The 72,089-nt window shown below is 35.2% G+C and overlaps 2 protein-coding genes across 2 annotated transcripts in view; both read right to left on the bottom strand.

Moving 5' to 3' along the window:
• Positions 1–10,220, bottom strand: part of LOC136037527 (zinc finger protein 423 homolog) — a 151,611-nt gene extending 141,391 nt beyond the window's left edge. Inside the window, exons 1-2 of the mRNA XM_065720249.1 lie at positions 10,152–10,220; positions 3,130–3,232 (exon numbers count right to left, since the gene is read on the bottom strand). Coding sequence (XP_065576321.1) covers positions 3,130–3,232; positions 10,152–10,220 — 172 coding nt within the window. The remainder of the gene's footprint in view (positions 1–3,129; positions 3,233–10,151) is intronic.
• Positions 10,221–30,823: 20,603 nt separating this feature from the next.
• LOC136038107 (uncharacterized) lies at positions 30,824–53,142 on the bottom strand. Its single transcript, XM_065721122.1, has 4 exons — positions 52,980–53,142; positions 51,088–51,180; positions 45,192–45,339; positions 30,824–35,574 (listed from the first exon to the last, which is right to left on the bottom strand). The coding sequence occupies exons 2-4, from the start codon at positions 51,176–51,178 to the stop codon at positions 31,038–31,040; spliced, it is 4,776 nt and encodes a 1,591-aa protein (XP_065577194.1). The 5' UTR covers positions 51,179–51,180; positions 52,980–53,142; the 3' UTR covers positions 30,824–31,037.
• Positions 53,143–72,089: the final 18,947 nt, after the last annotated feature.

Here is a 72,089-nt window from a genome sequence, read left to right as displayed (position 1 = left end):
TGCTCTAGCCTCAAGAAAAATTTACCAAAAATTTGTCAAATTCATTAGAGGTTTAGGCCTACTATGATCTCGAGGAAAAGAGAATCAAAACGATGTTCACTCTTCCGTGTTAGTTGAATTTTGTATTTGCCCCCTTATCGCTAGGAATTGACGACATATAACAATCTTAGAGGGAGGCAGTGGTTTCACTATTCCCAAGTTTGTTGGGGGTTTTCTCAGAAAAAGTGGATTCTCTGAAATCTCCTCACAAATTACTGAGCTTAATGAGGATTGAAAAACAATCATGAACACAACCCTTTTCTGGAATGAAATTTTTATTGGCAGGGGTGGGGAGCGCAAAAATGGATTTTTGGCATGAACAATGCAGCAAACTATCGTGGGGAATCTTAAAAATGAGCTACCCAATGTTGATAATGCTTATTTTGATAAATACAAAACAAAAAGATCAATTGTTCTAATCGTAATCACTTTTATCATTAAAACTTAAAACGAGGATTAATAATAAGCCTAAAAATAGTGTAACTGATATTACAATAGTCTAATGTGGCTTAAATGATACCCTTTGCTTAAAATAGATTTCCAAGTGTGCAAAACATTGACTGATAACAAGAGACAGAATTCGAGAATATTTTCATCTCAAGAAATTCCACTGCCAAATAGCGTATTATAGAAAAACAACAAGGCAGTACTAGATTCTAGCATTGTCAAAGCATAATTTTAAATATTAAATTGCTTTAGTATAGCAAATATCTTCAGCGCGTAATTATAAACAAAATTACAATCGAGGGTAAAACTGACAACTTCTGTTTTTCCACATTTACTCATCTTATTAGCTTATTAGTTGTATTTGGATGAGGGTTGTTACCCTGGGGGTGTTTGAGAGAAGGTGATTGTCTTTTTTTTCCTTCCATTATTATTTTAATTAGTGTATGATGCTTCTAGAAACATTTATCTAGGTTTTTTTTATTATTGTTTTTAGTTTAGGATGTCTTTAGGAATGTTTATGTAGTTAATCTCTACGCGTTAGCAAAATTTAAGTTTTTCCCTAGCGTAATGATTTATATCTGTAATAGTTAATATTTTTGTTTATTATGTAAATAAAAGTCTAAGTCATCGGTAAATAAATTGGCAAATGAGGTCGTTAAATCGGTTTTAATTTACAACTGGCAAATAAGGTTGGTAAATTGGTTTTAATTTAGAATTGACAAATAAGTTCAGTAAATCTGTTTTGATCTAAAGTCTGTAACTTAAAACAGTGCAAGTACCAACTGGATATCATTCTTGCGTTCCATACACTTCCAGCAATTAAATAGTGAGACTTTGGTCTAAAGAATTTGGAGTTAAATGGAGAGAACCTCCCTTCATACACAGGATAGTTTCTTTTCGTTTTTGATTTTACTATCGCTTCTTACTTTCATTTACCATTCAGCTCAATGGCCTCTCTGTATAAATCCTGCATTTTGTTTATTGCCAAATGTGGATGCCCACTTTTTGCAGAGATTCCTAAAAACTCTCTGGTATCACTCCCGAGAATATTCATTAGGGCCTCAAGGGAGAGTTGTACAGGGGCTTAGCTTGCTATGGGGTAGGAGGAGGGCAACTGCCCCTTCCAGATCTCAATTTGCCCCCCAGACCCCAGTTTACCCCCTAGCCTAAATTTAGTTTCTCCAAAAATCTTATTAAAACTAAGATAAGCCTGCATAGTTCAAACATCTTTACTTTATGGTAAAAAATGGCTCATTATTAATTTTTCAGTGTTATTTTCACTTGTTTTAGGAAAATCGGCTCCAACTTTGCCCTCTCCGTCACCCCTCGGATGTTGACGAAATTACGCCACTTGAGTTGTAGCACCAGTGGGATAGCTTTACAACCTGTCAGATATATACAATTAGTCAATGTGGTGTCAATGGCTGTTTTCTATATCTATATGTATTACCCTCCCTCGAACAAGTTCTCTCTACTTGTACTACTGTCTACCAAGCCGATTTGGTAAACAAGCAGAAAAAGGGGTGGGTCGAACAGCTTTCGAGAGGAAAGTACTTTGAGAGCAGCTTTCTAAGACGCTGCACCTCAATTTCCAATGGTACACAGAAGGGTACTACCCCTGAAAGTCCATTTTTTAATTGCTTTAAAAGGAAATTCAACAAGCAAAACTCTTGAGAGTAAACCTAGGTAAATGGGTGACAAGTGGCACACCTGACCTTCAGTTTTTAGCAGCCTGGCGACATGAATTTTTTCATAACAAAAGACTGTAAACTAGTTTTTTTTTTCATTTATTGGCCACAAGAAACTCACTACGGGATACAGCCTCCGTACTAATGCCCCTCAGCACTTTCCTATTGCAGTTTTTTACCATTGATATTCCGGTAAATATTACAATCGGCCGGTAAATATTACGGTAAATAAAGTTTTCACTATTTATTAAAAAACAATCTAGAGTATACAGATTTTTTTTTTCTTGGCTACCCTGTATGCATGTGGGTGTCAAATTTTAACTAAAAAATATTGTTACGAATTCAAAGTTAAAAAATATTTGAACAACCACCAGATTCATGAGTGTAACCAAAGGCAGGGCTGCTAGATAAAAGACCACGTGCCTTCAAGTTATTAACTGTGATATATGAAGTCTTAAGTATTTATCTGAAATTGCCTGTTCGGTTACATACCTATCAAGTTTTCATTGGTACTCCCGCATTATATGGTACACACTTGAGAATTTAAATCGCAAAAATGAGACAATAACCGGTTTTCACGGTCTTTATACCAGACAATTAAGTTCGGGTCGGTGGAAAACTATATTGGAGCTATATTTTATTTAGATATTTAGTTGGTATTTTGGTTAGGTTAGGTATTTAATCTAATTCGTTCTATGCGGCCCCCTACCATAATTCTTTGTTGTAGTTTTCAAAATTTGTTTACTAAAGTTTTATGTTTTCCTCATATTTTGTTTTATTTCATTAGCGTTCACCAAACTGGACTTCTCGAGTGTGTATCATACAATAATGAGATGCCCAGTCCTTGGTGGTTATATATTTGTTATAATTTAGTAAGGGCTTCCAATCCCTAAGATCAATTACTTTGCTTCAAACTTAATGTTAATTACTTATTACTTAATTGTTAATTACTTACTCTTAACAGCTTTTGGTTTATTCTGCTTACGTCGTGGCATATCCCTTCCTTCATTCACAATACCAGCCGTTGTACTAAACACTGTCAGGGATATGACATAATCCTTGGAAATGAATTGGAATCGCCGGAGAAAGAAAACAAGCCCTTATATTTTTCTTATAATGAGTTTGAGGGAGAGCGCCACTGTTGGGCGAAGTGTAAAACTGCAACTTTATAACTGAAGTTAAGTTAATGAGCATCCTGAAGGTAAGTTGATCTGCCACAGGTAAATTAATACTCTTTTTTATTATAATTCTTAGGATTTCTTTTTTGTTGCAAATGATACAGTTGAAATAAGGAATATTTTACGTACTTTATTTTTAATGCAAGCTTTGACTCATTTTTGCAGTAATATTTTGGTTATACAAAGTTTTTATAAATAAAAACAGCAGCGAAACATAGCCAGGGTTGTCACGTATGAGGGAAGTAAAGGGAGCCCCATAATGTTTTTGAGCACTCGGGAGAAAAAAATCGGTTAAATAAAGACCATGAAAATAGTGACATGTCTTCTGCAAAAAGCTCGAAATTGGCCGGTAAACGCAGCAGTTTTACCGACTCCTGCCGTGATTTTACAGATGATGCCACAATCCTCCATTTGGTTAAATAAACAGCACGAAAATAGTGACATGACATATATCAAAATCTCAATCTCAGTAGGCAAATGCAGCGATTTTTATATACTCCCACCCCCCTGAAATGTTTGTCCGCCTGGAAAAAAACGTAAAATATATATATATATATATATATATATATATATATATATATATATATATATATATATATATATATATTTAATGCGTTTTTTAAAGTTCTTTTTTGTTTCCCTTCCTCCTCCCAGAAAAAAATATTTTGTACCCCTCCTCTCCAAAAAAAAAACAAAATTCTATTTTTTCGATTCGTGATTTTTCGTATCGTCTTCAAAATGAACATTATGCTAACTATTGATAAGGAACAGTCTGTAAAAATGACCAGCCAGCAGGTCAAATTCCCTCCTCCCTAAAAAATTTCGGCTAGTAATGACACTGAAATGTTACTAGTTGTTTGCAAGTGTTACTAGTTGTGCTAGTTGTGTTACTAGTTTTTTTTCGTAATTTGTTTTTAACATAAATTTTTGTATATGTTTACAGTAATATTTTCATTGTAAAAAGTTTTCATAAGGTAAAATTTTTTATTAATTTGAACATTTCGTTTTTGTTGCGAACGATACAGTTGAAATAAGGAATATTTTACATGATTTATTTTTAATGCAGATTTTTACATATGTTTGCAGTAGTACTTTAGCTATAAAGTTGTCACGAAGTAAAAACAGCCACTGTACCATAAATTCATACCGGAAGTGACGGGCAACAGAAGCTACAGAACTTCTGACGGTAAATGAATTCTGCAGGTAAATCTACTGCAGGTAAATGACCGCTCTCTTTTATTGCTAATTTGAGAATTTCTTTGTTGCAAACGATACAGTTGAAATAAGAAATTTTTATGAAATTTATTTTTAATACAAATTTTTACTCGTATTTGCAGTGATACTTTGGTTATAAAAAGTTGCCGTAAGATAAAAACAGTCGCGTGAACTTGAGCTGGACTTTAATCTGCCAAAACCATACTTTATGCATAACCATAATGGAAATTATGGGTAGCCGAAGTTACGGAAGTCTTGACGGTGAATTTATCAGCTGCAGGTAAATGAATTCTCTTTTCATTATTTTTTAGAAAAATATTCCTCGAAAAAGAGGTTTTCAAAAAAAAGAGCCACATTAAACTGGACGAGAAGAGTAGGCCAAGTAGAAATAAATTCCTAAAATAATCAAAGCTCAAAACCAACAGAATTAATATTAAAGAATCAATGAAACCCAAAACAAACAGAAAATAAATTAACAAACATAGCAAAAAGCATGCAGCAGATACTGATATAAATGAATAAATTAATCTTAAAACGAGAAAACTTAAATTGAATATTCAAATCAAAGTTAAAAAGAACAAAAATTATTAAAGCAATAGCAATAGTTTGGCAATAGTTTAGCAATATATAGTAGTTAACAGTAGTTTAGTAATAGAACAAAAAGCAATAGTTGGGCAACTGTCCCCTTCCCTTCATCTAACTGTAAAAGTCTCAAGTCTAATGTGTCATTTACGTTTATTTGAAAACTATGTTTCTTGAACGGTCCTTAGAAAGAACTAAGAAAATAACACTGAATTTATGATATATAATGATAATAATTAGTGAAAGCTCATCTGTTCAAGTTGTAAGCACAAAAGAAAAGTAAATGTAAAATCCCTATGATAATCATGACGACTAGAAAAAATTAAATAAAAAAAACGATTTTTTTCAACTGAAAACAAGGAGGAACGTTAAAACTTGAAACGAGCAGAAATTATTATGCATATAAGGAAGCGGTGTCTTCCTCAATACTTCGCTCTTTACGATAAAGTTTGTTTACTGCTTCTAAAAAAAACAACTCTAAACAAACAGCCCTTAAAGCCAGCATAAAGAGCAAGGTATTGAGGAGGAAACGATCCCTCCTCTTCTTCTTCTTCTTCTTCTTACCATGCTTTCATTATCCTTTGAAAAATACCCCAGGCAAGAAATTTACCCCCCCCCCTCCCCGCCAAGAAAAAATGTGTGTATACTTCCAAATAAAAATGTTTTACGGAAACAATGGGCAAATTTCATAACTTCTGACTTTTCCCAAGGGCTGTGAAGGGTCATGTATCCCCAAAGGGAAAGCCATTGGATCTTTTAGCTATGCTGAACAAAATAGCTATTGGGAAATTTTAATCAGATAGCTTTGAGAAAAAAGGGGCGTAGGGGGGGGTAGTTTCCCTCCAATCTTTTTGGTCACTTAAAAAGGGTACTAGAACTTTTAAATTTTATCTATATGGCCACTCGCGATCTTCTAGGACTATTGGTTTGGTACGATCATCCTTGGGAAGAACAAAAAAGAAATTCAGAAAAAAAACAAATACACACGCATCCTTGATCTTTCTTTCAATGTTAAAAAGAACAAATACTGTTTAAAAAAAGGCATTAATTAAAGCAGGAATGACAATTTTGACCAGAGAGTGTTTGAAAAAGCGGTTGTCCCACTCTTTTTTAATGTAGCATCTGTTATGTACGGTAACAAAATAAGTATATAAGATCCTCAGCTGTATATATAGTAGTATATACAATTGTATATCTTCATTTCACATAACTATATTTTGTGACTTGTTCGTATTGATAATGTGAAAAATTCTGAAGTAATATTGTAGTTGCTTTCCGTTTCCGTGGTTAACTCAAGTGGTGTGAATTTGCACTTTTTTTCAAAATATCATTAGTAAATTTTTGAAAAAAAAAATGTCTGAAAAAAAAACCGATACCATTCCACTTAGTTAAACTGAGAATTCAGAGACCCATCTATACCACCTAGATAAAAATAAAAAACACATAATTATTTAGCTTCTTTTATAGACAACTTTTGAAAACGTATTTTTCTTGAATGATTACTTCGACCTTTGAAGGAGTATTTCGACTCAGATGTTTAGTTTTAAGTGTATTCTTACCCGAACCTTTATTAAACAAATTAAATTAAAAATTAATGGCAAAGAGTTTTGGCCTTTATTTTAATGTTTTAGGATGAACAGAGGAAGTGACGTGTCATATAATGCAGAGCATTAATTAGATGAAAATAGGCTGTAAAGTGGCCATCATTTGCTCACCGAAACCCAAAACGTAAATTGATAATATCTTTGCACTTCTCATACATTTACTTTCTACTGGCAAAAAATTGAAAATATCCTATTTTGGCAGATGTGAGCTTGAAACCCCTCTTAATCTGAAATGCGCTGAATCTGCTGGTGTGAATTTCATTAAGATTCCTTGACTTTTATGGAATTCCCCCCCCCCCTTTTTTCAAAAATCAGGCAAGTTTTCTCAGGTTAATAGCTTTTGATGGGTGACATTAAACTTAATAATTTTTTTGTATTTGGAATCAGCATAATAAATCCAATTCTATCAGTTGGTATCAAAACTCTGTCTTTTAGAGTTACTATTGAGCCTAGTAGCTCCTTACTTTCAGTTCGCTACCACGAACTGTTTGGCTAATGAAAATAAACTGAATATTTGATATTTAGTAATATTAATTCTTGGAAACTGAACAACTGAAAATTTTATTTCATTAGAATTCTATTTTTATTTTTTAATATTGTAAATATAAACGAAAATAATTGTAATATATTTTTTGGTACTTGTATGATATATCCCCTACCTAATATTCTTCAAATAATTTTTGTACGCTCAAACCTAATGAAATATATCAAAGTAAGATGGAAATATCATACTTTAGAAACAAATTTGGGCTATATGTTCGGAAATTGTGGGGGGGGGGCACAGTATAGCAGGTCCACACACCTAATGGTTTAGGTACAATTTAATAATATTTTGGTACCGTACATAACATCCCGTCATACTCCCACGGTTAGCTATCAATAAATTAAGATTTTACAGGACAATTCTGCTTGTCATTTAATGCTAAATCTGAGCCAAATTTCAAATTTTTTTTTTTGCTCAAAAGACATATCCAGATTCAAACGTTTGACACGAATATCTGAAAAAAAAAATTCAATTAAAAATCTACCACAGCTTAAAACCCCAAGTAACTAAATCACCAATCTACTGGCTACCTATCGGATACAAAATTAACAAACAAATAATTATTCAATTTTTTAAAGGAGTATTTTGACTAGTGCACATAGTTTGAAGCGCATACTTACATGTATCTTTATTAGAGTTCAAAACTTCTGACAATTTTGGTCTTTATTCGAATATTTTTGGATGAATAGAAGAGGAAACACAAGCGAAGAGCTCTAAACTGACTGGACGCTAGATTTGACAGTATTCTAGACTGGCAGGACCGAAAGTTAACCGAAAGTTAATAGACAGAATTCTAGACTGAAAGTTAACCGAAAACTGAGGTAGACATCGAACGTGTAATAAATAGATTTGGCGCTAGTAGAAAGAGAAAAATAGGCTTTCTCTTGTAAAATTGTGAATTCTGTAATTTAAGCAAAATATAAAGAACTTTAAAGAGTGGAAAGATACGCTACATTGTTATGAAAAGTGAAATTTTGATTAGTAAATTTTTTAGATTTCATCAAAGTTGACACTGTTTATAAAAACACTATTTTAAAAAAGAAATAGCAATTAGTTAATGTTCTACTGCCTATAATTAAAAACCTGGTTTTAAATGCCTTCTATGTATTTCTATATCTGTGTTTTATGTTTCTCGTTACACCCTAAACAAACAAATATTTAATGTTTAACGTTTTACGCTTATACGATTGTATCTCAATCCTTATTTCCTACTCTTCATCGCCATCATAATTAGTAAATGATGCCATATAGTTAGGCGACATGCTAAATGGTCTGACCAATACAAACAGTCACAAAGAATGTATGACTCCGAAAGATGGTTAAAAAACTATTTTGTTTACAATATAAAGCTTAACTCGCTCGGTATAGTGGTCAGTAGTGCAAAGGCTAAAAATTATACCGAAAATATTAAACATCCTATTTTTTTTGCAGTTGGTGAACAGCTTTTATTCTTTTTATGGAAGGATGGTTTTTATAACTTACTATTTTTTGTATCAATATTTTTACATTACTTTAATTTCAGCAGATTTATTAGAACTTTAACCCTTGCCAGATATTAGATTTACGACCATTTATGCTACCTACCTACGACGCATAATTCTTGAGATTCCCTTTAAATTGCTGGTATTTCTTTGTTCGCAAGCTTTGTCAGACCAACCTATTATGCACTCCATAAAAATCCTGGATCCACCCCTGGGTCTCATTCTGTCATTTGTCACGACTAGCTAAACAGATATGACCTGAAAGTGTCATAGTTTTTGAATGGGAGGGGAATGGGGGCTTTCTAAATGGGGGAGGTGACAGACACTTGGTTTACTCCCCTCTTTGAAACTGTTTTATTGCCCCTAGTAAACTGTCTCATGCAATTTACTTTTTGTTATTATTGTAACGTTTATGCAACGTTTTACGTAATACGTTTAACGTTAACGTTTTACGTAAACGTTACATTTATGGAACGTTTATACGTTACATAAATACAATTTGTTAGGTGAACATAACCAAGGCTGCTTCAAATATTTACTGCTTAGTTTCTATACTAAAGTGCCACCTATTTGAGATGAGTTTATAGATAGCAATTGTTTAAAAATTTTATTTTAATAAATTCTTCTACCAAAACCGCCAATAAAAATTGGTGTGGCAATTCTAGGCTACAAATCCAGCTGGCACGATAGAGATATAAACACTGATTCTAATTGGATTCTTGTTAGTTTAGGGATAAATAGATAACCAAATACTTGAACAATAGAGTATACATGGCTGTATAAGAGAAAAAATAAAAATGGCGGAGGATACCGGAATTTTACTAGATAAAGCTACATACTGCTTAAAAGATAAAATTTCATCAATTACTATCAAAGAAATTTAAAAGACACAGTCTATTTATAGACCTACGAGATATATTTCACTTCTTGATACATGAGTAAAAGTCTGGTGACAGCAAAAAAAAAAAAAAAAAAAAAATCAGACTTCCCGATGAGAATCCTTAGTTGCTCTACCCTCAGCCGTGTTACAATTCTATCAACTGATTGCTTCAATGGCTTTTCCAGTAGCTCCACTGTTCCAGCTTTGCTAATGGCTGTTGTGTCACCGGCAAAAAGTGAGACTGTTTCATTGGTTGGGTTTACTATTAGTTCTATTATTCCAAGAATAATATAGGACCAATTGATCCTTGTGGAATACCTATTTCAACACTGTTGGCTGCTGAAAAAAGATCATTTAGGTGGAAATACTGGTAACGATTACTTAAAAAAATTAGCGATTTTCCCCTCAGACCATACACCTCACACTATTTAAATAGAAACTCATGATCTATTGCATCGAAATCTTTCATGAGACCTAAAAATACTGCACCTACTTTAAAACCTTGATCTAACGCATCACTAACAATAGCAGCCAAATGAATCGTCACCTGTCCCGTTGTCATTTTTCTACGAACCCAAACTGTGTCTCTACCAGTAACTTATAATCCTCATAAAACCTTATCATTCCAGTACTAAAATACTTCTCTAAAACACGGGAAATATTGAGTGAGACTATATTTTCGTAGAGAATATAGAATCAATCTATATTTTCCTGGTCACTTTGAATACTACCCTTATGAATTGGGATTGCACGTGCAACTTTAAAACAATCTGGAAATTCTCCTTAACAAAAACACTAATTAATTAATTCACATTAAACTTGAGATAAAACTGGGAAAGTACATTTAACTTTTATAAATTAATGTGATTACTACCAGATGAATGACTACGCAACCCATAAAATATTTTTTTTTGAATTTCATCAACTGTTACACGTCTCAGGAAAAGATATACATCAATCGGGTCCCTTATTCAAAACTGGTACGTCAGATCATAACTATCAGGTACAACTGACATAGCTAAATTTGGACCAATATTCAAAAAATAACTCTGTATATCATTTTCCGACTTTAGAGTCCCTCCTATTGTACTATTTAATTCATCCGGCACGCTACTTATCTATATATATATAAAAATAAGTTGTATGCCTGTTTCACTATCTTCTTATATATATAAAAATAAGTTGTATGTATTTTTGTGTTGAGGGTTTGAATATGACGTCTGAAAAATAAAGAAGAAAAAGTAAACTGAAAAAGGAAAAAAGGTAAAAAACTAAAAAAAAACTAAAAAGAAAAAAAAGAAAAAAAGAAAAAAACTAAATTGTTCCATATTCCCCTTTATTATCAAAAACATTTAATGCACACATAAACGTTGAATACTGTAACTCCGTAAAGGCAATCAAATACATATGTAAATACGTCAACAAAGGCAGTGACATGGCAGTTTTTGGCTTGCAGTCTGAAATCAGTGATATCGATGAAATCGTACAATATCAGGCTGGAAGATACATAAGCAGTAATGAAGCTGTTTGGCGAATTCTTTCATTTCCGATACATGAACGAAGTCTGGCTGTTGTTCACTTAGCGGTACATTTACAGAATGGTCAACGTGTTTATTTTTCGGAATCCAACGTGCAACAAAGAGCCCTGAATCCACCGGATACAACGTTAACTGCTTTCTTTTCGTTATGCCAAAATGATTCTTTTGCAAGAAACTGCTGTATACTGAAGTGCCTTCGTATTACCCGTATCACGTATCACGTATTACACGTGAAAGCTAAAAATAAATTATTTGAACGTCGAAAACAGGGTAAGTCAGTCGACGGCCAACCTACCATCTTCAAAGATACCACGATAGGAAGACTCTAGACCATTCACCCCAATCAACATGAATTCTTCTTTCTACGCCTGCTTTTGGTGAATGTACCCGGTCCAACGTCCTTTGAGTATTTGAGAACTGTAAACGGTACTATACATGACACTTACCGTAGTGCATACCAAGCTCTGAATTTATTAGAGAATGACCAACACTGGGATAACTGCATCAATAACGCGTGCGAAACGTCAACTCCAAGTCAAATTCGTGCATTGTTTGGAATCATACTAACAACTTGCTATCCTTCAGCTCCTACAGAATTATGGGAGAAATATAGATCGAAAATGGCCGAAGATATACTCCATCGAAAACGGTTAGAGACGTCAGATATGACTTTTGATTTTACATCAGAAATTTATAACTACAATTTAGTTATTATTGAAGATTTGTGCTTATGTATGGCAAACAGACCTCTTCAGGATTTGGGAATGCCTTCACCTAATCGTAACGCTGCTGTTTCGACATCTGTAGAATTGGATCGTGAACAAAGTTACAACACGAGTGATCTATTGTCATATGTACAAAATAATATTTCTATGTAAACGTCTGAGCAAAAAAACATTTATGATACGATAATGCATTGTGCCGATAACAACGTTGGAGAAATCTTCTTTTTGGATGCACCAGGTGGTACTGGTAAAACGTTTGTGATAAAATTGATTCTGGCATCAATTCGATCAAAAAATGACATAGCGTTGGCAATTGCGTCGTCCGGAATAGCCGCAACGTTGCTGCCTGGTGGAAGAAATGCTCATTCCGCTTTGAAATTGCCTCTGAATTTGCATTCTACAGAAACTCCTTCATGCAATATTTCCAAATCATCTGGGATCGGTAAAGTATTGCAGCAATGAAAACTTATTATTTGGGACGAGTGCACAATGGCACACAAAAAATCGCTCGAGGCTCTGGAGCAATCATTGCGAGATTTGCGAGGAAATTCGAAACCCTTTGGCAGCACATTAATGTTGCTTGCGGGAGATTTCAGGCAAACAATATCTATAATACCTAGATCAACCCCTGCAGACGAAATGAATGCTTGCCTGAAAAATTCTAATTTATGGGCACACGTAAAGACATTAAAATTAACTACAAATATGCGTGTCCGATTGCAAAACGATGACTCTAGTCAAACATTTTCAGATCAATTGCTGGCAATTTGAAACGGAAAGCTCCCAGTAGACTCAATTTCAGGACATATACAACTGCCTGCTGAATTCTGTAATTTAGTGACGTCCAAAAATGAATTGGTTGAAAAAGTATTTCTGAATATTCTAACCAATTATAAAAATCATAAACGGCTAATTGATTGAGCGATTCTGGCAGCCAAGAATAAAGACGCCCACGAAGTCAAGAATATTGTTTTGACCAAGATTCGAGACCAGGCAGTTCATTACATGTCAGTCGACACAGTTCTGGAACCAAATGAAGCGGTTAATTATCCATCTGAATTTTTAAATTCCCTGGATCTCCCAGGGTTTCCACCACACTTGCTACAACTAAAAATAGGTGTACCAATAATATTGTTACAAAATATCAACCCACCAAACCTTTGCAATGGCACGCGACTTGCCTTAAAAAAACAAAACAATGGAAAACGTAATAGATGCAACAATCTTGACAGGGCCTTTTGAGTATGAGGCTGTTCTTAGTCCTCGCATTCCCATGATTGCAACGGATCTGCCTTTTCAATTTAAAAGATTGCAATTCCCAATTCGGTTAGCATTTGCAATGACCATCAACAAAACTCAAGGGCAATCATTAGAAAAATGCAGACCCTAGAAAAACCAAAAGAAACATTAGAAAGGATATTATTCAGAAGCTTAGTTGATGCTCTTGTGATTTTTGAAGGGTGATATTATAAGGATGTAACAAATTGTTACATCCTTATGAGTAAGGTACTTAGAGTGAGGTACTTTCATTTTAACATTGTGACATGACATGTTTCTATATAAAAAAAAGTCACTTCAATTAAAAAATAAATTTTATTACAGCTAAAACAAACGAAGCCCTTTGGAAAATCAAACAGAAGAAAAAGATTACCCAAATGTGAACCAGTGAATAGAGCATGAAGTAAAGACCGAGAATCATAAAGCGAAAAAAATATAAGTTAAGAAAAAAGACACTTGTGTTAGAAGACAAAGGAAAGCGAGAATCAGAAAGAGTCAAAAATGAAAGTTTTGAAGAAATAAATGATAGGTTAGAAGAACAATGCCATCTCTTTTACAAGATACTTCTTAGACCCCGTTGAAGCTGCTGAAGTACGCCTTGCATATTCTTTAAAATATACGTTCTCTCGTAACCTAATGAATTTCTTGGAAGAAATATTGCGAGAAGCAAACCATTATGCTAAAGGTCACATGAAAATACGAGAAGTGTCAATTAATGTGCCGCTTCACTGGGACAACAACCTCGGCTAGAAGACAAGCAACATTAAGAATAATTGTATACTGGGACATTAGTTAAATGTATAAAGTGAACTGAACTGAACTGAACTGAACAATGAGAATGAATATATAAGAGCCTGCTACCTAGCCATGCTGAGGACCGGCAACATCACCCCCGGTCACCGGCATGGCTATGTTGCAGGCTTTTACATATTGATTCTCATTGTCACTGGGTTTTAACCACAGGCAATGTGAACTTCTTCTTGATGTTATGGCGTCACCATAAATTTGATATTACCACCCCTAGAATATTATCAATCCTTCCTTAAAATTGCAACCTATTTATATTGTTCTTGTGGTCAGAAATGTCAGTATGTAAGTTCTAAGGAATTGAAACTATTTAGCCAATTTTGAGGAAAATTCTAAAAACACTTTTATACACAATGATTGCTCGTTTAATTAATTTTAAAAAAGGCATATAATTATAACAATAAAAAAATTCTTTGGCAGCTGTCTCTGCTTCCTCCCATATCTATATATATATATATATATATATATATATATATATATATATATATATATATATATATATATATATATATATATATATATATATATAAATAAGTTGTTTGTGTGTTATGTCTGTTACACTTTGTCTGTTACGCCAGATTATATCTTCTATATATATAAAAATAAGTTGTATGTATTTTTGTGTTGAGGGTTTAAATGTAAAAACTGGGAATTGCATAAATATTTTGACAATAGATTAATGTAATTTGAAAACCTTAAAATAGATACTTAACATTTTGAGGTTTATTATAAATCGTTGAGCTTTAGCAAGCTTGGCACGTGAAGATTTTTCCAACTGTCAATGTTATAGAATGTTACCAAAAAGCAAAACCAGGCTTGCGGTTCAAAGAAAAAGGGCCAGATTAGGAATGTGCAATTTACGTCAACGAATGTGTGTCGAGGAACTACCAGAGCAACGCGAAACCAGACTTGCTGCCGAAAGAGAAAGTAAAAAAAGAAGGCGTGTCGAGGAATCACAAGAGCAGCGTGAAAACAGGCTTGCGGCTTCAAGAGATAATGCTAGATTAGGAATGTGCAATTTACGTCAACGAAGGTGTGTCGAGGAACTACCAGAGCAACGCTAAACCAGACTTGCTGTTAAAAGAGAAAGTGAAAAAAGAAGGCGTGTCGAGGAATCACAAGAGCACTGTGAAAACAGGCTTGCGGCTTCAAGAGATAATGCCAAAAGAAAGCGTGCCGAGGAATCACAAGAGAAACGTGATAATTATCACATGGCATTCAGGTACAGCCCAGTCGATGATTATAGTAGATGTGTTCAAATCGGGACTATGTCTAAAATTTTTCCCTACTGCAAGGCTTTGAAATTTAATGGTGAAATAATGGGAATGTGTTGCGCCTCAGGGAAAGTTAAACTTCCTCTACTGGCTGCACCCCCAGAGCCATTGAAGACTTTGATTACTGGAACTACGTCAGAATCTAAGCGGTTTTTTTTATCAAACATCAGAAAAATATAACTCATGTTTCCAAATGACGTCGTTTGGTGCCCAAATCGAAAATCAAGATCAATTTATGCCTATTTTCAAAGTAAAAGGGCAAATTTATCATAGAGCAGGGTCCCTTCTACTATTCTCAGGCGAGAATCATAAATTTTCACAATTGTACTTCATCAGTGATAGAAATCCTGAATTGAATACGCGTTGCGAAATTTCTCCCAACGTTGAAAGGACAATCGTTTCCCAATTGCAACATCTTTTCCACGGAAATAATAATTTAGTGCGTCTGTTCAAAACAGCCATCGATTTGATGCCTACTGATACGCATAAAATTGTTATTTCCGCTGACAAACGCCTCCTGGCTAAAACGTGCGTAGATACAATGCTCCAACTATCGACGAAGTGGCAATCATTATGGTCGGTGATCAGTTTTTACCTTGAGATACTATTCTTCATAAGCGAAACGCTCAGTTGGTAAGAATTGCTGAAACTCATCGATGCTACGATGCCCTACAATATCCTTTCATTTTTGGGATGGAGCCGACGGCTATCACTTTAATATTAAATGGATGAATCCAACCACTAACAAAGAAATGAATAAGATATGCAGTGCAATGCATTATTATTCCTATAGACTAATGATTCGGCAGGATGAAGACAATTATATTTTATAATGCCGTCAATTGTTTCACCAATACGTCGTTGATATGTATGCAAAAATTGAATCAGGACGTTTGCTATATATCCGTCTGAATCAGACCAAGCTCCGCTCTGAATAATACATTCATTTGCGAGATGCAGTTGTAAATGACGGTAATACCACAAACGTAGGAAGATTAACGATTTTACTTTCGTCATATGCTGGCAGTCCCCGTCATATGCATGAATATGCTCAAGATGCTATTGCGTATGTTCGTCTCTATGGTCGTCCAGATTTATTTATTAAATTTACATGTAATCAATCTTGGGACGAGATACAGCAGCTTTTACTTCAAGGACAATCGGCGGTTTCATAGACATGACATTACCGCCCGTGTCTTCCGGCAAAAGTTGAAATCACTGATAAACTACATAGTAAAACTTGAAGTGTTTGGGTCAGTACGATGCTGGATATACTTAGTGGAATGGCAAAAACGAGGTTTGCCACACGCACATATACTAATCTGGCTACATAATAAAATTAATTCTAACGTAATTGATGATGTGATTTCCACTGAAATACCTGATGAAAATGTCGATAAGGGGTTATATGATATTGTTGTAAAAATATGATACATGGACCTTGCGGTGCACTGAACGAAAATTCACCATGCATGGCCAAAGGAAGGTGCACGAAGCAATATCCTCGACTTTTAGTATCCAACACAATTACTGGCAATGATGGTTACCCACAATATAGAAGAAGATCTACTGAAGATGGCGGTAAAACAGCAATAATAAAGAAGCGTAACGGTACCACCATCGAAGTAGATAACCAGTGGGTTGTTCCATATTCCCCATTATTATCAAAAACATTTAATGCACACATAAACGTTGAATACTGTAACTCCGTAAAGGCAATCAAATAAATATGTAAATACGTCAACAAAGGCAGTGACATGGCAGTTTTTGGCTTGCAGTCCGAAATCAAAGATATCGACGAAATCGTACAATATCAGGCTGGAAGATACATAAGCAGTAATGAAGCTGTTTGGCGAATTCTTTCATTTCCGATACATGAACGTAGTCCAGCTGTTGTTCACTTAGCGGTACATTTACAGAATGGTCAACGTGTTTATTTTTCGGAATCCAACGTGCAACAAAGAACCCTAAATCCACCGGATACAAAGTTAACTGCTTTCTTTTTACTATGCAAAAATAATTCTTTTGCAAAAAAACTGCTGTATACTGAAGTGCCTTCGTATTACACGTGGAACACTAAAAATAAAGTATTTGAACGTCGAAAACAGGGTAAGTCAGTCGATGGCCAACCTACCATCTTCAAAGATACCACGATAGGAAGTCTCTACACTGTTCACCCCAATCAACATGAATGCTTCTTTCTACGCCTGCTTTTGGTGAATGTACCCGGTCCGACGTCCTTTGAATATTTGAGAACTGTAAACGGTACTATAATACATGACACTTACTGTAGTGCATGCCAAGCTCTGAATTTATTGGAGAATGACCAACGCTGGGATAACTGCATCAATGACGCGTGCGAAACGTCAACTCCAAGTCAAATTCGTGCATTGTTTGGCATCATACTAACAACTTGCTCTCCATCAGCTCCTACAGAGTTATGGGAAAAATATAAATAAAAAATGTCCGAAGATATACTCCATCGAAAGCGGTTAGAGACGTCAGATATGACTTTTGATTTTACATCAGAAATTTATAACTACACTTTAGTCATTAGATCGTGTTGGATCGTGAACAAAGTTACAGTACGAGTGATCTATTGTCGTATGTACAAAATAACATTTCCAAGTTAACGTCGGAAAAAAAAGACATTTATGATGTGATAATGCATTGTGTCGATAACAACGTTGTAGAAATTTTCTTTTTGGATGTGCCAGGAGGTACTGGTAAAAAGTTTGTGATAAAACCGATTCTGGCATCAATTCGATCAAAAAATGACATAGCGTTGACAATTGCGTCGTCTGGAATAGCCGCAACGTTGCTGCCTGGTGGAAGAACTGCTCATTCCGCTTTGAAATTGCCTCTGAATTTGCATTCTACAGAAACTCCCACATGCAATATTTCCAAATCATCTGGGATGGGTAAAGTATTGCAGCAATGCAAACTTAATATTTGGGACGAGTGCACAATGGCACACAAAAATATCGCTCGAGGCTCTGGATCAATGTTTGAAAGATTTGCGAGGGAATTCGAAACCCTTTGGCAGCACATTAATATTACTTGCGGGAGATTTCAGGCAAACATTACCTATAATACCTAGATCAACCCCTGCAGACGAAATGAATGCTTGCCTGAAAAATTCTAATTTATGGGCACACGTAAAAACATTAAAATTAAATACAAATATGCGGGTCCGATTGCAAAACGATGACTCTGGTCAAACATTTTCAGATCAATTGCTGGCAATTGGAAACGGAAAGTTCCCAGTAGACTCAATTTCAGGACGTATACAACTACCTGCTGAATTCTTTAATTTAGTGACGTCCAAAAATGAATTGATTGAAAAAGTATTTCCGAATATTCTAAACAATTATAAAAATAGTAAATGGCTAAGTGAAAGAGCGATTCTTGCACCCAAAAATATAGACGTCCACGAAATCAACAATATGTTTTTGACCAAGATTCGAGACCAGGCAGTCCTTTACAAGTCAGTCGACACAGTTTTGGAACCAAATGAGGCGGTTAATTATCCATCTGAACTTTTAAATTCCGTGGATCTTTCAGGGTTTCCACCACACGTGCTACAACTAAAAATAGGCGCACCAATAATACTGTTAAGAAATATCAACCCACCAAAGCTTTGTAATGGCACGCGACTTGCCGTAAAAAAACGATGGAAAACGTAATAGAGGCCACAATCTTGACAGGGCCTTTTGAGGGTGAGGCTGTTCTTATTCCTCGCATTCCCATGATTCCAACGGATCTGCCTTTTCAATTTAAAATATTACAATTCCCAATTCGATTAGCATTTGCAATCACCATCAACAAAGCTCAAGGTCAATCATTAGAAAAATGTGGTATAGATCTTAATACTGACTGTTTTTCCCATGAACAATTGTACGTTGTATGTTCGAGGGTCGGTAAACCTGACAATCTATTTATATGCAGCGACAATTGGACAGCGAAGAATGTTGTATGTTCGCAGGTTTTACGCAGTTAATTTGTATTGTATCTATCTATCTATCTATATAAAAACGAGTTGTGTGTATGCATGTCTGTTTGTTTGTAAAAAGAGCGTTTGCATATGACGTCATTATTAGTACATAAGGCTTTGTATATGCACTGACAATGGGAAAGCCAAGAATGTTGTATATTCGCAAGTTTTACGTAGTTCAAAACACATATATAAATCTATCTATATTCATAGGTGGTACACAGGGACACAACTACAATGGCGCGTACCAACTAGGTGTCGTCACCAACAGCTATTCATTTAACACGCATTGTCATTCATTTAACAGCATTGTCATTTAACACGATAAAATACCTTGTAAAACATATCATAATTAAAAACAGGAATATGGAGGTCAACTCCAACAAATTTAAAAGTTTGTCTTTGCAGCTTATGCATTTTCATGGCAAATGCAGGTAGAAGCAACTGATGTCGTTGATTAGTACATCCAAGTTGACTTTTGTTGGAGTCGAGTGTAATTCAAGAAATGTGAACTTCATTTCCAGTAGTTATATTCACCTTAATTCTCATTGAAGAGACCTTACTATATACCTTAGTTTTGTCCTAGGAATGACGCATGGATGGATGGATGATAGACTTATCTATCAACAAGTAAAATGACATCATTTTTATACAATCCTAAAAAGAGCTTACACCAGATTTGCCTCTCACTCACTCGGAATATCTGCCTTGGCTTTTTCTACAATTGGCCTTGGTCTGATGCTGACAACTACTTAATTTAAAAAAAATAAAACTATACAATATATTATAAAGATAACGGATAAATTATTGGTGAACAAATAAATCTTACAAAAATTGAAATTTAAATGAATACTGAAGTCCAAAATAAAACAAATAAAAATTACCACAACAAGGAGGCTTATATTGGGCAGTAGCGTAACTCCTGTTTGTATTAATTTCTGTTTTGTTTAAAGGTTGACCTGAATATTCATTTGAATTTCTACTCGTTTTTGGGTCTATGATTTGTTATAATCAACATCAATTATTTTTGTGATTGATTTGTTTTTTTTATTTTAATTTCTGTTGGTTTTGGGCTCCTTGTATTCTTTTTAAATAATTTCTGGTCCTTTCAAGTTAGAATTATTATAGGATTTTTTTCTGCTCGCATTAAGTAATAAAAAGGCTCTTTACTTTCGTTTGAAAAATATTTCTTTTACTTTTCTTTCTTGAAACTTTTCTTTTAATTAATTTGCCAAAAAACAAAAACCAAAATCAGATTTCATTTTGATATATTTTCTAAGGCCCTCAATACATGTTCTTCTATTCATAGCATATTAGCATACTGGGTTAAAATGGCAATTTTTAGGGGGAGGGTGTTTTTCAGTAGCCTTAAAACGTGTGGAATATGTTTACCACCCTAAGAGAGCCTCAGTAAAGTTTAAAACGAAATATATTTCGTCATGGGAAAAATACACAAAGTATTACGATTTGTGGTCAAATGAGTCTTATTTAAAGTTCTAAGGCCATTCAATAGTAGCAGCCTAAAAATAAAGTCAGAGGATCATTTCAGTTTACTACGTCCACGTCATTGCGATATTGTGGTCAATGCGTACAGTATGATCACAGGGTATCAAAGACATATTCTTCCGTATTTCTGCTTCCCTGTTGGGCTGTAGTGAACTCTATCAATTTGAATAAAAATTTACCAACAGCTGATATATCTCAGCCAGTTAAGACCCGCATGCCTATTATGAAAATAAGATATCTGATGTAGATTCAAAAATTTAAGTATGAAAATGGAGCTGTGAACCTTGGTTAGTTTAGCTTTGATTTTCGTTTTTTTAAATATTTGGCAACACGTCCTTCACGTCCATTCCGTTTTGACTTAAGCCATTTTTTTGACACCTCTATGAAGTTAAGCCTTTCCTTAAGAATTACAGGTAGGTCTATAGTAACTACCATGGCGACTAAAGTTATTATTAAATATATGTTAGTACTTGGGAATCGAGAAAAGTTGACATCTCGCATATAGATAAAGTAGTTTATAAACACCGTAACTACTATGGTGAGATAGAGAAGGCGGAAGAGGAGAGCGTAGAAGCTCCTTGCTGCTTCTAGAACTGGCATTTGGACCTTAACGCAAATTTGGCATAAACTAATAAAATGGGATAATATATCGGCAAATGTATGAACTTGGAAATAAATTATTCCCAGACTCAGAAACCCCAACAAATATGTTAGAACTATAATAATAAAATGACATATTGCTTGTCTGAAGTTTTTTCTTTTTCCGTAATATGTTTTTAACACAAATCTCAAACTAAAACCCATTTCTAAGAGAAAAAATAGTTTTGTCGAAAAGGCAAAGTGTTCGAGAAAAAATACTTCCCAGGAATACATTTCCTCTGACTGTTTCCCTTGAAAGAGCAGGAATACGCTTGGTAAGGAAACTGCCGCAGAGACTAAAGAAAATAATAAATTTTCAATTAAATCATAGAATTCTTCCATCGCTTTTTTCTTAGTATATAGTTTTTTAGCTATGAATTTCAAGAGAGTCCACCTTAATATAGTTCCAATAGAAAATGACATAACTGCAAAGAATAAAACATTGAGAATATCCTTCCATCCTTGTTGGAATCCATGCTTAGTTTCGTAGTGAACGCTTAGCAGATATTCCTTAAATAAATTTTGTATGCTCTGAATTGTTGAGAATGCAATGTTAAGTATACCCATCAAATTTTGCTTGAAAATTGAACTGAACTTGTCATTGAACGTGTCAAATTGAACTTGAATGAATAAGAAACATTCATTTATAAACCTTTTTACTTTCGGAAAATCAGCCTGCAATAAATCATATTGAACTTGAATGAATAAGAAACAGTCCTTTAAAAATAATTTCATCCTTTGGAAGCCAGCCTTCAAAAAGTTTTCGAAATAATTCAGTGGATCTTCATGACTACTTTGTGAAGTATTCATTGTTGAACAATCTACGTACACTCCAATAAGCCCAATGAATATGATACAGCAAAATATTACTCTGGAAAATGAGCTCATTTTTCGTTTAACAGATTTTCTTGTTTCATAGTATTGTTATTAATTTTATTAACTACCCTGTTAAACAGTACTTATGGCTGAAAATATGTTACTGGCTGTTTTTATTAACATTTTTAGACGCGCTTTTAGTCTAATGGAACAATTTTTTTGTATTTCTTCGCTTTATTGATTATTTTTATATTTTATGTAAACTGCTAGCGAACGGAATTATCACTTACAAAAATTTCTTCAACGTCATAATCTAACATCATAAGATACTGATTATAATGTATTTGTTTTAATTTTTATTTTAGTATAAAAAATCTGTGGGTCAAATTGGTTTTTTTGCAACCAAACCTCTGCGTAATGAATTATTGCTACTTCCTCTCAGAACCATTGTTTGCTCTGCGAGCCATTGTTGACCTCTGTGTAATCAATTATTGCTACTTCCTGTCAACACCATTGTTTGCTTTGCCCCTGTTAGAAGTGGGAGACTAAGTCTTCTATATTGAATTTCTGATGACGGAAATTCCGATTGTGAAGTTTTAATTTTCCCAATGGATCTAATCGATTGTTCAGGGACTAAGACCCTAAACTGTAAGTTTTGAATCATCCGTCATGAAAAAAAGCTCCAATTCATCTCAAAGACAGCAAAAAATTTATCAAAATTGTTTAGTTGTTTGTTTGATTGTAACTGTGAATTTCTCCTATATAACGAAGTTCGGAGGACTCTATTTCTTTAAAAAACCTGAGTTATGCTGAAAAATATACTAAACTATAAACTGATAAACTGTAAACTGAATAATATACTATAGTATGCTGGGCAATACCTATAAATTTGATGGCTACTGCAGACTGAGAGGGCTTACGAGAGTATCAACGGCATTATACCGCAGTATCTACTTATTAAATCAGTAAAAAAATATTATGAAACATATTTATCATGGTTGCAGCGATGTATGTAAAGTACCCTTGTAGTTTCAACAATTTGGTTAATAAAGTATTATATTTTCATAATATTTTTTGATATTTCATTAAGATTTGAGCGTCAAATAAACAGAACCACTATACTTTACCACCACCCCACCCATAATCTGCAAATATGTTTTCGAGCAAATATGCTCGAATTTGTTTCTAAAACATTATATTTAAGTCTTACTTTGGTACGTTCTTATGTCGATGAAAACATTCCCTATTACATAAAAATACCTGCATCCCGAAAAAATTAATAGCACCTGCGTCTAGAAGAAGTTTCTAAAAAAAGGTGTCGGGATCCGGATTTGAATGGGTACTGACTTGTCAAACTCATCATGCTGTCACTACTAACAGGACAAGTAAACACCATAATTGATGTGTTTCAGACAAAAACTTCCAAAAACACTTGAAAACATCAACAACGCTAATATAGACAAGCGAAACCACAAAATATCATAGAAAAACATCCTTAATCTTACGTTTCAAATGGAATACTTCCAAAATCTACTTGGAAACACCAAGAAAGCCGATACAGACAAGCTATGCAAAGAAATAGCGGCACTAAGCAACTTCTTCCAAAAATCTCTTTGAGACACTAACAAAGCTAAAACTGACAAGTTAAACTACGTAACAACACAACTAAGCATCCTAAATCTTACGAGAAAATTCCAAAATACACTTGGAAACACTATTAACGCTAAAACAGGCAAGCTAAGCCACACAAGAGCAAAACTAAAAATCCAAAGTCATATGTTTAAAGCTAAAAACTTCCAAAACACATTTGGAAATATCAGCATAGCTAACACTAACTAGATAACCCACGAAACAGCAAAAGTACACAACTTCTTCCAAAATATTCTCTGAAACATCAACAAAGCTACTACAGACAGGCCATCCTACGGCCATATCAGCATTGCTAGCACTAACTAGATAACCCACGAAACAGCAAAACTACACAACTTCTTCCAAAATACTCTTTGAAACATCAACAAAGCTACTACAGACAGGCCACCCTACGAAATTAACGACTAAACATCCTAAATCTTACATTTCAAACGAGAAACTTACAAAATACACTTCAAAACACTAACAATTTTAGAACAGACAAGCTAAACCTTGAAACAGCGAAAGTAAACATCCTAAATCATACCTTTCAAACGAAAAACTTACGAAACACTCTGGGAAACGGTAGAAAGCTAACATAGACAAGCTAAACTACAAAACAGCCCAACGAGACATCATAGATAATAAGTTTGGAACAAAATCTTTGAAAATACACTTATAAATACCGTTTTTATCAAAAAAAGTATGAAAATACTTTGGGTGTGATTTTGCCCTCCCGAGGGTGTCTCAGGCCTGCCATTAAGTGTCACAGGCTTGTAATTCTCCGATAATAATACTAACAATCAAAAAGATATATATCTATCGGGATATTCAAACTTCTAAACTGCTCAAGTGATGATAAAGGGGTCTTACCCCCGCACAGAGGGTCACATTGTTCGATGTTATCGTGAAATGATAGGAGTCATAAAAAAACTCCTTTGGGAATTTTCCTTGAAATTTAAACAACGGATTCAAATTTGTATTGTTATTTTTGTATAAATGCCTGAAAATACTTTAGGTCCGATAATACCTGCTGCAGGCTGGGAATTGCCTGAAAATAATTACAAAAAAAAATAAACAACATATATTTATCGAAATATTCAAACGTCAGAAAACGCTCAAGTGATGATTACGGATACCAGAGGGTGTCAAAGGGGGACCACATTGTTCCATATGAATTGGCATGAATTGTGAGGAATCATCAGAAGAAGCTCCATTGTAAATTCCCTTTAATTTTCAACGATGGATTCCGGTGCACGTGGTTATCCTTGTAGAAAAATTCATGAAAATGCTTTAGGTGTGATAGTGTGCGCCAGAGGGTGCCATGAGTCAGCCGTAATTGCCGCAATGGTGTGTACTGCCTTGGACTTTCATGTTCTAAAAATGATATTTTATGTCCCCCGTGCTCTAAGAATAAAGTATTTTAACAATGTTTGTAAATTTGTTTGGTAATAAAACTTGTATGTAAAAAAACAGTCAGAATCTCTTTAGATTTCTTGTTCCAGGATGAATCTTCAATATGTAGTACTATAGTGGCTGTTTTTTTTTATCTTTCACTCCTGAATTTTTCCGTTTTCCTTCTTTTTTATATTCTTTTTTCCTGTGATTCTTTCTGTGTTTCCTTATTTTCGCTAGTGAAAGTAAAACTTGCTGTTTGAAGCCGGAGTAATCTCCCCTGAATAAATACCATGAACATATTGCCAAGAAGCATAAAGTTCTGTGTAGCGATGGGGAAAAGTAAGACTTTTGACTGTCTATGAAGATGTACCACATTCTAGCCATAAGGACAGGTTTTATTTCATCTCTGCTAGCGCATTTAAGTTCCAATAGAGTAAAAGACCCTATAAAAAAATGCTAATAACAATCTGCCATACTCCCTGATAATACCCTTTAAACTATCTCTGAACAAAGAGGTGTGGGCCAAACGTAACCAATTTTAAGTAATTGATTTTCTCCCCGAACGTGAATTATCCCGACGATAGGAAACAGGCAATCCATAATTTTATCGAACATTTTCCACTAGAAAGTATGTTCCAAATCATAACAACATCAATTGCATATTGGCACAGGCGGTTAATGCGGTATTCTGTTGGGGTAAATCTCTAGTCTTACGTTCTATCTCTTAAAGTATTACGTAAAATCCCAAGTCTGGACCGGCATTTCATGACACTCACGTATGCGCCGTCATTACGCAACTTTCAAATGTCCAACGTCATTACATGACATCCAGGTGTGCACCACCATTATGTAACACTCTCGCGTGCACCGTCATTATGTAAGGTCCAAAGGTGCACCGCCATTACGAAGCACCCGCAAGTGCACTGGTATTGCCTAATATTTACGTCTGCGACCTCTTCACTTAAAACCGGTTGTAACTGAAGAAAGTGCTTGACTAGTGGGGTTCCCCGCTTGACTATCGAGCCTTGAGTTCTAGCAAGTCACACAAGATTACATAACAATCATATAAAAAAACACTCCCTATTGCATAACAAGTAACTCCCTATTGCTTAATAATCAAAGAAGTTACATTCTTTATCACGTGACAAACGATTGCATCTTGAGGAAAACATTTGCATGCGTAAACAAACAATTCTTATTACGTAACAATTAATTGTGCTATATAATTACTTAACGAACTGGTGTATTATTGAGTTGCGTAAGACCCAGCTGCATGCAAATAATATCTTGAGGGATTAGTAATGCCGACAGTATGCCCTCTATATATCCATTTAAATTCGTAGAGGCACTACTACTTCTATAATGAGAGAAAGATTGAGATAGCTAGGGCACGTTCTGCGAACGAAGGATGACAGATCACCAAAGATTTTCCTTTTCGGCCAACCGTCTATGGCTAAATGGAATGCAGGTAATTCATGGTTGGGATGGAAGGATTTGGTGGAAATGGGAACTTCCCGGGAGGGTAGAAGATGAAGGCTATGAATAGTTTGGGATGAAGGAGGACCGCGGGTAGCTGTGTCGGCCTCAAGTGGCATGGTGCTGCGGCCAAATTTAGCAGTAGTAGGAGTAATGATCCTATTTAAAAAGGCCTTAAGAACAGTAAAAAAAATTGTGATAAAAGATACAAAAGCAGCGCCTCTGCTGCCTTCTACTACTCTGGGCCCAGTATATTGTAAGGTCAAGTAAGTGACAATTCCAATTAAAAAAAACATAAACACTAGTTTTACTTCTGGGGGCAGATATCTTTGCATAATTAAAAAAGGTAAAGGTTCAATTAAAGAGCCCCACAGGGATTTGCTTTGCTGTCATCTGATACTGACCGAAGAGATGGAAATTTGCAAAGAATTTTTTTTTAGGCCAGCCCGTAGCAGCTTTGCTGCCATGTAATACTGTTGGCTATGGGATAGAGAATTTACCCTTCCCCCCCCTGGAAAAGAAACTCACGTAAAATATCCCCTGAAAAATACCCTTTCCCCCCATAAAGTACCCCCTTCTGCGGATAATACCAGCCTGCGAAAAACATCCCCTGAAAAAAACTTCCCAAGGAAAATACCCCTCTGAAAATAACAACTCCCCCCCCCTCGTTGCTTCTTGGTCTCCAATCACTTTCAACTTACAAAAAAAGGACTGAGTCTTAATTCTGATGTAATGAGCATCTTCCGAAGTTTCTGTGACCATGAAATAGAGGTTGGAATGAGGAAGGGGCAGCCCCCCTCCTATACAGAATAAATTCTGCTCAATTTGTGGTTTAATGTTACTCTTTAATTTCATAATAACAGCACAGACCAGAAATATTCCTAATCTTCAAGAGGGATTAAATATTAACTTCAGAGTTTTATGTGTTTTTTTTGTCTCCACACCCCCCAAAATAGCCCCTCCTCCCAAACAAAAGTCCTGGATATTGTCCTGGGGAATTTATATCAATTTCTAACCCCCCCCCCCCCCACTTCCTTCGTCTCTCCCTTATAACTAATTCTATGTTTATCTGAAGGCCCCATGAGAGTTCGGATGTTTTGGCATTAAAATGCACCCTTTGAGCCACCTCCCTCCCTCTCAAACTAAAAAACATCAGAGAATCTCATGTAGAGATTTAAAGCCCTTATATACAAATGTTTGGAATTGCAAAACAACAGGAAATTTAAATAAGACAGTGAAATTTGTTTATACCTTAATAAAATGTCGACTTGCTAGGGAGGGAGGGAGATACCTTAAAGGGTGCATTTTAATGGCAAAATATTATAACTCTCATTGAGCCTTCAGATGAATAGAGAATTAGTTCTTAGGGAGAGACGAGGGGAGAGTGGGGGGAGACATTTATATATGATCTCCTGGGAAGTATCCAGGACCTTTGTTTGGGGGGTTATTTTTTCGGATGAGAGGGCTGGTATAAATAAAACTCTTTAAAAAACACATCAGAATGTGAAATTAATATTCAATACCTCTGGATTTCCGGGAGTTTTTCTGGTCTACGCTGATATTATGAATATCAGCGGAATGATATATTCCGTATAGTAGTGGAACTGCCCCTTCCTCGTCCCCACTTTCACCGTATGGCTGTAGAAACTTTGAAGGTTCATTCGATCAGAAACTAAGAGTTCTAGTCCTTGTTTCATAGGTCGAAAGTGATTGGAGACCAACCAGCCACGGGGAATGTTTTCCGTGGGGTATTTTTCGTGGGAGAGGGGACATTTTCAAGGAGGGCATTTTCTGTGTTTTCTCCGGGGGAATATTTTTGGGGGGAACGCCTATTGCCATCGGCTACAGAAATAACTTTAAAAAGTGCAATTTAAATTAAAAAAAACTTGAATGTAATTTAAACTTTAAAAGCTGCCCATATGGTAGCTTCGCCGCTGTCTAGAAATATGGCAACTGACTAAAGAAAAGAAAAAGAAAAGAAAAAATTTGCAATCTAATAAGCATCCTAGTGTCACTAACCGTAGACAGTTTTTTTTTCCTGTGCAATATCAATCTGTTTTGATTTAATATTCTGTTCGGCTTAATTTAATTTCAGCTGTCTACAAATATGACTACTGACTAAAGGAAAGAAAAAAAGAAAAGAAGTTACATTCAAATAAACATCCAAGTATCAACAAAGCCGCAGACAGTTTTTTTTATTATCTTTTGCAATGTTAATCTAATATTCAGTTCGGCTTAATTTAATTTCAGCTGTCTACAAATATGACTACTGACTAAAGGAAAGAAAAAAAGAAAAAAAAATTACATTCAAATAAACATCCAAGTATCAACAAAGCCGCAGACAGTTTTTTTTTATTATCTTTTGCAATGTTAATCTAATATTCAGTTCGGCTTAATTTAATTTCAGCTGTTTACAAAAATGGTTACTGACTAAAGAAAAGAAAAAAAGAAAAAAAAATTACATTCAAATAAACATCCAAGTATCAACAAAGCCGCAGACAGTTTTTTTTTATTATCTTTTGCAATGTTAATCTAATATTCAGTTCGGCTTAATTTAATTTCAGCTGTTTACAAAAATGGTTACTGACTAAAGAAAAGAAAAAAAGAAAAAAAATTACATTCAAATAAACATCCAAGTATCAACAAAGCCGCAGACAGTTTTTTTTTATTATCTTTTGCAATGTTAATCTAATATTCAGTTCGGCTTAATTTAATTTCAGCTGTCTACAAATATGGTTACTGACTAAAGAAAAGAAAAAAGTTACATTTTAATAAACATCCAAGTATCACCGAAGTCACAGACTGTGTTTTTATTTTGCTGTGTAATGTCAGTCTGTTTTGATTTAATTTTTCCTAAATGCTAACTTGACCTTCTAATTATTCTGGTTCCCCAACGCTTTTCACAAACCTTTGTGCTTCAAACTTCTTAAAAGTAACACTTATTTATTCGGGAAGGTTTTCTAATGCACAATTCCACTCAGAAATTATGGGATGAATTCGAACCAAGGGCGTATCCAAGGGTGGAGGGTTTAGAAGGTTTCATTCATTTCCCAAACATTTCTGTCCGATTCGTAAAAACGTACATAAAATTCATGTGAACAACTTTTTGATGTAATTTTTAAAGTTTCTTTTGTAATGCTGGAAATCCTGGAAACGGCCTTGATTCGAACTATAACTCTTCTCTTTTCTTAGCACCAACAGTTTTTGGTGGATATGCCCAGGTAAACCAAGAAGCGTACAAAATAAATATAAGTCGAGTTTTTATTTGTCAAATTACCAAACAAAATTCAACCTGTCTCTGGTTTTTGAAACAAAATTTGATAAAAAATATGTTTTTTTGCGTCGGAAATGAGGGGGTGGGGATTAATGCCAGGTTTTTCTTCTCACTCAATTGGACTATCTGTCTTGGCTTTTTCTACAATTAGCCATGACTTGATGCCCACAACTATTCCATTTTAAATCCAAAATTAACAGACTCGGTCGAGGACTTCGGCATCGATCTCATTTAATTCCCTCGTTTAATTAAAAAGGAATTTGAATTAAAATGGATTAGTTGTGGGCATCAAGTCGTGGCTAATTGTAGAAAAAGCCAAGACAGATAGTACAATTGAGTGAGAAGAAAAACCTGGCATTAATCCCCACCCCCTCATTTCCGACGTTACCGTCTCCCACTTATGCTACACCTCTCATGTCACTCCACAACGCGAAACTAGAGTCAAACATATCAAGGTATACAAGTTCTTAGCCTCTTTGCTAATGTTCACTATCAATTTATAACACATAAACATGTATTAAAAAGGAATTTAGAATATGTTTTACTATTATTATTGGTTGTATAGTGTAAAAATATTCCAGTTCTGATAGTAAGCAGAGGGGGGTTTAACTGAAATTTCGACCACCTGACTTAGCTAGATTTCAGTGGTAGAATTGAGCCTAGGCAGGGGGAGCAGCTGCCATCCCCAGTTTTTCTGACATTGAGTTCCTTCTATTTTATATTTTTACGCTCCTATTAATTTATGGGGCCTAAAATCATTACTGCTAGAGTTAATGTTAACTAAAGTTAATGTTTTAATCTATAAGACCTGTACGGAATAACATCTTTTTAATAAATACAAATATAACAATATTTAAAAGCCATTAAAAGTGTTCGTGAAAATACACTTACACAATATCACAAAAATAACTTCTATATACAAAAGTAAAATAAATTGTAAAAGCGCTTAATAAATCATTATAAAAATAACATCTATCTGTTCAATAACTTAGATTGATCCCTTGGTTCATCGGGATCTTGGGATTTTAATAGCCCTGATAGGGGGCATAGGGGGCGTATCCTTGCTGAGGTCGCATATTAGGGGCAATAGGTCTCATAGGAGTATAATTGGGTCTCATTGCAGGAATATTGGGTCGCATAGCAGGGGTATTTGGTTGCATAACAGGGATATTTGGCTGATATGCTGGTGAAGTTTGCAAAAATACCAAATTTTCTGGAGCATTTTGCGGTTTCTTTTCATCTTTCCCAAACAAGAATGAGGGTTTGATTGTTGGAACTAAGAACTTCAAAACTTCTTTCCCAATGTGTTTTGTATCATCAAACATTTCTTTTCCCGATTCAACAGTTTGATGAAATTTATCTTTTCCCGATTCTAAACTACTATGAATCTTATCCTTTGTTGATTCAATACTGTGGTGTAATTTGTCTTTACCAGATCCTAGCAAATCTTTACCAGCATGAATTAATTCTTTACCCATTGAAAAAGACTCATTGTGCTTCTCTTTTTGATTATCTTTGCCTTTGGTCTTCCCCGGAGACTGAGCCATGATCGGCTGAGCCGTGGGATACTGCGGTCTCATTGCATAGCCAGGGGGCATTACCTGGGGCTTCTGTTTTACGGGATATTTCGTTGTACTTCCATAATTTGATTGCTGGGCATTTGGATAAGTGGGACGTTGGATCATTGGACGAGGGAGGAAATTTGGGGTAGGGTAGCTAGGTCTTGGATGGCTTGGCTGTGCTGGCATAGCGCCGCCAGGATTGGCAGTTAAAGGGCGAAAAGGCTGTACATTCATAGGGTGGTTGGTAAGTGACGGATTTAAGGAGTTCTGACTCTGTTGAGCACTTTGGAATATATTCATCTGCTGAGGAGCGCTAGGACGTGCAAAGTTAAATGGGGCCTTATTTGGAATATGCTGTTGGGTGCTTGCTGTTGGTGACACATTGTTGTTCATTGGCTGCACTCTTGGTCGGACTGGAAGGTCTGATGGCATGTATACTGAGACAGGTGCCCTTATTTGCTCATGATACTGCTGATTATTTGCAGGTCCTGTTGCCTTTACAACCTCCTGACTATTTAGCACTGGCATGTTTTGATTTTGGAATAGCGCATTCTTTTGCAGACCACTCAGTCTTTGAGCATTTACTTTTCCATGATCCTTTCCATAAAGCTTGGCTCTAACTTTTTCTTTTCTATTTAAATATGGAGCTTTCGTTTCCGTCGCTAAAGTAGCAGAATTGATGTTGCTTGAAACAACTTCACTAATTTTGATCGCTGCTTCTGTTTCTGGTTGCACATACTTGGGAGTTGTGCTTTGTGGAAGAGCATACTGAGATTTGGTTGTAGCTAGCACAGTGGAAGTTTGGGGTGTAGTTTCCTTTACAATGTCTATTGACTGGGTGGTCGTAGCGGTCTGTACGTAAGCTACTTTTGTAGTAGGTTGTTCGTACTTTTTATGGAAAACTGGCACTATTTCATTCATTTCTGGCTCGAGCCATAGAGGTGACTGAGGAGCCTTTTCATTTTTAACTTCCTTATTTAGGCTTTCATAAGGTTTTGTTTGATTCACCAGTTCTTCGAGCCTCTTCAAATTGACATCAAAGTCTTTTGTCCCAGTATAATACATTGTAACACTGTGCTTGGAAGAGCTGTTAAAAGTTGGCTGCTGCAACCCAACAGCAGAATGAGCAATAATTGAAGGATGGCTGGTCTCTGCATTTTTGCCATTTGTCACTGCACTTTGGTGGACGACTTTAGTTTCAGACTTGAAAGGAGCCTCAGGTCGGTTATCTTGTAAATTTATACTTCCTTCGGATATAGGAGCATAATCCTTTACCATTTGAGATGATACCTTTAAAGGCCTAATTTCATGAACGTTCTGACTTGTTTCCAAATTTGAAAGAGACTCAGCTAGTTTTGGGTAGACGGGCATATCATTTTGTTGAAACATTTTTATGTCTTCAAGATTAATTTTGTCCTGAGATGACGCAGCATACGATGGCAACTGATCTACAGAATGAATTGGCAACGCCTGTTTGTTTGGAGTTTCTTTAAACGTTGAGTTCTTGTGATTTGACTGTTTTATCCCAAATGGTATGTTATGCATTGCAAGCGCTTCAGCCGACTTATCAGAGTTTTGTTGCAGAGCTCCAATATTAAGATTAGCGTGAGGAGTATGTTTTACAGAAGTTTGAGCATGACCGAGTGGAAACTGATCTGGTGAGGAGTAGTGGAATGATGAAAGTGTCAGGTCTGATGCTTTTTCTGGAACAAGATTTTCAAAAGTAGAGTAGTTTATGGGCCTATTTAATTTGTAATCTTGGCTTTTCATCCCTGTACTCTGGAATTCATTACTTATAATGGGCGTAGAGATATTACCACCAGAAATTTCAGGAGCTGATGCTGCAAATTGATTCATAGTCATAGACGGTGAAATGCTATGTATTCCAGGCCTTAAAACAGGACTAACATTAGAATGTGGCGATTCCTCATACTTAGTTGAATCCAAGGATGAAAAGTGGTTATTGGGCGTTATTCCACTATCGGTTCCATATTTAGTCATAGGGGTGTTATGAGGCATGCTTTTACTCCAGTTTGTTTGGTATAGATTAGAAGGAATTTCCAATTTTTGTTCAGGAACTTTGGGCTCGTGATGAGAAGTATACACTGGGCTTGGGGTATATACTGGACTCCACTCTGTTTGGTATAAATTAGAAGGAATTTCTAGTTTTTGTTCAGGAACTTTGGGCTCGTGTTGAGAAGTATACAGTGAGCTTGGGGTATATACTGAGCTTGGGGATAAGTGACTAATTTCAGATGGTGAAGAACCAGTCAAATATCTATGAGCAGCTGGTCGAAAAATAAGTCCAAGGGGAACTGGGGTATCAGAAGGTGTCACTGTAACTGATGGAGTCTTTTTAGCAAATTCAGTAAAAACTTTAACTTTCTGAGTACCGAAGCCGGCCATTGGATGTTGCTGCCATGGAGACTGAATAAATTTATATTCGTCAGATTGGGCATTAGGAGCTATAAAACTTGATGTAACTGATACTAAGGGAGCCTTTTGAAGGAATTTAGAGTCATCTACCTGGAAACTACCAAAGTTTGACATTAGATTTTGCTCCTGTGAAGATTGAACGACTCCATATGAATTTTCATGGACATTGGGAGTGAAAATTGTTGAAGAATCTGCATCCAAGGGAGCCTCTGGAGATGGTTTTGAATCAGCTACCTGATGAATAGCAAAACCTGACTTACCAAATTGATACTGTGGGGATTGATCGACGTTATAAGTATTGGGAACAAAATTAGGAGGTGGCACATTCAAAGGCTCCTGGGAATTAATTATCTGTTGATGACTAAAACCATACCGAATCTTCTTTTGCTGTATATCCTCTATGACTTTATCTTGAATCTCAGCCACCTTTGCAAAATTTGAATGAACTCCAGCAACATTTACTATCTTTTCCTTGATGTCTGCAGCCTGTATTATCTTACTTTGTACATTGAGAGCCTGTGGAAGTTTTTGAGACAGGTAACTTGTACTTGGTGCATATGGTTTGGAAACCATGTCTGCAGGCACTGAAGAAGCTTGAAGTGGGTAATTAAGACCTTGATGTTGCCTAATAGGATACATGATCATATTTTGAAATTGCGGCTTGAACATTGCTGTCTGACTATGGACATTCATTTGAACAGTTTCAACTTGTTCTGGCTCATAGAATCTAACTTGATTGCTAGGAAAGTGGATAATCCCAGGTTTCTGCTCTTGAAGTCTGCTATTTATCTCAGGAATAGTAGCTGGGATTTCTTTAAAATATTTTGCCGGCTCCGTATAAAACCTAGTAAATGACTGCTGCACAATTGGCTTTTGACTGGGTAGGATAGATGACTCTTCAGTCTTCGATTCATTAACGAAAGGATAGTAATTATTTTGCGTTAAATTTTCTGAACTATCGGTAGTAGTACTGATAATTTCTTTCTCTATGATTGTCGATACGGTTGGTTGATTAGATGCCTCAGAACTTTTATAAGAGCTGCTTCCTTTTTCTGAAACAGCAGAATATTTCTTTCCTGGCAAATCTTCTAAATTAGTGGAAGAAGCTTGTGAGAATGATTTTTCTTCATATGCTGTACCTTTGTTTACACCCTCAAATTGATTTTTATCCGATGATGAAGCAATTGCATAAGCTGAAATACCCTTTGTGTCATTATAGTCTGATTTGACAGCTTCGTTAACAACACTCACTGATTTCAAAGCATCCCTATGCTCCATGGGCAGATCTTTAGATGGAATTTGGTCAATAAATACAGTCTGGTTATCATCAAAGTTCATTGGCCCATCAAGGTCAGATTCCTTGTAGTAAATAGCTATTTCGTCAGGATTATCTAAGGATTGATCAGCTGGCAAAACTGGTCCAAATAAAGTAGCCGGGTCAGGTCTGGTTGAATCATCTTGATCAAAAGTAAGAATCGAACGCTTGCAACAAGGTACCATACCGTACTGAGAGCAAGGGGGTATAACACCATAGTTTTGTATGTCGTATACTGAAGATCCATACCTGAAATATAGATTGCAAATACAATTAGAACAAAATTAAAATATAAAATAAAGTTCATTTTCCGTGACAATAAATATGAAAAATGTACTTTTAAGATAATAATCGACAAAAGATTACTGATAATCATATTAACGATATTTTTTGTGCATTCCTGATAAGGCCATATCCGGTGGGGGGTTAGGGGTATTGATCCTCCTTGTAACTTAAATTGTAATCAACTTAATTCCGCCTATATATGGGGGGGATCAAGTTAATTGAAAAGGGAGAGGGGAGCTAAAATAGACAACACTTTTTGAAGCATAATTAAGCTACATTTACAAAATCGTATCATAATAAGGTTTTTTGTATGTCTAGCGTTTTTGGGATTCCGGGATGATGTTTAAATCCTGTATTCTCTCCCCTTTCTGGGCCTGGCTTTGTACTTACATGAAAAAATTATCTAAAAATTATCTAAGTCTTTTTAACTCAAAGTTTTTCTTCTCCAGACAAACACAAATAAACACAGCGAAAGAAGCAATCCCCTTCCCTTTTTTTCTAAAGACATAGCCTTTTCTCTACTCGTTCTATTCGGCCAACTTCTGGAAAATCAAATTACTTGGCTATTCAAATTTAAAAAGATATATTAGGTTTATCTCGTTTATATAGTTGTAAAATATAGCTGAAAATGCTTACAGTAAAGACATAAATACATAATGAGTCAGAGGTAATAGACATGGGACTGTCTGATCAGGATTTCGACTCTTGTTGAGAGAAGAGCATCACCAAGAGCTGAAAACCATTTTGTGACCAAGATGAGCCCAGGATTGCGCAGTCTCCATTCATACTGAGGTCCCAGGGACTCATAATTTAGGTCCCAAGGATTTTTTTGCTTTTCTTGAGGCGAAAATAATTTCCATGACTTAAAAAAAACATGAAAATTGGAACTTGGAATGTTACGAAGTTAAAAAGTGACTATCGTATCGACATCTTGACTGACAGATTCAGACGATTTGAACTAGACTTATTAGGAGTTTCAGAAACTCATATCCCAGCGGTAGGAAGCATGAAATTAGGTCATATAGAATTTGTTTACTCAGGTAGGACGGATGGGGTAAATAGACAAGGAGTAAGGCTCATGATGAATAAGAAAGCTGCTAAGTCTTGTTTAGGCTGGGAAAGGATAAAAATTGAATGCTAACTGCTCATTTTATGACTAAAATATTCAGGGTAGTCATAGCAGTAAATGCCTTTGATGAACCCACTGACAGAGATGCTAGTGACTCAGATGAATTTTATTTACAGTTACAGGAGCAAATATACACAGTCTCAGGTAGAAATATGGTACTTCTATTAGTAGATTTTAACTCCCATGTTGCTATTGCTATTTTTCTTTTTTTTATGTGTACCAATCTAGTTATAACCAATACAGTGTTTGGTCATAAAATGGCACAAAATTCGGCATGGTAGTCACGTGATGGTAATACAGCAAACAAACCATATTGATTATGTTAGAATAAACCAAAGACTAGCAGGATCATGATAAGATAATAGGGTATATAGAGTGCTGTTATTGATGTTAAAATTAAAGATCAAAGAAAGTTAAAGTGTCTTGGAATAGTTTAAAACTGAAATTTCGGAATGGTAACTACCTCCCAGGAAGTTATGATGCTGGTAGACTCCAGGATGAGAATTTGAGAGAAATTTTCCAGGAACAGTTGAACACTAAACTTGAGAGTTTAAAATTTGACAATGTTGAGATGGTTAGAATAATTTTTGAAAAACAATTTGTGAAGTTGCTGATGGTGTCTTAGGGAAGAAAGTTAAGACTCCAGGTAGGAATATTAGTGACAAAGCTTTAAGTTTAATAGAGAGGAGAAGGCCTTTGTAAAACAACTATCTGACTGATAGATCATATGAAAACAAAAGGAATGTAAAGAAAGTGGAGAAAACATTAAAATATGAAATAAGGAGGTGTGAAGTGGAGGCCATGGATAAAATTGCCGAAGATCTGGAAGATGCAGCTAGACGACATAATAGTAAAATATTGTACTGCCATGTTTTTAAATTGAGAGGGAGTAGTCAATTCGGACTTGTTCCAGTTAGAGGTAGGAACTGGGCCACAATTAGTGTTAAGGAATGGCTTAAAAAAAGATAAGCGGAACATTTTGAGAATGTGCTAAACCGAGATGCAGTTGCAGGAAAAGATAGAGAAGAAAATGAAGAAGTTCCTGATGCCTTAAATGTGGAGAAAGATTTGTTTTGTGAGGAAAAATTAGTAACAGCACTAAAAGGATTGAAAAATAATAAGGCTTCAGGTTCTTGTAGTGTGTTAAAAGAGTTTTTTAAATGAGGTGAGAAATAAGTTACTGAAGATTATGAGTATGATTTTTGAAAAAGGGGAAGTACCTAAGGATTTCAGGAAAACCTTAATTAAAGCGTTCGCTGCCGTTGATAGAAGAGCTTTAGCAAAGGTTTTATCCTTATATAGTATACTAGACAAATATATTAAAGTGATTAGTGCTATATACGAGAATAATACTGCTACGGTTAAGGTAGGAAATGAGGCTAGAAGCTGGTTTTGTATTAAATCAGGAGTTGAGCAAGGTTTTGTTCTATCCCCCTTTACATGGGTCATTATGATGGACTTTGTCTTAAGGAGCATAGGGAAGGCAATGAGAGACCACGGAATCTAATGGGGAGTAAAAACTCCCCTGGACTTAGATTGTGCTGACGATTCAATCATACTACTGATGATTAGCTGATGATTTAATCATGATTAAATCAATTACGAGCAAAATGAATAAAATTTTTGAGGTCTTGCGAGTTCAAGGCGCTAGAATAGGTTTGAAAATCAATTTTAAGAAGACTAAGTCACTAAGGCTAGGATTAAGAAGATGAAAAGGTGACGTTGGGTAACGAAAAGATTGATCAGGTGGGCAGCTTCACTTGCCTTGGTAGTATTTTTAGTAAAGATGGTGGGAGCAGTGAAGATGTTAAAAGTCGAATAGCCGACACTCAGGGTACTTTCTCACAGTAAAAAAAAGTTTGGAAGAATAGGAAGATAAGTCTGCAAACCGAGATTAGAATATTGGAAGGTACAGTGATGACAGTGGTCAAACATGACTCTAAAGCATGGGCGCTCCAAAAAGCAAATGAAGATTTACTAGATGTTTTCCAGCGAAATTTCCAACGGATTGTTCTGGGTACCCGGCTGAATGACCGTATTTCAAGCAGTACGCTGTACTTAGAGTGTGGTTCAATCCCACTTTCTATGGGCTATAATGAAAGAAAGGTTGAGATGGCTAGGGCACGTTCTCCGAATGAAGGATGAAAGATCGCCAAAGATTGTCCGCTAAATGAAAAGCAGCACTTCCTAGTCTGGGGTGGGAGAGTATCATAAAGAAAGATTTAAAGGAAATGGGATTTTCCTGGGAGGGAATAAAAATAAAGGCTTTGAATAAATTGGGATGGAGGAAGAGCGTGCGTAGCTGTGTTGGCATCCGACGGCTTGGTGCTACGGTGAGTTGTTAGTGGTAGTAGTTAGTTTTTGATGGCTGGAACTATAATTTCACCTAAGTAATTATGAAAACTTTTACTGGTCAATTACATATATTAGAATTGTTTGCCAATAAAAAGTCTATGTACCAACAAAGGAGTTTTTTTCTTTTCTTCCCTCTCAGAGCTGAAATTTCATTCGGGGGATTCTCAGCAATTATTTGTTTGAAGATATTTACATGCTGTGCTTTAATTATGACTTTACAACAGTACGCGATATTTACCTCCTGAACTGCCTCTTCTAATTAAAGAAAAAAAGAAGATCAAAGCCAATAGAGTGCAATCAATATCCACAACTAATCCAAAATTTGAAAAAAGTCTAAAAACATATGAATGTATACTGATAATAAATAAAAAAAAACGCAAAAAACACTTTTATTTCCAAATGCACTCTACATGCAAATTTTCCCTGAACCTAAGAAAATGTAAAATATTTATGACTAAAAATGAAAGCATCAGGTTGTCAGGACACCTAAAGTTGTCTTTAAAAAGTCATAAAATATTTCAGTGTTAAGAAAAATGGTTTCAGTCGTAATTTACATGTCACTACTGTTTTTAGATTCAATTACTCTGTAAGCGTATTCACTGAACAAAAACCCGACTTAGGGTCTTTATTCTCTTCTTAACCTCAAACACATTCAATGCACAGTAAAACACTCCAAATAATAAGCTAAATAATATTATAACAAGGAACAAGGTAGTATTTATTCAAAAACATTATCCCTAGCTCTAAGAGAGCTCAATTTGTAATATCAAGGAGGCACACTCGTGCCTCTATAAAGAGGCGACACACGACAATGTTAAGCGATCTTCGGTTCCAGTGGTCGCAGAGGGATGGGGAGGGATGCATTTCATAGCCCCAGCTCCAACTAAGAAACCTGCAAAATTTCATCCCCCTCCAACTTTTCCTTCATGGGGAAAATCTGGCCGAAAGTTTCGACCCGTCAACCCCAGCCCCCCTTTAACGTTGTCCAATCGGGCTGAAATTCACAGGTTAAGGTCCCCTAGGGCCGATAACTCCTTTCCTGTTTTCCAGAAACCACGCATAGCCACTTAAAATTCATGTTCTTTGTTTTTCTAGACGCCTACAGGTCACATCCGACATCGGATCTGGGTGTACGAAGACTCATTCGATGCGGAATTCTCCGAGTAATTTTCCTGGAAAGTTTCGTAGGAAAATCTTAACCCCCCGTAAGTTTCGACCCCCCAACCCCACCCCTCCTTTTAACGTTGTCTGATCGGGCTGAAATTCACAAGTGAAGGTCCCCTACGGCCCAGGAGCTTATCCGCGAAATTTCAGCTCGATCCGATAACTCCTTCCCTGTTTTCCGGAAACCACGCATTAGCTATTTAATTAACGCATTTCTCTCCATAAGAGCCCATGTTAATTTGAAATTTTTAAAACTTATTGAGAAGTTATATTTACACACATGCAAGTGTTTAGCTCAGTCGGTAGAGCGTGGGACTTTTAATCCTCAGGTCAAGGGTTCAAGTCCCTTACGGGCGGTTTTTTTTTCACAACATCAAAAAAATTTTGATAACACCTGGACAGCTTATCATTTGAGAGATAACAGAATATTAGCTTCTTATGAGCAAAAGAAACATTTCGGTCATTCTATCTATTTTTTTTCTATTTTATACAATGATTTAAAAGGGGGGGGTTCCTCTCCTAATTCCTGTACGAGGAGTACAGGAATTATTAAATTACATCCACCATGGATTGTAGAAAAACGTACAGAATTAATATGAAAAAAATTAAACCTGTACAAAAGAGTCTTTAAAAGCGGGGGGTTTGCCTCTCCTAATAGTCTTCTTATAGTCCTAAGCACCTGGACAGCTTATCAATTGAGAGATAACAGAATATTAGCTTCTTATGAGCAAAAGAAACATTTCGGTCGTTCTATCTATTTTTTTTTCTATTTTATACAATGATTTAAAAGCGGGAGGGGGGCGGCAGCCACCCAAGTTCCTCTCCTAATTCCTGTACGAGGAGTACAGGAATTATTAAATTACATCCACCATGGATTGTAGAAAAATGTACAGAAATAATATGAAAAAAAACTTCGTTTTCTTAAAGAGTTAAAGAGGCTGCGTCCCAAAGTCGAACCTTAAAACGTACAGGAATTAGAAGAAGCAGTTGGGGGGCTGCCGCCCCCCAAACCCCCAGCTTTTAAAGTCTCTTTTGTACAGGTTTTTTTCGTGGGGGGACTTCATTGTTACTAATTACTAGTTTCGGCGCAATGGTTCTCCTGTCCTCTTGTGTTTAACATTTTTCGAAGTTATTCCATTATTCATTCATTTCAATTTTTTTTTTATTAAAAGAGGGCCTTTCCGAAGCCAAGAGCGGGGGGTTAGCAAAAAAACAAAAAACCTGTACAAAAGAGTCTTTAAAAGCTGGGGGTTTGGGGGGCGGCGGCCCCCCAACTGCCTCTTCTAATTCCTGTACGTTTTAAGGTTCGACTTTGGGACGCAGCCTCTTTAACTCTTTAAGAAAACGAAATTTTTTTCATATTATTTTGGAAAATAAAGCACACTAAAAATATTTAAACAGAAAAAAATATAAAGAGAAAAAGAAAAATTACTATCCTAGACTTAGGTGTTAAAAAGTATTCTTTAAGTCCATTGTTTTTTTGTTTTTTTTTGTAATAGAATGGCTGCAATGGTTCGTTTTTGTAGAGCCAATTGCATTATCCCTGAAGCGTATGTATTACAAACTGCTTTTTATTCATTTGGTATTTACCGTTTGGTATTTACCTTTATCGCTATGTCAGACTCTGACAAAGTATTGCTGACATTTTTTTCAGGGTTGTCACGTTAAATCGTGAGAATAAATGAGCAAAACTTGGTAGATACATTTTGACAACCCTTTATTCCGTAAAAATTCAAATTATCGTCAATAAATTACTGTTGCCTAAGAAATTATGCAGTTGTCTTTGGGAATTAACAAATAATTAATTTGTGCATATACGGACGACAAGCGTTGTCATTCTATCTAATTATCTCTGCTTGATTATTTACACGGATCAATAAAGCAACACTGACGAAAATAGTAGATCGTTGGCTTCAGGTATGAATAGATTTAAGTTGAGTCAAGGCGGCAAAAAATGTTTAATTTTGATGTCCTTGGTAATATACAGAAAAACAGATGGCAATCCAGTAAAGTCAAGGACAGCTTAAATGTCCTCAACTGCTTTTTTGTGTGTGTGTGGATGATATAAGCGTTTTAACCTGATTTGAAAATAGGGAAATTCATTTTCTGCAATATGCAGTTGAAAAGCCAATGGCTAACGGAATAAGCATACAGGTGTTTCGTTCAACATGTTGCTGATACAATACACCTGATACCATTTCAGGGGTCTGTCATTCCATCAGTTTGGTACACCTTGGTAGCCTACGGCTTGACGATAGTAATTTTGACGATATTAACATTAACAAAATGTTGATTCCCAAAGACAACAACCCCTTCAAGAAAATCTACACATTTTTAAGATCATTGGTGCCATATGTTTTTAGTTTTTTTTTTCACTTTTGTTTCTAATTTTTATTTGGCAGCTACTATTGCCGAAAACTGTGTCACTACATGTGGAGGTCTTTTTATTAAAAATTTAATTCTTGATTTTTCCTAAATTAAATAAAAAACAAGGGTTTTTTTTCAAGCAGAAAGTAAAGAGAGACATTAAAATTTAATAAGAATGGAAACTATTCCGTATATTAAGGGGGTGCTATCCCTTCCTCAACCCCTCACTCTTTGTACTAAAGTTTTTTAGAGCTTTAGAAGAACTTCTTGTTCATTTCCAAGGCCTTTGTGTTTCAGTATTCCTACTTTAAAGATTGGAAAAAAAGTCAAAAATTAGCATAAAGAGCGAGGGGCTGAGGAGGGTCCTACCTCATATATACAGTGATTTTCGGAACAAAGTAATGGTTCTTTTATTTAAAGTCAATCTCGTTATTCCTCAAGCGTTTGTAACTTATTTCTATATATCAGCGTCTATTATATAGCATCTGCCTTTTACTCATGTGGTATTTACCGTTATGTCGAATTTTGTCAGATATTGATCCAGCTAAGAGAACGCAAAACCCCATTTGTTCTTTTTTTTAGAAAGTTTGAAGCCAGAAAAAAATAACAGTGTTTGAGTCTCACTAATTAAAAAGAACTAGCTCTCCGATACTCTCTGAAATAACTGTGTCAACATATTTGGAAAATTCTAAAAGTAATAAGCTATTTGAAAAAGCGTCGAAATTGTAGAGAAATTTTATATACAAATACAATATACCAGAACCAAGTAAATTAAACTTAAAACATTAATTAACAAATATTGATAAACAGTAAAACAAATATAATTTAGGGAGAAAAGAGCAACTTTTGGAATATTTTTGATACAGGGGCAAAATTTGTCAACACCTTTCTGAGGATAATTATATTGGGATAACAACACAAATTTTCATATACGAAGATTAAACAATGCTAGTTTTAAAGGCTAAACAAGCTTTTAGGAAAAATTGATTTTTTCGGAGATTATGAAAAGCATTATTAGGAAAAAGTACTTTAGCTATTTTTGGAACTTCAGGAACTTTTTGGAATTAGAACTTAGGATAGGGGCTTCTTGAAAGGGTGTAAAGAAGGAGGCTTTTAATAGATTGGGATGGAGGCGGAATATGGTGAGCTATCTAGGTTTCGTGTGGCTTGGTGGTGCAGTGAGTTGTTATCAGAAAAAAGTAATAGTGGTAGTGATGATGACTCGGTGAAGTAGGGAGATTTAAAGTGCCATGAACATGAAAACAAAACAGTTTCCCCCCTGGACCCACATGCCTGAAAAATACGACTTTCTAAGATTTTTCTTTCGGTTGTTTCAAAATTATGAAAATATTAAGAGAGTTTCACATCTTAGTCAGTGGTAAGAATATACAAGCAAAACTAATCAAATAAATTTCGCAGCACTTTTTGTCAGTAAAAATTCAAAAATTAACAATCGTTCGATTCCCATAGATAATTACACGTTCAAAGGAAGACTGTGACTTCTTAAGCTCTTATCTTTAAGCTTTAAGCTCTTTTTAAGCTCTTTTAAGCTCTTTAAGCTCTATCTTTAGCTTTTTTCTGATTTTGCACCCAAATTTCTCCTTTTTTTAAAACTTGGTTCCCGCTATTGTCAAGAAACTGGATAACTACATATGGAGGTCTGTTTCATTGAATTGGATTCTTAATTTTACCTGAATTTTAAAGATATATACTACTGTAAAAATTTCCACCTAATCAATTCCAACTTGAAGTTTTCATTTCACTGTATCTTATACTTTAAGAAACACCAAGCATCCTTAGGCCAACACAGCTACGAACACTCCTCCTCTGTCCTAATCCATAAAGCCTCCTTCTTTGCACGCTACCAAGATTTTTCTATTTCTCTTAAATATTTCCTTACAGAACAGCTAAAGCAAAAGGTATGGGAAAATGTCTGAGTTAATGATCAGTAAAAATGAACCATAACGAGATCTGTGGTTAGGAGGGATGTGGCAACAAGCAATTCAGTAAATTGGTGAAAAAGGAGCGATACATGAGCATCGCCAGCTTTGTGGGTGCTAGTAATTCAATTTTGCTAGCAATTTTGCTAGTAGTAACCTACTTTGCTAGTAATTCAATTAAAATTTGGCTAAATAAGTTAATAGAATTTCAATTGTGTATTTCTTTGCAAGCTCATGATATCTCTTTAGTATTTCTCGTGATAATAATAAGCATTTGATCATTATTAATTCATCTTTACCTTCATTTTCCAATGTTTTTTTCAAAATATCGAGCACCCCTCTACGGATCGTTCCGAACAAAAACGCTGAGCACTGTTCTCACTAGCAACGTTAATTTTAAGAATATTTTGGATTAAATCTAAATAAAGCACTTTATGTCAATTACATCGATATTTTTAGTTGTTATTGATTAGGCTTTTTGAATAATCGTTTCCAAGTTGAAATGTCTGTCCTATTTCAACCAACAGTTCAACAACAAGCGCTTTGATGAAAGAGCAGGGTAGAGAAAATTCATTTATTTTCTCACAATACCTCTAGAATGGAAGGGTTTAGTAAGAGAAACTTACGGATTTGAACAGTCTGTCCGTCTCTTACAGGGACATCTTTCTGTATAATCGTCTACCGTTGATGCTGTCACGACCGATTCATACCCAGCCGATTCCTCAGCGTCCAATTCATAATCGTAGTAAGGGAGATCGCTGATGCGCGACTCAGCTAAAATATAAGACAATTTGTAGACAAAAGTCATCCTGAAACTCAGTAAAGGAAAATGTTTGAGAGAGAAGAGACTAAAGTAATAGAGAGACGTAGCGTCTTCTTGCAGCGTTTTAAGTGTACACACATGGGAATGACACGCTAGGTTTTTCACGGAAATGTGGACACTCAATGAAGATAACTTGGCTTGCGATGCTATGAAGTAGCATATTGAGCGAGCTAGTGAGTAGCACAATAAATTTTATATTGAAAATATTCCAATATAGTGAGACAAATCCATCAAAACTTGAATGCGTAGCCTAAAAAAGCGCAAATGAACGTTACGAAGCAAGCTTTAGTACAAAATATTAAATACAAATATTAAATACTATATTAAATACCAAACCTAGCCAAAATACCAACTCTATGCATTAAATATTTAATTAAATTATACCAACAAAATGGTTATTCCACTGAGCCTAAGTTAATTGTCTCTATATACAGATAGCTAAACCGGTTTTTGTCAGATCTTGTAGACAAATCGGAGTAAAACCATCAAAACTTGAAAGTGTAGCCTAAAAACGAGCAAAATGAGCGTAAAAAAGCAAGTTTGAGTACAAAAGCTTGCAGGAAATTTGCCTATAGCGACTAATTAAAGCCATTTTGACTAAAAAAAAACAAACAAAAAAAACGTCTTTCTAGTCCATATGTAAACACCAAAAACCATTCACAATTCTATAGTATGTACTATATTCGGCACACAAAAAAGAAAAAAACAAAAGGCTATGGCCAAAAAATAGTGCATATAAACACAATTTTAAGCTTACAGATATAATTAAAGGATTCAATTCAAACTTTTGACTAAAACGATTGAAGCATGAAACCCATTCAAAAACACTAATACAAACAAACAAAGTCATCACATAACACCTCACGATGGGTTAAACCCACGCGAATAAACCACACCAGACTTTTAATACTAATTTTTTTTCTTTTTTTTTTAGCTGACGAATGAAAGTTTATTGTATTGTTTTTTGAATAAAATTACCTACCTACCTACCTACCTAATATGACAAGCATTTCTCAGCAATTTTTCCACCCAAGTTCTATCCCCCTCATCCACTTCAAAAATTTCCCTTGAGCCTGATTACTCTTCCCCTGTTTAAAGCTAAACCCAGAATAGATTGGAAAATGATCGGAGATATCACTAACTAAATACTGATAAAATACGCATTTCTCAGCAATTTTTCCACCCAAGGTCTATCCCCTGATCCACTTCAAAAATGTTCTTTCTCAAAATCCTTTATCCTCCACACTTGCTATATTGTCCTGCCCATGTTACAGAATAAAATAAGTTTCGGTTTTGATTCACAGCTGTAGGTATGAAGATTTCTGCTGCATGACTCAGGTAAAATATAAAATAATTTTCAGAGGAAGATATGGATGCACGCAAAAATCTGGATGAGGAGAAGGTGGGAGGGATCAAGTCCCGGGCTAAAAGCTTTTTATCATTCAATACTGTCCTATTTTATCGCCGAACAAAAAAAGGACAAGTTCAGACACAAAGATATGGCAATAAAAATCTCTCTTCAGCTCGCAATTTCTTCGTCATTCCTTTTGCCACAGCATAGTCACTCTTAATAGTAATCGGACCCCACGATACATGAATGGCGTGCATTCTGCTTGATAGAACAAAAGAAAAAGTTCAGACACAAAGATATGGCATTAAAAATCTCTCTTCAGCTCGCAATTTCTTCTTAATTCCTTTTGCCAAAGCCACAGCATAGTCACTCTTAACAGTAATAGAACTCCACGATACATGAATGGCGTGTATTCTGCTTGATAGCAACACCAAAGTTTTGTGACAGAAGTGGAGAACCGAAATTGCAAAAAATAGGCCAAAAGTTATAGTTTAAGTACATAGACATAGATCGATAATCTTCAACCAAATCTTTCCCCTTACTGTTCGATAATAAAGTTTGCGTTTGAAAAGTATGCGATTTGGATTATATTCTACAGGCGTGACTAACAATGCGAGTCTGGTACCAAATATAACAAACAAAAGTTAAAAAAATTTCTACTTAAAACTGAAACATAGATAGCGTAGTAGCAGACAACCTTAGCTTGAAGGAAAACTCAATTTCAGTTAGTGATATCTCCGATCATTTTCCAATCTATTCTTGTTTTAGCTGGGACGAGTAACCGGGCTCAAATGTTTTATTCTATTAGGTTTGGTGAGAAAGAGTTGTCTCTTCTCGGACCTATATTTGTGGAAAATTTGCGGAGCTTGTTTGATAATGATAAGGATTTTTCACGTTTAAATTCAATCTAGCTCTTTACCTGTGAGTCTGATCATTGGTGATGAAGCTGTAGAAGGTGAACTTCATTTCCAAGAGGCATTCACTTCATTTTTCGCTAGCATTTGTCATAATATTGCTTCTACAGTTACTTTGTCTTGGCCTAAACCAGTCTTCAGGTCACATCTCGGGTCGTCTTGTGTTAAGTCTATGTTTCTAGAGCAGGTAACAGTAAGTGAAAATACTGAAATTTTTAATGGCTTGAAATGCTCGTCCTCATCTGGGTCAGATTCTATTACTACTAAGATTGTTAAACATGTTCTTCCTTCAATAGTTTTGCCTCAAACAAAACTTGTTAATCTTTTATTTGAATATGGAGTTTTTCTGGATGCTGTCAAGTGTGCGTGGATCATTGCTCTTTGTAAAGATGGACCAAGAAATGATCCAGCAAATCATCGACCAATTTAAACTTTATCAGTATGAAGTAAAATCTTCGAAAAGGCTATGCTTTCTCTTCTCCTTACTTTTCTAAAATCTAAGAAAATGCTTTATGATTTTCAATTTGGCTTCCAAATGAAGTACTCCACTGAACATGCCTGTATGACCCTTTTTAATTTTGTACATTCTGCATTAGATTCGGGATTAATTCCGGTTACTGTATTCCTGGATGTTCAAAAGGCATTCTGTTCCTTAACTCATGAAATTTTTCTATCGAAGATGTCTCATTTTAGCATTAGGGGTAGTATAAATTACAGGTTAATTTCTGTTGATCCAATTTTCCGTTCCTCCTCACAAATGAATTTCGGTGTCCCCCAGGGATCAGTTTTAAGGTCTGTGCTATTTTTTGATTTATCTAAATGATATTTCATGTAGTAAAAAAGCAGAAACTTATTAATTGTTGTTGACTTTGTCACCCTAAGTCTTCCCTTCCTCATAGTGCCCACTATATTTCGCCATCTCCTGATGTCCTGATGATAGTACACTTGGCACTTCGGGAAATTGCGAATCAGAGCTTCGACCACATTCGGAAAGTTTGTTTGAGAGAGTAATTCTATGGCTTGATGCTAATTAACTTACAACAAATTTTTCAAAGTCCAGTTTTTGGATATTTTCGTGTGTTTCTCAGATTTATCCCCAGTTATCTGAAATTCACCAGCCGAATGGGATAATTCATAGATCTATAGATCAATATGTTTGTTTTTCGGGGATTCTTGCTGATAAAACCTTGTATTTCAAACGTCATATTCATTTAATTAAAATGAAGTTATGCAGGAGTCTCGATATTTTAAATAAACTTAATCATTCTTTTACAGGATCAATTTTGAAAATCCTTTTTTGCTTTTTGATCCAATCCTACGTTTCTTATTGTCCAATAGTATGAATGTCAACCTTTCCTTCACTGTTAAAACAACTCTCTAAGGTTTATAATAAAGCTAGAAACCTCACTAAGGAAACCAATCGTTCAGGAGATCTCGAGTCACTGTATATTCTTTCGTGTGCATGTTTTACTTTTTCTCAGCTTCGTGGTCACCTCCCCCATCCCCTAAGTTGTCTGCCGTCTTTTACCTCTGATCAGAATAATTATAATCTACGTAATACAAAAAATCCTACTCAAATTCCTTTTACTTCTTGTTTAATGTCAAATTTTGATCCTTTAATTGCGAGTAATATTGTATGGGATAGGTTGCCCGAATCATCTCGAAACTACCACTATTCGGTTTGTTCAGAAAAATTGAAAAAAATTTCTTTGGCTTCTTAGTAGTTATTTTATCTATTTTCTTATATATATATTTATTATTATTCTATTGGAGTCTATTTAATATACTAATCTACTGGGGTCTGCACCCTCAAAACACATTTTAAGGTCAAAATTTTTAAATTTTTCTAAGAGGTTTCTTAGATCAATACACCAAAGATTTAATACCAAATCTCTTCTTATTTGAAAGAGAATATTCAAACAAAGCGAGAAATATGAACCTAGAGGGGGTGATATATCATCTCTAGAGATTTTTTAGATCCTGACCTGAGAAATTTTGTTAGTCTTTCAGATCCCCTCCCCTTGAAAGAATTTCAAAAGCTGCATCTTTCAGTAGAATTACCGTTCTTAAAGTATTGTTTTACAAAATGGAAACTTTATCTTAAAGACTGGGGGATTGAGGGTTGACAGCCCACCTCAGATTTAGGATGATGTGTTATGAAGGTATACTAACCTTGAATGTCATACTTAAAAAAAGAGACAACTTTAGAAAAAAATACCATCAAATAAAAACAAAGTGAAAATTTTGAAAATAGCTGAAATTATTTTATATACGAGGAAGGTGCTGCCTCCTTAGCCTCGTAAACTTTGAACTGAACTTGCCTTATATTTTTTTGAAATCACAATTAGTATCCATAAAACGTTTAAATTTAAGTTAAACTTAATTGAACTTCAAGTTTCAATTTAGCTATCCTGTGTACGAGTTTGGACTCTATCCTCTGCCTTTCTCAACCCCAATCTTAAGAGTAAACTTTGTCTAGCCAAACTAGCTAAAAAATAACTAGAAAACATAGCTAAACTAGCTAAAAATTAAGTGGATAATTTAGCCAAACTAGCCAAGCATAATTAATTAAAGTGTTTTATTTAACAATTGCATTTCAAAGTGTTTAAACTGAAAACTCTATTATACTGGGGATATTTGAATAAATAAATCCTTTCATTCTCGATGCAGTGCTACATCAAATTACTCTAATATTAGAGTATTCATTGTTAAAGTATCATGGGGGTGGGTGGGGGTGGTCCTACTCTACCAGACAATGCAGGGGTTAGAGGAGCGGTTGGCCCGTCTTCGTATATAGGATAGCTAAAGTTTAATTTTATATTCCATTTACTCCGTCTTATGTTTAATTTCATTTTAAGGTTTAGATATAGACATTAATTTTACTTTCAGCAATACATAAATTAAACTTTGGGGTAAAGCATGGGGATAGTAGCCTTTTTGTATACAGGATGATGTTTATTAGGTTTTAACCAACCATTTAGTTTAGTAAATGATGAAATTTAAAACTTTCATTTTAGTTTTATTGGTTGTACGTTGTTGTCTTCTTTCTTTTATATATTTATATTTTGCTGAGGATTAGGCTTGGACACAGGGCCGAAATATTCATTTAAACTAGAATTCCACTGTCTTACGAATAGTATTCCCTATTGTTCTTCTTGTTTTTGGTTTTTGTGAATTTTGTTTAGAATGATTAACTCAAATCACGATAAACTACAACATATATATATATATATATATATATATATATATATATATATATATATATATATATATATATATATATATATATATATATATATATATATCCCCCACACCCCAAACATAAATTTAATTGAGTTCCTACAGATTGACTTTAATTGGTCTTCATTACCGTTTACAAAATGAATATTCAGCCCTTTTTTCGCAATAACAATTAAATTAGGAATAACTCTTACCTAGGATTTCAGATGTAGTGTCAGCGGATGTTTGGAGGCTTGTTCCTACAAGCACGAGGGAGATCCCATACCATACGTTACACCACCTCATTCCTGGAATGAAAGTATGCAACATAAATAATCATAATTTACATAAGGGTTACCATTTCTAGTGATTTTGTCACTATTCCTGCTGACTTGAACAAAGTGATTTGTTTTTTTAGTGATTTTCTGCTTTTATTTGTGCAAAACTATAAAGCTTTGAAAACAAATTAAAAAGATTTTAAAATACTTATATATTATATATTATCATTATTATATATTTATATATTTATTATTAATATATATTATTAATATTATTATTCCTATTATATTATTACTAAAAGTAAGTAATAAGTAAGTAACTAAGTAAGTAAGTAAGTAATAATATTATTACTAAAAGCATACTTATATATTGTTCCTAAAAGTAAGTTATTTTACCCCCACCTCTCCCAAATTGTAGATATATAGTTCAGACTATGTATTTGACATACATTTTCCATACGCTAGTCTTTACTTCCAATAGACTTAACGACAAAAGAAGCCACATTGAGAAAGTCAAGAAGCAGAAAGATGGATGGAGAATAAATCACTCGGGCTATACATTTGAACATTAGGCGGGGGGGGGGGAGGGTAATGGTAAAGTAAAGTAAAGAGCTTTTAGGAATGATACAGGTATTCTAGATTTTCAAAAAAAAATTTTTGAATTTTGCAGTGTTTCCTTCTGAGGAGGACTAATTCTGAACTGGCGCCGTGACTTTCTAGAATCTGAACAACGAGACGAATCAAACAATGAAAAAGCCATAAACTATTGGATCAAAATAAAATTACAATTGTCATTCTAATCTTGAGGTGACGACATTCACACAAAGTAGCCTATGCATTCCCATAGAATGTACAACACACTTTTGTTTTCCTTCAAATGAATTTTAACTTCGATGCTTCGTATATCCTTTATTTTGGTTATTTGGACGTTGGTAAATGAAAACTATACCCTTTCAACTGCTTTCAGAAAGAAAGTAAGAAAAGTATGATTTTAGTGACTTCTTCATCGATTTAGTGTTTTTTCCTTCGAGGCTAGTGATTCTATTTTGTCCTGATTGGTGCCATGCTATAAGTTTCAAAAGTTAACTGGGACTTTCTTTCAACTTAGCGTTAAAGTTGATTATACCATTCCAACTAGCATAGCGTGTTAGCTAAGGCCAAGTGCTAAAAAAATGCGAATTCGGAGACGTGTCAACGATTTTTGAAGAGTGTGAGAAATAGCCGTTATCGAGTCATTTGCTAGATGCAAAAGAAAGCCACAGGAAGATTTGTGAAAAGCCATGTTCTAAAGTAAAAAATAAAACTGCTGGTCATCAGTATCAATAGAAAGTAAGACTGACCTACAAGCCTATATAAAAATTGTTGTAAATTCTTAAAACTTAATCTTACTTATATCGATTTTTTTACTTGCTCGTGTTTTCAAAAAATAGTCAAAATTTCTCGTTCACTATTATTTCAATAAAATTGCTCCCCACTCCCTCCAAATTTTTTCTCTCCAATAAATTATTACAAATTTGTCTAATCATTAACAATAGTAAATACATTTCTTTTACCAAGATTTTGTCACTTATATTGGTGTTAAAACCAGACAAAATTCATTAGATGTCTGTGTTCACTCATTACCCTTTGAAAATGGTTTATAGTTGCATTTATCGTAGTGTCATAAGGGGGGGGGCACATTTTTTTTGCTAGCAAGCTTGTCGAGCTATTGGACAAGGTACTGTGCAGGCAGTCATTTAAGGGGAGGGCGGCCAGGAAACGGCCAAGTGACCGTTTCTCCTACTACTGTGTATTTGGCCTCATATAACAAGCTAAATAAACAACATTACCTGCTTGCAGACTTTCTCTCTGCTGATTTATTCCTAGGGATGCTGGATCAGTACTGACAGAAATAAGATACGTGATAAATTAAAATAAAGATGGGATTGAACGCGCTCCACCCCTCAATTGATCAACTATCGGTACATTTGAACGCTGATGGATTATCATCTAGCGGCCCCTGTATCCTGGAGGGATAAAAAGAGACAAAAACAAGCGTAGGTACCTAAACCATAGGTAATTAAGATAGGCATTCCTTACAAGGTGAAAGCGGCAATAACAGAGGTCAGTTGCACGCAATAAAAGAAGGCCAAGAGGCTTATATATTCACAAATGAAAAAAGGGTTTACCTTGAGGGGGACCGACTGGCATAATAATAGGAGAAACTTGAAAATATTGAATAAAATGAGGTACTGCGTTGTAATTAAGCTCGTATTAGAATTAAGATTAACCTACATTTATTCAAAAAGAGAGCATCATTAAAGTCAGGCACATATACAGATTTTTCTTTTTCGGAGTTTGGAGCGATAGTAAAATATATTTGATCATTTGAATTAAAAAGCACTGATAACTCTGAAAATTTTAGTATTGGGGCCACATATATAAGATACATTAAGTTTAGTGTCACCCGTCAAAGGCTACGAGGCTGTAGAGGTTTCAAGTTCCCATCTACAAAAATGTGGAGTTTTATATTTTTTGCCATAAGAACAATCACGGATACGTGTTTACTTGCTTGTTGTTTTAATTTTTTTCTTTATTCACCAGGGGTGAACGTATCGAACCAATGGTCCTAAAATATCGTAAGAGAGCCAATTCAAACAGAAATTAAAAGTTCTACTGCTGTGACCGAAAAGATTGGTGGGCAACTAGACCGCCTCCCATGGGCCTTTTTTCCTCAAGATCGTCCGACCAAATTTTTTTGATATCCATTTTGTTCAGCATAGTTGAAAGATCCAATACCTATACCATTAGGGATAACATGCTTCCACAGCCCATGGCGAAAGGGGTGTAATTTATAAAAATATTCCTGTCGTTTGCGTATACTATTTGTTATTGGGATGTATAGAATATTTTTTCGGGGGGAGGGATATGTGCTTGGAATGGGTTTCCATGGAGAGAATTTTCTGTTGGCAGGACATTTCTGGGGTTGAACTCTGCGGGAAATCTTATAATGAGGAGAGGGAATTTTTTACGGAAGATGATCAAGATTTACCGGCATTTAACAAACGATCAGAAATTAAATAAGAAAAATCTGTTTTTTTTTTTTACTGAAAGTAAGGAACAACACTAAAACTCAAAACTAACAGAAAATATCTCGTATATGAAGGGGTTACCCCCTATTCAATACTTTGCTCTTTACGCTAAAGTCTGGCTGTTTGTCCAAATTTTCTTAAAAACGACTCCCGAAACACAAGGGCCGTTTAATTACAGTACGAAGCTTTTTAAAAGTGTTAAAAACTTTTATGTGAAGAACAAGGTATCGAGGAGGAGGGCAGCCCCTTTACATACGAAAAAATTTGTTGCTATAATTTTGAATGTTATTCCTTACTTTCAGTTGAAAAAACGTAATTTTTTATTCAATGAATAAAAAACGAGGCAGATAGGGATTTTATATACTCCATTGCAAGAATTTGACCAACATTCCTTATACATTTTATTTAATTCACTGGGTTCTTGGTGTTTTTCCACCCCCCCCTTTCGTAAAAAAAGATCTGGTGCCAGTCTTAATCATCATCCATATTGGCTCAAGTGTTATATTTTATATAACGTAAAAACATTGAAAATATTAAAGTTGTGATTTTGCTGGTTGCCCTCTCTGGCTGGAAGGTCAGATGTTTTAGTCACCTGCTAAACCTGAAAAGCGAACATTGAAAAATACTAATTTTACTCTCTATAGTAATTATTTGAGTATATAGGGGACGTTTAAATCCCTCTCTGACTGAAATGTTAGGTCAACTGTTCATGGGAAGGTCAGTCACTTTAGTCAACCCGTCTAGGGTAACCCCCACTCAGCCTGGATTTAAGCTTGCGAAACTATATGTCCTGAAAGATTGGGGCTCATTGGTTTTACTATAAGATACAAACTTTCTTGAACTCGAAATTCCTTTCAAGTTCAAAGCTGTCATTTTAATTTTTTTTTAGTTTTTAAGACATTTTTGGATGGAAAAATATGACTGGATTACGATATGCCATTTTTTAAGCTAGCCTTATGCCAACTTCACTAAACAAGAAAACTGCTACTATGATTAGAACTATCCTTGTGCTGTAGTCTCTCTTTTTCTGCTAAGTTTTTTATGTTTAATTGTTTATTTGTTTTTGTTTTTTATTATAGCAACTACACGATCCAGCCTTTTCGATCAAGGGCACTCTCCCTATCAGTCTTTATGTTCTGTTCGGAATGAAATTTCTGTCCTAGTTTGACAACTTTACGTCAATTTTCGTATATTCATTAGTTTAATAATAATTGATATAATAAAAGTGAAAGATAGAGGGAAAACTCCAAAAGAAAGAAAAAACATATTTAACCAAATAGGTAAACTATAAATATACTAAACAGGCGTCCTTAAATTAATGAATCTATCAAGCTGCTTAGATTCTTCTAAGGCAATATAATAAAAAGAATTAAGAAAAAAGTAAAATGATCGTCAATGAATAGTCTCTGAGAAAAAGTAAGGTGCGAATCAGCAAGATATATACATATATATATATATATATATATATATATATATATATATATATATATATATATATATATATATATATATATATATATATATATATATATATATATATCTATATATATAAAAATAAGTTGTCTGTCTGTGTGTCTGTCTGTGGATCAGGTGACGTCATTTTTCTGTGTCGACTGACGTCATGAAGTTAGTTGTCGTCATTTTTGCTATGACGGTGACGTCATTAAAGATATTTAAGACATATATGTTCACGTAGAAATCTATTAATGTTTAAGTTTAAAATGACTGATGAACTTACAATGGCAAAAGCCGATGAAGATGCTCAAAGAGTCTATGCCAAAAAACTTGCTGCTGATAGAGAAAGTCAGAAAAGAAAGCGTGCCGAGGAATCAAAAGAACAGCAAGGAAACAGGCTTGAGGCTAAAGAACGCAAAACCGCGCAGTTAGATGAAGATCCACCTGGACAGCGAGAGTCAAAACATATCAAAACTGAAAATGATAGCGATGATGATTGGGTTTGGGATTTTGACTCGGATAAGGTCATCAATGCCTACCAGATTTTAGTTAAAAAAACAAAGGTTCGGCGATATGTATTTCATAGTGAAGCTGAAAAAATAAAGAAGAAAAAGAAAACTGAAAAAAGAAAAAATGTAAAAAACTAAAAAATACTAAAAAGAAAAAACACTCAAAGAGAAATTACAGACCGGGACACAAATGACGACCGGGACAGAGGGAATATAAATAACGACCGGGACACTCAAAGAGAAATTACAGACTGGGATACCGGGACACAAATGACGGCCGGGACACAGGGAATATAAATGACGACCAGGACACAGGTATTTAAGAATATCGTTCAAAGACAAATTTTTAATTGTAAGAAGACCGTTGAAAGAGAAATTTCTAATTGTAAAATGACTGAAGAACCTACAATGGCAACGGTACCACCATCGAAGTAGATAACCAGTGGGTTGTTCCATATTCCCCATTAGTGCGAAACGTCAACCCCAAGTCAAATTCGTGCATTGTTTGGCATCATTTTAACAACTTGCTCTCCATCAGCTCCTACAGAGTTATGGGAAAAATATAAGTCAAAAATGTCCGAAGATATACTCCATCGAAAACAGTTAGAAACGTCAGATATGACTTTTGATTTTACATCAGAAATTTATAACTACACTTTAGTTATTATAGAAGATTTGTGCGTACGTATGGCAAACAAACCTCTTCAGGATTTTGGAATGCCTTCACCTAACCGTATCGCTGCTGTTTCGACATGTGTAGAATTGGATCGTGAAAAAAGTTACAGTACGAATGATCTATTGTCGTATGTACAAAATAACATTTCCAAGTTAACGTCGGAACAAAAAGACATTTATGATACGATAGACTCAATTTCAGGACGTATACAACTACCTGCATATTTCTGTAATTTAGTGACGTCCAAAAATCAATTGATTGAAAAAATATTTCCGAATATTCTAAAAAATTATAAAAATAATAAAAAGCTAAGTGAAAGAGCGATTCTCGCACCCAAAAATATAGACGTCTACGAAATCAACAATATTGTTTTGACCAAGATTCGAGACCAGGCAGTCCTTTACAAGTCAGTCGACACAGTTTTGGAACCAAATGAAGCGGTTAATTATCCATCTGAATTTTTAAATTCCATAGGTCTTTCAGGGTTTCCACCACACGTGCTACAACTAAAAATAGGCGTACCAATAATACTTTTAAGAAATATCAACCCACCAAAGCTTTGCAATGGCACGCGACTTGCCGTAAAAAAAACAATGGAAAACCTAATAGAGGCCACAATCTTGACAGGGCCTTTTGAGGGTGAGACTGTTCGTATTCCTCGCATTCCCATGATTCCAACGGATCTGCCTTTTCAATTTAAAAGATTGCAATTCCCAATTCGATTAGCATTTGCAATCACCATTAACAAAGCTCAAGGTCAATCATTAGAAAAATGTGGTATAGATCTTAATACTGATTGTTTTTCCCATGGACAATTGTGCGTGGCATGTTCGAGGGTCGGTAAACCTGACAATCTATTTATATGCAGCGACAATTGGACAGCGAAAAATGTTGTATATTCGCAAGTTTTACGCAGTTAATTTGTATTTTATCTACCTATCTATCTATCTATATAAAAACGAGTTGTGTGTATGCATGTTTGTTTGTAAAAAGAGCGTTTGCATATGACGTCATTATTAGTGCATACGGCTTTGTATATGCACAGACAATGGGAAAGCCAAGAATGTTGTATATTCGCAATTTTTACGTAGTTTAACTCCTGCAGACGAAATGAATGCTTGCCTGAAAAATTCTAATTTATGGGCACACGTAAAAATATTAAAATTAACTACAAATATGCGTGTCCGATTGCAAAACGATGACTCTGGTCAAACATTTTCAGATCAATTGCTGGCAATTGGAAACGGAAAGCTCCCAGTAGTGGGAAAGCCAAAAATGTTGTATATTCGCAATTTTTACGTAGTTTGAAACACATATATAAATCTATCTATATTCACAGGTGGGACACAGGGACACAACTACAATGGCGCGTAACTAATATGGCGCGTAACGACTTACGCGCGCGGGGGGGCTTGGGGGGGCGCGAAGCGCCCCACCAACTAGGTGTTGGGGTGGCGCGAAGCGCCACCCCAACAGCTAGTATACATATATATATATATATATATATATATATATATATATATATATATATATATATATATAAATAGGTTGTCTGTGTGTGTGTGTGTGTGTCGAGTGACGTCATGTTTGTGTGTGGACTGACGTCATGTTTGTTGATTGACGAAATTACACACCGGGACATCGGGACATAAATGACGATCGGGACACCGGGACATCTATATATATAAAAATAAGTTGTCTGTGTGTCGAGTGACGTCATGTTTGTGTGTCGACTGACGTCATGTTTGTTGATTGACGAAATTACACAACGGGACATCGGGACACAAATGACGACCGGGACACCGGGACATAGGGAATGTAAATGATGACCAGGACACTCAAAGAGAAAGCGACCGGGACACAAGGAATGTTCGATTAGCAATCACCATCAACAAAGCACCGGGGCACAAATGACGACCGGGACACGGGGAATGTAAATGACGACCAGGACACTCAAAGAGAAATTACAGACCGGGACACCGGAACACAAATGACGACAGGGACAAAAATGACGACCGGGACACCGGAACACAGGGAATATAAATGACGACCACGACACTCAAAGAGAAATTACAGACTGGGGCACCGGGACACAAATGACGACCGGGACACAGGGAAACAACAACAACGGGGACGCCGGGGGCACAGGGGGATATATAAATGACGACAGAGACACAGGGAATGTTCGATTAGCAATCACCATCAACAAAGCTCAAGGGCAATCATTAGAATAATGAGGTATAGATCTGAATACAGATTGTTTTTCCCATGGACAATTATATGTTGCATGTTCAAGAGTCGGTAAACCTGACAATCTATTTATATGCACAGACAATGGGACAGCCAAGAATGTTGTACATTCGCAAGTTTTACGTAGTTAAAAATATATATATATATATATATATATATATATATATATATATATATATATATATATATATATATATATATATATATATATATATATATATATATATATCTATCTATATTCACAGGTGGAACACAGGGACACAACTACAATGGCGCGTAACTAATATGGCGCGTAACGATTTGCAGGCGCGGGGGGGGGCTTGGGGGTGGCGCGAAGCGCCACCCCAACAGCTAGTATATATATATGTATATGAATATCATTTAAGTACATATAAAAATACACACATCTTACGAAACTGATAAGCTTTTAAAGATATTTAAAGAAAATATTGATTTTTCCGTAAACTAGAAAAGGTTGGAATGTAGGTTTGAGCCAATTTGGATTTTGGGACAATTTGGACAATTTGGATTGAGCCAATGCTCAATGTCAGTCGCATAACCATGTGTTTCAGTTCTCGATTTGTCGCGTTGAAGGAGGGGCAGGGGGAGGGGGGATACGTGGTAGGATCTTTCCATGGATGAAAATATCATGAGGGAAGAGAATTTACAAGAAGGGGACGCAAGATTTTCTAGCATTGTTTAAAAAAACAATGAGAAAATAAATAAAAAAGCAAGTGTTTTCAACTGGAAGTAAGGGGCAGCATTAAAACTTAAGACAAGCACAAATTATTACGTATATAAGGGGGTTTGTCTCCTCCTCAATACCTCGCTCTTTACGTAAAAGTATATTTAGTAATCTCAACTATTTACTCAACGGTCTTTGTGATTCCGAGATCATTCTTAAAGAATTGTGACAAAATTCAAGCTCTAATGCAGAGAGCGAGGTATCGACGAGGGGGCAAACTTCCTTATGAACTTAACAGAAATATACAAATATAGAAGTTCGTTATGTAAGTTAATTCATATATTTATTACTAATAAAAACGTTTGTAAAAAAGTTCTACTTGCCTTTTTAAGTAACCAAAAATTGAAGGCAACTAAGCCTCCTTCCCCAATTCTTTTTTATCAAAATCGTCCGATCATAACTGCGAGAAGGCCATTTAGCCAAAAGAAAAACATATATAAAAATTTTGCTTTAATTATCCATGTGCGGTGAACCATAATTAAAACAAGCATTAATTCAAAAACGTTCAGAAATCAAATAAAAAAACAAGTTTTGAAAATTTTTCAACTCTAAGTAAGGAGTAACATTAAAACTTAAACCAAACAGAAATTATTCCGTGTATGCAAGGGGTTATCCCCTCCTCAACACCCCGCTCTTTACGCTAAAGTTTGACTCTTTCTCACAACTCTACTTTTTAAAACAGTAAGACTTTAGTGTAAAGAGCGAGGGGTTGAGGAGGTTACAACCCCTTTTATATTCGAAAAAATCGGAAATTATCTTCTAACCTTGAGCAAATTATCTTCTACCCTTGAAAAGGTATGGAGGTTACTTATTAAAATTTCCATTCGTTTTAGGATTTGTTTACTTATTGGTGGTGATATGTGGTAGTTATGCACTTGGTAGAGCTCTTCTCAGTCTGCTCAGTCTCGGTTTAATAAAGATCTTTACTTTTCTTGGAAAAGATTGTTTTGTGATAAAAAGGTTTTAAATTAAGTTATGTTGTTTTTACATTTATTCATTTATTTATTGATGGTGATTTGTGGTAGTTTTACGCCTGGTAGATTGTTTGACTTTATTTCTTCTCAGTCTTGGTTTAATTAAGTTTTTTGCTTTCCTTGGAAAAGCTTATTTTGTGGGAAATGTTTTCTAAATTAATTTATGTTCTTTTGTTACATAGTCTTTTTCATGTAAAAAGTAAAAAATATTCTCTATCTTTTGGTGTTTTTTTCTATAAGAATTTATAGTTTGGATTGCTATTTGTATGTTTGAGAAATTTTGTCCTACAATTTTTAACAACATACACCCTTTTGAAAATCTAGGCCCAAATACTTTTTTATAATTTAGTTTTATACCTCCTCTAGTTGACCTGAAAGATAAAACTTTAATTCCATTCCCAAAAGATTCTGTCTATACTCCTTCACTGACTGGGTACACTTGCACTCTTTTGATTTAGCTAAGTTGTAAGAGCAGAGGTAATAATGGTAGTAGCCCTGAAAATTTCCACTTAATAGCGTCAGTCGATCTTGAGATATTGCTGAGATGTCTTATCGGCAACCGGCATTCACATAGTGCCTTTCTATTCAGTTTTAAAGCAACATTTAGATTTTAAGCACACTGGACAAATTGCATAACTGTGGGGGATTGAAATACCCAATATCTCCAAATATATAGCTACTGAACCGTATAAATATGCTGAACAAAATGAGTAGTTCCTTTGATTTAGTTAAACATCCGCCTAAATGATCCTTGAAAGCTTCACACTAATATCCTTAGCTTGTGCAGTAACAGCACTTGTAGTTGAAGTAGTAGTGTTAGTAGTAGTATGCACCTATAGCTTTCTTTAACATGGTCTCAAAACACGACGAAAGTTTCAACTTAAAACCATAAACAATTCCTGAATCAATTCTGATACGTCCTATTAGCAACCTGTTTGGCATGGTGTGTTTTCATTTAGTTACACACAGTTTAAATATTGCCCAGTTTTTTGCCTTAATAGAAGCAGTAACAGCCCCAGTAGTAATAGCAATAGTAGTGCCAGTAGTAACAGTAGTTGCAGTTATACTAGTAGTAGTAGCAGTAGAATTAACAGTAGTAGCCTTCGCTTTAGTAGGAATAACAGTATTAGCAGAGGTAATAATAGTATCAGTAGTAGCCTTGGTTTTACTTCAAAATCACCGTTGATATTGAATTAAAATCAAGTACTTGCAGTTGTCAAGCCATGGCTAATTGTAGAAAAAGCCAAGACAGATAGTCCAAGTGAGTGAGAGACATGTAGGGAATGAACCGTTTTTAGGATTGTATAAGGGTTAGGTTTCCATTCCTGAACCATTCCTGAATTAATTCTGATACATCCTCTTAACAACCTGTTAGGCATGGTGTGTTTCGATCTTGTTTCATACAGCAGATATTGCCCGGATTTTTTGTCTTAATACCCTTAAATTTAGTAGAAGCAGTAGTAGCGGCAGTAGTAATAGTAGTAGTTGTACCAGTGGTAAAAGTAGCTGCAGTAGTAGTAGTAGCAGCAGTAGGATTATTAGTAGTAGCCTTTGTTTTAGTAGCAACAATAGTAGTAGCAGTAATAATAGTATCAGTAGTAGCAGCAGCAGAATAAGTATGAGTAGAAACAGTAGCATTATGATGCAAATGTTGCCTTTTGTTTAGTTCAACGTCCCCCACAACTAGCCCTGTAAGTTTCAAATTCATACTCAAAATTGTTCCTAAGATATTGCTGATATACCCTTTTCACAGCCAGCGTATTGTGATTCAGTTCACTTTCCCCTCCCCTAACATTTTTCTGAGAATTTCACTTTCAAACCCTAAGGTATAGTTGCAACAGTAGTCACAGTAGTAGTATTAATGCTATTAGTTGTAGTAGTACTAGTAGTAGCATTAACAATAAAAGTACTAGCACTAGCAGCAGTAGGAGTATTAACATAATTTTTTTTGGTCAGTTGAACATCCCCTCATCAAGTCCTGAAAGTTGCAACTTAATACAATTAGCCATTGCTATTACATTATCGATATGTTCTTTTTTTAACCTGTATATTCATATACTTCTTCAAATTTTTATCTTAAAGCTCTTATCCTTACAAGGAGCTGCGATAGAAGTGGTAGTTGGAGTAATAGTAATTACTCCAACTGGAGTAGGGGAGTAATTACCCCCTTCAAGCATTCTCTGAGAGTTCCAACTTAATACACAAATCAATTCTTAAAATGCGCTTTTTATAAAACCTGAATACATATAGTGTCTTTTGATTCAGTTCAAATTTACCCTCATTATTCTCTCAAATTTTACCTTTATAAACTTAGTCTTGATAGTACTAGTATAACAATAGTTGTGATGCATGTTACCTTTTGGTCTGTTGAGTATTAGCCCGGCATGATGCCCCGGAGGTTTCATCTTGACACGACAGGCGTTCGAAAATACTGCAGATGTACCCTTTAAACCCTCTTTTGACGCCCTTTTCAGCTTAATACACTGCGCCTTCCGAGTCATTGCAATTGCAGTAGTAGTTGGAGTAATTTAGTAGTAGTAGTAATAGTAGTATTAGTAAAAATAGCACCAGCAGTGGTAGTAGTGTTAGTAGTGGCTTGGAAATATTGCCTTTTTTTCATTTGATATTTCCCTTTAAGTATTCTTTGGAAGCTCCAACTAAATGACCAAATTCATTCTGAAGATGCACCCTTTTGACAATCTGCAAGAACATAGTATGTTTAGATTTAGTTCAAATCTCAGTGTTCTGTCAAATTTTCAACTTCATACGCGTGGCCATAATCGTACTAATATCATAGTAGTAGTGGTAGTAGTAGGAGCAGTAGTAGCGGTAATGGCGTATTATTAGTAGTAGTAGTAACAGTAATAGCAGGAGTATTAATAGCAGAAGTAGCAGGTATATGTTGCCTTTTGGTCAGTTGAACATCCCACTCATGATTTTTCCTCTAGATATGGTAGGCTGTTTCAAACATATTGCCGATATGCGCGCATCAGCAATCTGTATGCACATAGCATGTTTTGATTTAGTTCAACACTCCCCTTAACATTTCCTCAGACATTTATATAAACATCCTCAGCCTCGGTAGTACTCGCTACAGAAGAAGTGGCTTTAGTGGTAGCTGTAGTAGTAGTTGTAGCAGTAGAAGCAGTAGTAGTAGTAGTAGTAGTAGCGTGCGAAAATTGCCTTTTTGGTCCCATATCATTTCCAGAAAGTTCCAAATTAATATACACAGTCATTCCTTAGTTAAGCCCTTTTGGAAAACCAGATAAAAATACCGTTTTTTGATTTAGTTCAACACTTCCCTCAAGATTCCCTGAAAGCCTCACCTGTATGCCCTTCGTATTTTGGGAAAGTAAATATATAACATGCATACCTTTGTCAATAACATATACTATATGTAAAGAATGAACGAATTGCCTAATCTTACAGCCCTTGCCCAGAGAGCTGTGTGTGTGCGATCGGAGGGGGTGGGGTTGACATCCCCAAAGGCATAATTACTGGATCTTTAAACCATGTTGAAAAAAAGAAATGTAACAAAGTTTTCGTTGGAAGTTTGTTTTGGGAAATGACGGATGTAGGAGGGGGGAGGGGACTGGTTGCCCTCAAGTCACAATTGACTCTTAAAATGACAATAAAACTTCCAATTTCAAATCAAATGAGCCCCAACCGAAGTTTATGCGACCACACATTCCATAAAAACCTTATATAGCCCAAGGCATAACTCACAACCCCTTCTCCAGGGATCTGAGGGATTGTGCTGGTCCTGGAGGCATTGTTCTGTGTTCTTGGGACTATTTTCAACGAAATAGCTATCCAACAATGTCAATCAGATGCGTTTGAAGAAAAGAGCACGTCAATGGGGGGGGGGCTGTTTGCCTTCCATCATCAATTTACAACCCTTGCCCCTATGCTCTGGGGGCTTATATCAACCCTGAAGGCCTTGTTATATGATCTCTAGACTCTTTTGAACAAAACAGCTACCTCAAAATTTCTATATGAAGCATTTGGGAAAAAGAAAATCAGGGAGGGGAACTAGTTGACCTCCGATGATTAGTATATTTATACCCTTTGCCCTTAGAGCCACGGGGGCTGTCATCCGAAAGGACATAATTACTGGACATTTCAAATATGCTGAACAAAATGGCTATTTCAAAATTTTGTTTGAATTTTATTGGAAAAATGATGGGCGTGGGTAGGGGGGCTTCCAGTCACTTTCGATTATGAAAAAGGACACTAGAAGTTTCAATTTTTAATCGAATGATCCTATTAATAAGTTTCTACGACAACTCCTTCTATACGAAGTGCCCTGGTCTAAAAAAATAAATAATGCATTGTGTCAACATCGTTAGTTACATAGGCAGCACTATTGCGCTGCCTGTAATAGCATGCACAACACTATTACCCTGTTAACCAAACATTTACTCTATGTGTAGCTTAGAGGTTCCAAGTTTTGATGGACCTACTAGTAAAATCAACATGTTGGCTGAAATTGTTTTGTTTTCACGACCTGTATTTTACGATGTTCTTTCAAACAGTAAAGAACTGTAAATGAGGAGTGACTCGACTCAATAGTAACCGACACTCTAAAGAAAAGTGTTTTGATAACAATTAATATATAAAAGGAATTGAATTTTTCTGCTGATTCCAAATATACAAAATTCATTGAGTTTTGTGTTAATTATCAAGGGATATGTGGCTGAGAAAATTTGCCTGATTTTCAAAATCGGGGAGAAACACCCTGAAAAGATCAAGTGATTTAATGGAAATCACAACATCAGATCTAGCATTTCAGAGAACCGCAGAGAAGAGATTTCAAGTTCCTATCTATGAAAATGGGTAATTTTATATTTCTGATAGAAGAACGATCACGGAATAAATCTTGCTAATACTCCTACGGAAACACTTCATTTGTGCAGTATTCTCTCAACCTCATTAAAATAACCGGTTACTGTACCATAAACCTTTGACTTACATATTCAGTCATACAACAGCCTTGGTTATCCAAGACCCAACATCCAAGGAGACCAAATTTTCCTTCCCTCTAGTTCCCCCCCTCCCGTTTTTAATTAGTTTTCTAATTTTAAATTTTTTCATTTTTTTACTTAGAAATTTTGTAAACTTTATTTTTCATGTCTTAAATTGACAGAAATTATAGTTCAAACAAAAACATTCGCTTGTGATATTTTTTAAATACGAAATAAAGATGATAAAAATACTTTAGTCTTAAATTTTTCTATTAGAAAAATAATGTTTGTAACGACCTTTTTTCTTTTTTTACAGAATTATTTTTTTACTGGTATTTTTTTGGAATCAGAATTCTTAGGCTATTGGTAGCTGGTTCTGTCAAGTGATTTATCTTTGAAAGGGTACCAAATGATAATAGGTCGTGATAATAATAAAAATTTTAGCTAAGTACTTCTAAATCTTGTGTGATATTATTGAAGTCTCACCTGATATTATGTAAACCTTGTCAGATATTATGAGAATCCTCTTTGGTATTACCCAAATAAGCAATGTAATAACAAGATTTTGAGTTTTGAGATTATCAAAATTTTACCTCATATAAACAAAATATTTTCTAGTACTATCAAAAATTATGTGATACTATCCAAATTAGCATATTGCTGTCAAAATTGTATGTGATATTATCAAAATGTTGCCAAGTATTATCAAAATCGTGTATGGTATTATCAAAATCTTGTCTGATATTATAAAACATCTTGCATTGCATTATCAAAATCTTGTCTTGTGTTACCAAATCTTGTCTAGTATTATCAAAATCTTGTCAGATATTATGAGAATCTTCAAATAAAGACAAAGAGACATGCAAACAGACGCTAAACAACACAGGCACGGTGAGAGAGAGACAAAAAAACACACAAAAAACACAATTTCAGACAAACAAACACGCAGAGTCAGACACACAAAAAACACAAAGACAGACACAGATACATGCAAACAGAGACTCAGTCACACAGACACGGCGGGATCGAGACAAAAAAAAACACAAAAATCATAGTCAGACACACCAACACACATAGTAAGACACAGAGACATACAAACAGACGCTCAGTCACACAAGCACGGTGGGAGATAGACAAAAAACAAACATAAAAACAAAAAGTCAAACACACAAACACACAGATTCAGACACATAAAAATGCAAATTCCGAATAAGAGACATGTAAACAGAAGCTTAGTCACACAGGCACGATCAGAGAGAGACAAAAGACAGTCAGAAATGCAAACATACAAACAAACAAACACACAGAGTCAGACACACAAAAACACAAAGACAGAAACAGAAACAAACAAACAGACACTCAGTCATACAAGCACGGTGAGAGAGAGTAAAAAAACAACAACAAAGTCCGACACACAAACGCACAAAGTCGGACACGCAAAAATATAAAATAAACACAGAGATGTGCAAAGAGACGCCCAGTCACGCAGGCACGATGAGAGAGAGAGAGACTAAAAATACGAACGCAAAAACACAAAGTCAGACACAAAAACACACAAACACACGGTAAGACACACATCGAACAGACACTTAGTCACACAGTCATGGTAAGAGAGAAACAAAAACGAAACAAAAAATCAATGTCAAACACACAAACACACGGTGTAGGACACATAAAACACAAAGACAGACACAGTGACATGGAAACAGACACAATGTTACTGAAGAATGAGGGGTAAAAGACAGAAAGCCACACATAAAAACAAATTCAGACACACAAACACAAAGAATCAGACACACAGATAGACAATGTGACATGCAAGTAGACGTTTAGTCGAACAGACACGCTATGAGAGAGAAAAAACAAACACACGAAGAAAATACAAAGTCAGACACACAAACACACAGAGTCAGGCACACAAAAACGCAAAGACAGACACAGACACATACAAACCGATGCTCAGTCACATAGGCGCGGTGGGAGAGACACAACAACACACAGAAAAGACAAAGTCAGAGACACAAACACACAGAGTCAGACGAAAAAAACAGACGCAAAGATAGGTAAACAGATGCTCAGCCACACAGGAAAGGTGAGAGAGAGACAAAAAAATACACACAAAAACATAGTCAGACATACAAATATACAAACGTACAGTTTCAGACACACAGAAACACAAAGATAGACACAGAAAAACTTAAACAGACACTCAGTAACACAAGCACCTTGGGAAGAGAGACAAAAACAAACACACACAATAGAAAGTCAGGCACAATAACACACATGGTTGGAGAGAGACAAAAACACACACAAAAACACACACAAAAACACAAAGTCAGACACAAAACAGAAAGAGTCGGACGCATAAAAAACCCAAAGAGAGACACAGAAATTTTAAAACAGATGCTCCGTCTCACAGGCACGGTGAGAGACTGACAAAGACTCGCACAAAGACACAAAGTCAGACATACAAATATAAAAACACACAAAGACACAGAATCTGACACACAAAGATTGACATAGAAATCGACAGTCAGTCACACAAGCGAGGTGAGAGAGAGACAGAAAACACAAACAAAATACAATGTCAGACACACACACAAACAGAGTCAGACAGACAAAACATAAAACATACACAGTGACACACAAACAGAGTCAGACAGACAAGGAAGGTGAGAGAGAGAGAGATACTAAATCCACAAACAAAAATATACAAATCAGATAGACAAAAGACAAACACAGACAAAAAACACCTACGAAAACACAAAGTCAGATATACAAATATACAAAAATACAGAGTCAGACACACAAAAACACAAAGACAGACACAGAAACACTTAAACAGACACTCAGTCACACAAGCACCGTGGGAATAGACAAAAAAACACAAACAAAACGGAAAGTCAGGCACAATTACACACATGGTTTGAGAGAGACAAAAACACAAAGTCAGACGCAAAAACATACAAACACACGGTAAGACACACAAAAATAGAATTACAGAAACAGAGACAGGCAAACAGACACTTAGTCACACAGTCATGGTAAGAGAGACACAAAAAAGAAACAAAAAAGCAATGTCAGACACAAAAACACACGGTGTTGGACACACAAAAATACAAAGATAGACACAGTGACCTGCAAACAGACACTCGGTTACATAAGAATGAGGGGGTGAAAGAAAAAAAACCACACATAAAAACGAAATAAGACACACAAACACAGAGAATCAGACACACAGATAGACAATGAGACAGCCAAATAGACGTTCAGTCGAACAAACACGCTAGGAGAGAGGAAAATAACACACACAAAAAGAAAATACAAAGTCAGACACAAAAACACACAGAGTAAGACATACAAAAACACAAAGCCAGACACAGACACATGCAAACCGATGCTCAGTCATAGGCACGGTGGGAGAGACAAAAAAATACAGAGAAAAAACAAAGTCAGAGACACAAACACACAGTCAGAAAAAAGGCAAGGAGCCTGTTAAAGAGTAAAAATTTCAATACTATTATAAATTATTTTAGTATATTTGTATATTGGTTTTGTATTCTGTATATTGAATTTAGTATAATGGTTTGGTTTAGTATATTGGTTTAGAACTCTTTACAAAAAGGCCTTTGAGGCTAGCTGTAAAAAAAGAAGATAAGCTTTGAAAGCTTGTCTTTAATTATTTTGTTCCGTTTCGTTTGAATGAATTTATCATCTTACATCATTTTATTATCAGTCCTGGTTGAACTTCGTTGAAGTAAGGATGCTAGGGCTGTTTTAATTTTTTTTTATTTTTAGCTATAATTTTCGCATTTTAGTGTAAGATTATATATATATATATATATATATATATATATATATATATATATATATATATATATATATATATATATATATATATATATATATTTGTTTTTAACTACGTAAAACTTGCGAATATACAACATTCTTTGCTGTCCCATTGTCTGTGCATATAAATAGATTGTCAGGTTTACCGCCTCTTGAACATGCAACATATAATGGTCCATGGGAAAACAATTCGTATTCAGATCTATACCTCATGATTCTAATGATTGCCCTTGAGCTTTGTTGATGGTGATTTCTAATCGACCATTCCCTGAGTCGCCATCGTCATTTATATATCCCCCTGTACACCCCGGCGTCCCCTTTGTAGTTATGTCCCTGTGTCCCGGTCGTCATTTATATTCCCTGTGTCCCGGTCGTCATTTGTGTCCCGGTGTCCCAGTCTGTGATTTCTCTTTGAGCGTCCCGGGCGTCATTTATATTCCTTGTGTCCCGGTCGTCATTTATATCCCCCTGTGCCCCCGGCGTCCCCGTTGTAGTTGTGTCATTTATATTCCCTGTGTCCCGGTCGTCATCCCGGTATACATTCGTTTTTGAATTGGTATATGATGAAATAAATTTTTAATTTTTTCCTTTTATTTTTTTTTTTATTGGTTTTGACCTTTTTTTAGGTTTTTTAGTTTTTTCTTTTTTATTTTTAGTTTTTTTTTACTTTTTTTATTTATATTTTTTTAGTTTTCTTTTTCTCCTTTATTTTTCAGTTTTTTTCCTTTTTTTAGTTTTTTTTCTTTTTTAGTTTTATTTATTTTTATTTTTAATTTTATTAGTTTTCTTTTTCTCTTCTATTTTTCAGTTTTTTCCTTTTTTTTAGTTTTTTTTTAGTTTTTAGTTTTTTAAGTTTTTTTCCTTTTTTTAGTTTCTTTAGTTTTTTTAGTTTTTCGGCTTTTTTATTTTTTTTTATTAGTTTTTAGTTTTTTTTGTAGTTTTTTGCCTTTTTTTAGTTTTTTCAGTTTTTTTTTAGTTTTTAGTTTTTTACCTTTTTTAGCCTAACCAGGATTTGAACCTGGGACCTTCATTCTCCGTTCTGACACCCTCTCTCACCGAGTGACTACTCCAACATGTTCATTTGGTGTTTTAAATGGTATATTATTAACCAAATTAATGTGTTTTACAATATACTAAGCATCGTCATAACAAAAATGACGACAACTAATTTCATGACGTCAGCCGACACAGAAACATGACGTCACCTTATCCACAGATCCACAGACAGACAACTTATTTTTATATATATAGATATATATATATATATATATATATATATATATATATATATATATATATATATATATATATATATATATATATATATATATATATATACATATTTCGGTGTTGTGCTGAAGATGACCCTTGAACATAGGGGGAAAATATTCACTGAACTGAATTCCACTGTAATTTACCCAATATCTTGGTTTGGTCCGGGCAAAATTTGAAAAACGATTAGAAGTTCGAATTTTTTCAACTGAGCATCATTAAAACTTAAAACAAACAGAAATTATTCCATATAAGAACGGAGCGTCCTCAATTTCTCACTCTTTACGCTAAAGGTTGACTTACTGTCCTAATTCTTTGAAAACGATTGCTAAAATACAAGGGCCATTGAACTGGCGCAACAAGTGAGGGATGGAAAAGGGTCCAGTTCCCCTCATATGGGGCGCATTCATGATTTATGTTCGTTGGAGGGGGGGGGGGTCAAGTAAAACAAGAACTTTTTTATTTTTTAACTAAGTTGGTTCTTATTCCAAGTTCCTTTATAACGCAGAGCGAATAAAATAGCCACTGAGAATCTCGAAAAAAAAGAATATTTATTATTAGAATATATTAGAAGATACATTTTCACATTTTAGAACTAAAAAAACGGTTTCCATCCATGGAACATTAAGGCCAGACGTTCAGGGTCACGCGACTGTTGTATGAGCAAATTGACATGACCCCCAACGGAAAGTGTGACGTCACCTTCCACACCTTGCAGTTTCTTTAATACCTGAGCAAGGACCCTCTGAGCTGACTTGTTTCTGTTTTCCCCGCCAGCTTTAGAATCTAAAAGGGTAAAGTGGGTTAAAAAGGGTACTACATTACTCACAAAAGTTGGAGTAGAATTGATAGATTAAACGAAAACTTACGAAGTTTGATTGTAATTCTACTCCAAAAAAGGAACACCAGCGAAGCTGAGAGTTCAACTTTCCACTCTGAGAGTTCATCATAAAACAAACCATCACTAACAATCAATAATAGCCCTATTTGTAAAAAGAAGCTACTGTACGAAAATTCATTTACAGTGAGATGGTTCAAGCACAAAAAATACAATGAATAAATTCCAAAGACAGATAATTATCGTACAATTTCTATTGGTTTAAAACCTTGCTTTAAGTTAGGACATTAAGGTAGACCTGGTGCTATGAGCACCACAAAGACGGAGATTTATAAC

The sequence above is a fragment of the Artemia franciscana genome, chromosome 17, assembly GCF_032884065.1.
Source record: "Artemia franciscana chromosome 17, ASM3288406v1, whole genome shotgun sequence".
In the NCBI taxonomy this organism is placed as follows: domain Eukaryota; kingdom Metazoa; phylum Arthropoda; class Branchiopoda; order Anostraca; family Artemiidae; genus Artemia; species Artemia franciscana.
Note: the sequence above shows the minus strand (reverse complement) of the source record. Positions and strands in the feature narration are given on the sequence as shown.

Bases quoted from the DNA above. Each gene is read 5' to 3' on its own strand.
- LOC136038107 (XM_065721122.1), bottom strand. From the start codon at position 51,178: ATGAGGTGGTGTAACGTATGGTATGGGATCTCCCTCGTGCTTGTAGGA. The intron at 45,340-51,087 runs GTAAGAGTTATT...CTTATATTTTAG, and splicing joins CACTACATCTGAAATCCTAG to CTGAGTCGCGCATCAGCGAT. The intron at 35,575-45,191 runs GTAAGTTTCTCT...TCTATATTTCAG, and splicing joins CGGACAGACTGTTCAAATCC to GTATGGATCTTCAGTATACG.